Source organism: Salmo trutta, chromosome 17 (genome assembly GCF_901001165.1).
Source record: "Salmo trutta chromosome 17, fSalTru1.1, whole genome shotgun sequence".
NCBI classification, from domain to species: domain Eukaryota; kingdom Metazoa; phylum Chordata; class Actinopteri; order Salmoniformes; family Salmonidae; genus Salmo; species Salmo trutta.
In genome coordinates, this window is record NC_042973.1 from 23,462,291 (window position 1) to 23,534,379 (window position 72,089).

The 72,089-nt window shown below is 42.8% G+C and overlaps 3 protein-coding genes across 7 annotated transcripts; 2 read left to right on the plus strand and 1 right to left on the minus strand.

Annotated features, from left to right (window-relative positions):
• Positions 1–2,784: 2,784 nt before the first annotated feature.
• Positions 2,785–8,393, minus strand: LOC115151909 (thyrotropin-releasing hormone receptor-like). The gene is made up of 3 exons (XM_029696246.1): positions 7,802–8,393; positions 7,232–7,655; positions 2,785–4,628 (listed from the first exon to the last, which is right to left on the minus strand). Exons 1-3 carry the CDS (start codon positions 8,278–8,280, stop codon positions 3,708–3,710), a joined length of 1,824 nt encoding a protein of 607 aa, XP_029552106.1. The 5' UTR covers positions 8,281–8,393; the 3' UTR covers positions 2,785–3,707.
• Positions 8,394–11,438: 3,045 nt separating this feature from the next.
• zc3h18 (zinc finger CCCH-type containing 18) lies at positions 11,439–39,858 on the plus strand. 5 transcript variants are annotated; one of them, XM_029696249.1, is made up of 20 exons: positions 11,439–11,639; positions 12,530–13,464; positions 15,314–15,398; positions 15,864–16,015; positions 16,144–16,239; positions 16,498–16,655; positions 16,771–16,800; positions 17,055–17,172; positions 17,371–17,660; positions 31,495–31,683; positions 31,821–31,952; positions 32,136–32,231; positions 32,544–32,876; positions 35,852–35,962; positions 36,333–36,341; positions 36,650–36,852; positions 36,989–37,293; positions 37,963–38,059; positions 38,327–38,426; positions 38,761–39,858. In XM_029696249.1, exons 2-20 carry the CDS (start codon positions 12,544–12,546, stop codon positions 38,966–38,968), a joined length of 3,633 nt encoding a protein of 1,210 aa, XP_029552109.1. In that variant the 5' UTR covers positions 11,439–11,639; positions 12,530–12,543; the 3' UTR covers positions 38,969–39,858. The 5 variants fall into 5 exon arrangements, with proteins under 5 accessions (XP_029552109.1, XP_029552107.1, XP_029552108.1 ...); XM_029696247.1 differs by having other exon boundaries at positions 11,465–11,501; XM_029696248.1 differs by having other exon boundaries at positions 11,465–11,501; positions 37,966–38,059.
• A 1,756-nt stretch (positions 39,859–41,614) lies between these two features.
• Positions 41,615–43,356, plus strand: LOC115151911 (interleukin-17C-like). Its single transcript, XM_029696252.1, has 3 exons — positions 41,615–41,732; positions 41,892–42,145; positions 42,464–43,356. Exons 1-3 carry the CDS (start codon positions 41,706–41,708, stop codon positions 42,711–42,713), a joined length of 531 nt encoding a protein of 176 aa, XP_029552112.1. The 5' UTR covers positions 41,615–41,705; the 3' UTR covers positions 42,714–43,356.
• Positions 43,357–72,089: the final 28,733 nt, after the last annotated feature.

The following is a 72,089-nucleotide window of genomic DNA, read 5'->3' on the forward strand; positions in this document are numbered from 1 at the left end:
CTGAGGACTGGAGGAGGACTGACAGACAACAACACAGTCTCCATGGCAGGTGCTGAGTTTCTGATGAACCTGTTGTCACTACATCTGGCCTGAATGAGGCTCTGTACCTGAGTGCTGTCAGGTGCCTCACAACACACACACCCAGACACTTAATGCCATTCAGGTCTGTGGACAGAAACAATGACCTCTCCTGATCTGGTCAGGTTTGGATCCTGTGAACAGTTGCTTGCCCCCTCTGTGACACTAAAGTAATCGCATAATAAAAGTACTACATTTGAGGAAAGGGGGACAAAAAGTACATAATTAATTGAGATGCTTTTTATAAATGAATTATTAAAAGGTGGACCATTTTAAACCAGGATCAAGGACTGTGTGTGAATACAGTTGTATCACCCGCTCCCCTTCTTCAATCACAAACTTTTTGATTGGAGTGGTTAGGAACGTTTACAATTTAGATTTTGCAGTTTAATTGACAGTGAAAATTTCCAGAGGAAAAAAAAGTTATCCTTTGGGGGCTCAACAGTATCTCTCATATTTAGATTCTATACCTCACTTTTTTTCTGTCAAAGTTCTACCCCTCTAGAAAAGTTCAGGACATTCATTCCATTTAATCAGAGACATCGAAACAGTAGAGACAAAGGTATGAACCAAGAGAAGTCTGGAATATGACGGATCTGAGGATGAAGTGTTGTTGCCACCTACTCAGAGGAACTAAATACTTCTTAAACATCTGTTCTAGGTCAAAGGTCTACAGTACACTCTGATATTTGCATATTGTCATTTTCAAAGGCCTTTCAGAATCCTCTGGGTGATGACACTTTATTTTTTTACAAAAAATACTGATAAACAACAGCCATGGCACTGCGACCTGCACCCGATGAGAGACCCATTCCCCACAGCATCTTATCAGGTGGTCCTCCAGCCCTCTATTCTGAGCACAGAAACAGTATGTAACCTTAGCAACCATCTGCCTACCTGAGTTAGATTCCACAGTTAGATTTGTTTATTGTTGCAATACCAGAAAAGAAAATATACTTTTGATCCATATAGGCGTCCTTGAAATTATTCTAAGAAAAGAGTGGGTGTAATTTGAACATGTTATGTGATACTTGCAACATATCTGGAGTATCTTTAATTTTACAAATAGAATGCTGCAACTCAACCAAATCCTCTTCTGCAACTGAACTTCTTATTTAAAAGAACCTTAAAGCAATATTTTAATGTTTTAAAAAATATATATATATATAAAGTATATAAAATGTTAACAAAGCACTGAATTAACCAATTAACTTAATCACCTAGGCGAAAATAAATGATTTTCCGACTCATTGCTGTAAAGTACATTTTAGAACCATTGCAGTGCAAAAACATCTATTCCATTAGAAACATCTCGATTGTGCTTTCCATACTGATTTTCCTGCAACATGCTCATGAAGAAACAAAGGCAAAGAATAATGAAATAGCTGACAAATATGTTTTGGATGAATTTATTATGTTTTGGCAAAATTGTAAACACAACACTGTACTTACTGCTCGTGCATATACTGTACACCACACACCAGTACATAGCTTATTTATCATTACAATCACCAGTTTAGCATATCAAATACAATTCTAAGATTGAGATTACAACGCACTGATGACACAATATCAAAGTGGCAAGCTTTCTAGCTCCCAATAATGACAACAAAATCAAATCAGTCCAAAAAATATACACGCTTTCCAGCATCCAAATAACACTACAAAATCCTATCAGCAAATCCATACACTGTGTAAACAACTAGATAAAGAGTGTTTTGTTATGCCACATTTGTAGCTTTGGCAGTTATGTTTGAGAATGTTGTAATTATCCTTAACAAACAGAATGATGTTCTGCTTTTCAAATACAAAGCAAAACATGAATTATGTTTCAACAGTTTTTTGGCAAAATGACAGAAGTTTTCTCAACCCATCTCAATGATGTAGGAAGAAATGTTCAGTGCTTTTCTTTGAGGCTCAGGATTTAGATGGCATGAATAAAAGACAAGGTAAACTGGGAAGACAGAGAGGGAGAACCAAGACTTTGAAAAAAGCATTGAAAAGAGACCAAGTGACAGCGACTGAACAAAACATACTTTTGGAAAGACATTCAGGAATGAAATTGTTGGATAGTGTTAAAAGGCATTTCTATTCGTATCAAAGGATCCACCAGAGTCTCAATATGATGCACTTATTTCTCAACAAAAAAAACATATTATTAGAGATTTGAAATGTGTTGATATTTGTGTAATAAAACGTAATAGTCTGCCGACCACTGGGATTGGAGATCACATACTGTAGAATAGCTGTGGGACCTATACGTGTATGACATTAACTGGATGATGACTAAATCTGTGGCACTGAAACTATCTGTATTAAAATGCTGCAGACCTTACTCATCTATAAATGTCTTGATGGCTACTCACTAGAAATGACTGAAACTAGAGTGGTATTCTCATTACAGGATAAAGAATTTGCACACATTCCACTTTAATTCAGGATGTGTGATTTGAAAGAGACTCTAGGTTGGGCTGGAACCATGACTCATAATGAGGTGTGGATGTGTAGATAGCGGATGAGCCACTCTTTCAATAATGCAACAACTTGAACTCATTTTCGCAGAGCTGGGTCAGCTGAACCACTTTGAAGGCCAGCATCCTAATATTCCCACTTCCCCAAACATTGTTAAGGGATCATTTACGACTGCTTTTTATCCGGATATTAACCCAAACATTAAACATCTATGGGCATTTAACCTGTGTACTCTGTTTGCATTCGTTGAATACCATTCAGCCACAAATGAATGGGTCTCCAAACCACGGTTACCCCAGTCCTTCCAACTTTCTTACATGTGGCCCAAAACATTAACATGTACCTCTTGGCAAAGTGGAGATACAACTATTGTAACATGTCCTGTGCTCTGAGCCGGGGCTTTTATGCAGAACAAATGGCAGTGCTTTACAGTGTTGTCCCTGGACTGCAGGGAGGACAGATCATTGCTATTTCACATCTGATTTTTAGGGTTTTGAAACCGAATGATGAGAAGAGCACTGCAAGCAGCATCATACCTAAAAGCACTTCTAAAAATGTATTTGAGGCATCCCTTAAAGGCAGTCAGTGCTCTCTCGCTCTCTATGAACAGCATGTTATTCCTCTTTCCCTCTGAGCTTAACAACAGAAGTGTACCTGTAGCTCAGTTGGTAGAGCATGGTGTTTGCAACAATAGGGTTGTGGGTTCGATTCCCACGGGGGACCAGCACAGGAAAAAAAAAAAAAAAAAATGTATGAAATTGTATGAAATGTATGCATTCACTACTGTAAGTCCCTCTGGATAAGAGCGTCTGCTAAATGACGTAAATGTAATGTAAATGAAATGCACTAACAAGAGCAGAGGAGACCTGCAGTGATCCCTGGAAGCAGTCCATACCACTCCGTCATGTGTTGATGATGCTTTTTGTGACTATGCAACAGCCAAAAATCCAGAATCCTAAATGTATATAGTATTATTGGCCAGAATCGTTTCATTCTACAATAGGCGATAGTGATTATTCAAGGGTAATGAGATGGATGACTTTTCCATTCCAATGCATCCTGCAATACCCGTCAAGGGCTTGATATGTTACCAACATTTGTTTGAATTGGCGAATGACTAATACTCACTTCCTCATGTGAAAACAGGCTTGTTTTATCTATAGCACTGTGTGATTCATTCCTGCCTCAGTCATCTCAGTTGGCCCAGGTGTGGACTTGATCTCATTTTGCCCAGGTGTGGACTTGATCTCATTTTGCCCAGGTGTGGACTTGATCTCATTTTGCCCAGGTGTGGACTTGATCTCATTTTGCCCAGGTGTGGATTTGATCTCATTTTGCCCAGGTGTGGACTTGATCTCATTTTGCCCAGGTGTGGACTTGATCTCATTTTGCACAGATGTGGACTTGATCTCATTTTGCACAGATGTGGACTTGATCTCATTTTTCCCAGGTGTGGACTTGATCTCGTTCTGCCCAGGTGTGGATTTTATCTCATTTTGCCCAGGTGTGGATTTGATCACATTCAGCCCAAGTGTGGATTTGATCTCATTTTTCCTAGGCGTGGACATGATCTCAGTTTGCCCAGATGTGGAGTTGATCTCAGTTTGCTGAGGTGTTGATTTGATCTCACCACAGCTTGTGTCTATCCTATCTTCCTTCAGCTGATCCAGATCCTTCTTCTCTTTGGCTGGGGAGGTGTCCTTGCTCTGCCACTCTGTCACTGTGTCAGTGCAGGTCACTCTCCTGGCCCCCTGTTTGGTCCCGTTGCTGGTCTGCTGTGGGGTGCGTGGGTCCCTGGCCATGCTGTAGCCGCTCTGGATCATGGAGAGGGTGCGGTGGTGGGCCTCCTGCCTCTGGCATCTGTAGAGCCCACGGAACGCTGAGCGGAACTTCTGAGACATCAGGTTGTACACTACGGGGTTGATGGCGCTGTTGGCATACATACAGATCCGACAGAACAGAACAAACCATGCGTCCAGGTAGGGTGTGGCAATGAAGGAGTTAATAAGGACCAAGGTCCGGTAGGGCATCCACAGTAAAGCGAACAGGATCACCACCACTGAGAGCATCTTAGTGACCTGTGAGAGAGACAGGAGAGATTAGATCAGGGGAGATCTAATGCATACTGTATGTTCACTCATGTCACAATAAACTTGGGCTAAGCCATTAACCTTTTAAATCCAATGAATGAACAATGCATACATAACCGTTTAAACATGTGTCAAACTGTCATATTCAGTGGTATCAGAAGCACAGTTAAATACTATGGGACATATTACAGTATCATTAATCTGATTCCCTTATCGCACTCAACATTACATTAGAGATTACCTTTAGCACTCCACAATTCAGTGTTTATCTGTGTGAGAGCCTTGTATCAAGCAAACAGACACACTGTGGCCACTCTTAACCAGAGAATGTTTGGCCTTGGCCAGCAGGCATAGTGGATTATGTCAACGAGGCCACAGGGGGCCCCAGTGTCTTAGGGAGAACAGACCCCCATTTGAGAGAGAGAGAGAGAGAGAGAGAGAGAGAGAGAGAGACCCTTAGCCCCTGGTTTTGTGACCATGGCGACAACACACAGGCAGACATTCTAGAACCCCGGTGAGACAGATGAAGAACCACCGTAAGACTCCACTGATTAGCCTTATCACTCCCAAACAATGGCACAGGCTGTCTTTTATCCCCTGCTCACCTTTTTGTCTGTACGAATTTTAAACACTTTACTCTCACCAATTCAAAACCTTTTATTTGTCGTCCTACGTTTGATCATGGCAACACAAAAGAGAGGAGGTTGATACTCGTATCGTACATGGCCTCTTTAAGCTAAATGCTTTTTGAGATAAGGTTCCCTTGATAAACGGCAGTCGATGACAGCAACCTTGAGTGAAATAAAAAAATTGAAGCGTTTAATTGAAGCGGAGAGAGCCATGGAGGTGGAGGCTTTAATTATACAACAGCGAGATAATGACACTAAGGATCACTGTGACATTTTGAATATGCATCTTATTATTTTCATAACGCATCACCGGCACAGGGAGTTTTAAAGCAGACTGCTGTAGATCACAAACAAAGCTGCTGCAGATCATAACAGGTTTCAATTACGTTGAATACAGGAAATATAAAACTTGTAGTGTATTTGAGGTTTAAAAAGGCTTCTGAAATTTGTAATTTCCGCTACGAAATTTCAGACTTGATTGTCCCTTACGAAAAATGTATTAACCTCTACAAAAATGTCCATGAATCATAATCCACATAAGAATTCACATTTCCTGTTGCTGCAGGATTATTTTCCTGCTGTAGCAAACTGGCTCAAATTAAGATCCTACATCTGTAGGCTCCAGGAGTTTCATCAGAACTTCATCAGATTTTTTATCAGCAAATCAAATAGAGGTCCAATAAATAAAAGAGCAAAGACTAACTGTTGGAGAACTGAGACTATAATCATCTGCTGCATTAAGCACACTTCAATGGAAATTACAAATCTTATTATGCAAATATTTTGCTCAAATGGAGCTCCTTGAACACTTGCGATTAAGATCTACCCACAATCGAAAACCGATGCACGCACACACACACGCAAGGTCATTTAGAGCATCCTGACATGACATATGTTATTTTCTTCACTTTTCTGCCACAGAACTGACAGCTGTTGCTGTACCCAGTCTTCTGGTTTTTATGTTTTCATTTCAGCCTTGAAACATCATTATAGCTGGGGACCTGTGGATAATAAGGATACTGTGGATACTGTATCCCACAGCAGGTGCACTGCACTGGAAAGCCTGGGGAAGTCATTATTTCAGAGGCGAGACTTTTGTGTGTGTGTCTATGTGTATGATTTTACAATCCTTTGTTTTATTTCCCCATTGCAATACATGTAGCCTACAATGCTGCCATACCGAGCAAGCACTAACTGGCTGTGTGATATTCCTCAGCCAAATGTGTCTCATGCAAAGGATTTTGCTAATGCTGACTGATAAACGGGAGTTAATTTCTTCATTCTACAGTATGGTTGAATTTCTAGAGCCTGAAGGTCTAAGCCACTGTTTACTTACTGTTTTATAACATTGTGATTAGATAGGTATTCATATTTTGAATGCTTCTGTTATGTAGGCAATGTGAAAATAAATAATTACATGAATTTGCTAAGGAAGTGGGTATTACCATACACATGTGTTTGGAAACAATTGATACAATAGGATGGGTGAAATCAAAACATACATACATAGCCTATACAAATATGGCCTTGCTTACCCTCATATTAAATGGACAAGGGGAATCTGGGTTTTCAGGCATAAGACCTGAGTACACAATGTACAATACTGTAAAGTTTTGAGAGAACACATATAATAAAGCTACGGCTAAGGCACTTGGCACTGTGCAACACCACAGACTCAGATCCCCTGAGAAAGCCTTTTACTCCAACAGCTCCAGAAACCATTACAGCTATTTCACCCTTAGGTCAGTCATAACCAAGGTGGGCAGTGCAGTTGACTCTGCAAACAGCAGGCCACTTATCCCAAGTGATAGGAAGAACATGATGCTTTGACGATATCATGCGCTAATCCGTAGAGATCAGAGAGCAGGGTAAAGATTATGCTGAGGTCAATTGTGACCAAAGCCATTGGATGCCAATTACAGGAGGACATAAAGGGGGCTTCTTGCTCTGTGATGCACGCACCTGTTTCCTGGAGGAGAGCGTGCTCTTCGGGCGGCCCTGACGACCCCCTTTCCCTCCATCTGCTGGTTCCTTGCAGCTCCTGCGGAGCGTGGTGGCACCAGAGGAGACCGTGCCCGCATCAGGCCGGTTGGGGAGTGGATTGAGGTACAGGATGCGGGCGATGAGGCCGTACAAGACGATGGCCAGGAGCAGAGGGATCACATAGAAGATGGCAAAGTCAATGAGGTATATGGGGAGGTAGAGGTCACGGGACACCTTGTAGCCACACTGGATGCTGCCGCTCTTCATTACCTGGATATCCACCAGGAAGAACCACAGCATGCAGTAGACACAGGTAAACACCCACACCCCTGCTATGATCCGCTTGGCCCGGGACACCGTGCACACTGTCTGGGCCCTCATTGGGTGGCAGATAGCAATGTACCTGGAAATGGAGAAGCACAAACAACAGACACTTTGGCTTGTTGTTTTCCAAAGACATTTATACAGCAAATTATTCCAAATAGTTTTTGTTTATGGCTTTGATTGATGAGGTATAAAGGGGGTTACGGTAGTTGAGGCATCACTCACCTCTCCACAGTAAAGGCTGTGATAGAGCAGGAGGACACATTGATGCCAAGGTACTGGAGGTAGGTGATGCCAAGGCAGCCAGCATGCCCAAACACCCAGGTACCCGTCAGGCTGTCTGACACATTGGGAAGACCAGCGGCCACCAGCACAGTCAGGTCCGCTATGGCCAGGCTGACCAGGTAGCAGTTAGTGGGCGTACGCATGTGTCTCGTGGTGAGGACCACCAGAACCACCATGATATTACCCACAATGCCAAGTCCACAGACTAACAGAACCAGAAAAACTGCCACAGTCTTGTACTCCAAAGACTGGGATATGGGGTCCCCTGGTCCCACCAAGGAAATGTTGGTTGGGGTGTCCATCCTTGAGCTTACATTTTCTGTCATGTTTGCAGGTGATGAGTTTGTTTCTATGTGAGTAAGATGGAGAGAGTGAAGGACATAGGAACTGGCATGTGTGAGTGTGTGATATGTCAGCATGGGAATGTAGGAATAAATGTCCCTACACGTGTTCTGTATTTGTTGCTAATGATACCCCTTTAATGGTGTACTATGTTCCGTCTGTCTTCAGCCTATTTCATTATTTTGCAGGGTTATAATTTGATTTAATTAATCAAATCAACACGTTGAAGCTAATTTTCCTCTGCCTTTAGCCCTTTTAAACAAATGAGAATGCCATTGATCCGCCTGAAAATAGAACAATTATTGTAGTTAATTGAAAGAATACTACTATCAAAGTATCTACCTTTGGAAAGACATGCATTGGCAATCGCTAAATACACACTTAGCTGGACATGATAGATAAATGCTGTTTGTTTGAATGTCAACATTAGGAGTAAAACAATTGGCTCAACACATGGTGGTAAAACAAAACATCTTTACAGATGGTTTGGTTCTCTGCAATAAAAATGACCAACAGGTGGCAGTGTTTCCCCTATATTCTTTCCCCAATGTTCTAAAAGCGTGTCTTGGCAGAAATATATATACTATACTGTATAAAAAAAAAAAGACATATTTTTGCAGCGGTGGCAACAATTTAGCAACGCTAAATGAATATAGGGGAAACCGTAGGGAGACATTATAAGCTCCCACAGAACATTATTCAAATGAGGCATTTTAGTTCTGCACAGTATTAGTTAAGCATAACAAATACCCCAAAAGCATGCCAGCGCTTATCAGACACTTGACATTTCCAAAATGATTCATTTAGGTTGGTAAATATACAAATTCCAATGTGTGCTTTCATGCATGTGCAACATACAGTATGTTTACTTGAAGCCCAGATAATGCAGATTAATATTCAGTAGAATATAAATGACAAAAACTGGTTGAAAAGCTAAATGACTGGGTGAAGTACTATAGCAGCTAATAGTTTCATATATTCAACACAATATCAATACAATTCAACACAAACATCAATACACTATACAAATATCACACCAAGAACCTCATCTCTTATTTCAAAGACTGTTTCAAATTTGCTTTAGGCTTAGTCAGAGTGCAACACATTTAGTGAGTGAAAGCCATCTAGACATCTGTTGCTCTTTTCAGTCTCCTTGCCTTGTAAATGAGATTGGGCCTCCTCCCCAGAGGATACCTCTAATAAATTGAGGTGGACATGAAATGAAAAGTAATTTAACTGAAGCCCACCATAATTCAGACACCACCTTCCCCCCACATCTCACAGTAAACTTAGTTTTACCCATTTCTACATTTTCATTATGTTGGGCTGTTGGTCTGAAGCAATTTTAACATCGCTATGCAGAGATGATTGGAAGAATAATAATTCTGTATTATGGTCAGTATAGGTCATCATCTACCAGCTACAGGCTGTACATTTAATAAACTGTTAAATACACTATAGATGTGTTTGTTTACTAGGTTTGTCTTTAAAAATAGAAGTAAGCCTATTGGCTAGCCACAGATACTTTGCTGTAACTATTACATTTAATGTCTTTCATTTCATTGTTTAATTTTTGCCTACTGATCTAACAACACATATCTTTACTGTGTTCTCTGTAGTTTGAACTCTCTGCTGTCATTGGTTGCTCTGATCATCACTGCAGTACACACAATCCAGAATGTCATTATTACACTGGGCTCTGGATTTCTATTGTCTTGTGTCGTGATGGATGCCAAACTTTCATTCTGATTCTGTTGGAAATTATATGGTGGTAACTGAAGTCATGTGATGTTAATTAAGCTGTTGGAGATTGTGCATGTCTCCCTATAGCAGCATGGTCATAAATGGAAGAAACATTTTGGAGCTTGTTTGTCAATCTGTCAATCTGTCAGTGTTTTTGTGCCTGCATGTGACAGCAGCATGTGAAGCCATCAAGTCCAGTAAGAGTTGTTCAAAATATGTGGCCCATAGAGGCTCATCACAATCTTTCAGCATCATGGACTATTGACACTTAAAATGTACAAGTAAATGAACAAAAATGATCTTGTCATATGGATCAGCATAATTATTGAAAACAATGACATTAATTAATCATCAAACTCATTAATCAATATTCAAACTCATAAATTAATATTCAAATTAATTAATCACTGAGGACCTGATAACCCTATATGAGATATATATCATAAAAAAATAATCGACAGCTACAATTTCCCCACTACAGGTCATTTTCAAATTCATAGCCTACCTATCATGTTGTCTCCAAAAACCCACAATAATACTTCACAGAACCCTGCTGTAGAGGCAACTTCCAGAAATGATTAAGAATTAATGGTGAATTTTGCAGGAAAATTTCAGTGAAGTATTAGGCAAACAATGTGACAATTAATTATGCCTTTAATAACTTTGATCGCTTGCACCTCTCCTGCACTAGTCAATCTCAACATTTGCGCACCTACCTTATATTCATTCTTGCTAGTTGATGCGCATAGACACACTTCCCAATTTATCGTTTCTTCAAATTATTTTCAGCTCTGTTATTCACCTTGAACACTGTGCAGTTAAGACTCGTTTCTGTTGTCTAAAAGAATTTACAGTCTTGCAGACCAGCAATGCGCTGACATAGACTATGATGCGCCTTCACAGCCTCTCCAACGCAGTCCATGCGCCTTCGTCATAGCTCATGTCTCCCACCTTGCGTTGAACCACTGCCACAGCGATGTTTTGTTTATCATTAACCCATGGAATCCTAAACTATGCCGTTCTGCATGCAAGAATACAGAATTATATAGATAATTCAGCCAGTCATCAAGGCTACATTCATTTATGTCTGGAGCCTTTCTTACATGGAAGGTTCTCTTTTTCTGATAGTAATCACTAGTCTACAATTTACATTATGCCCTGAATTACAACAGTAGGTCTAGGCCTATATCAAAATGACCATAAAAACATTTTACTAGTCCAGGACTAAGTAGGTAATTGTATTGTGTTACCCCCCACCCTCAGAAATCCCCACCTGCACTTCACCTTCACAAGTCCATCACCACCATGTGCCTCCCGACAGCACCATCCCACACCTGACACCAATGTAGGCTAACCCTAATTAGGCTAATATTAAAATAGGATATAGAAAATAGGTAAAACATTTATATACAATGACACCATAAACAGTGACAGAGTTGTATTTTGTTAAGTTATTGAAGTCATGCTTCCTATTGAGCGCACGGTGGCGCCAAATCGCTAAACTGACTGTCGTATTTTGATGACGTCACGGTAATGGCCGCTCTCAATGTATCGTGTAGGTTTTTTTTCTTTTCTCATGCATAGCAGATAAATAACCATACACTTATTTATTGTAGAGCGTCAGACATAAAGAAAGAGACTGGGTTGTTCTTAACGCCGCAAACCTGTCTTCAAAGAGGTTCAGGTTGGAAAGGTGACTGAAAATATTTGAAGTGTAGCTACTGGTGTTTTTAGAGGGAGGGCTGCATTGTTAATTGAACAGACAAGACACGCATGCTTCGATAGCAGACCAGAAAGCGGTATTTCGCTTGTGTAAAGTTGCTTTTCAGTTGTATTGGTTGATTGCACCTTTGGTTAAGCGCATTGTGGCTTCTTTTAAAGACAAATCAGACGTTGACGTTGGTCTCTTGTCTGCTAGAGCCCTGGCAGTTTTCGGGCCTGCTTCACCCGGTAGTTAGCTAGTATTGTAGCTAAGCGCTAACTACCAAGCTAACGATACGTCTCGTCCTACAGCGCCCAAGTTGCCTCTTGATTTGCTTATCTACTAGATGGCTAGCTACCTATGACATTGCTCTACTGTAAACACAGAGTACCCGAGTTTTAATCTGATGTATTATTAAAGGAAGCGATGATCACCTACTGGCTGAAACAGATAGCTACTATCATTCGCTAGCCAGCTAGCTAATGTGTAATAATCTCTGACCGACTGTTATTGACCTGAGTGAAGTTGACTCTTTTTGAGATGAGGCGGATGCCTTCTCGCTACATGCATGTATCTGATTACGAAATGTATGTAGTAGCTGTAATGTTGATCAGATGGCTAGCGCTCTTTGACATATTGTATCGAGAAATAGATAGCTGGCAGTAGTCAAATGACTCCCATAATGATATTTAGTTACTAGCTGGTTAGTAAATCCTCCTACCAAATTCTTGTAACTAGTTACTCCAAAAAGTAGATGGTGTGTTTATGGTATGTACCAAAATGTGTATTTTGCGCATAGACGTTGTTTTTTTGTATTAAAGAAATGTATTCTAATTTTAATAAGACACTTTTATATAATCAAAGATGTTACTCTGTTTTAGTGGATCATTCTCCAATGGACACCCCTGAGAGCCCCACCCAGTCCCCTGAAAGCCCCAACCAGTCGCCCCAGTCCCCAGAGGAAGAGGAGAAGGGCATTTCTGACAGCGAGTTCCTGGCATCCCCCGAGGAGGAGGACAGGCTGCTCTCCGACAGCGAGCTGCTGAATGATGAAGACAATGACGAGTTAGATGAAGAGGGTGGTGGAGGTGGGGACTCTGAGCTGGATAATGATGAAGATGAGGGGGTAGTTCAGGAGCGTATCTCTGACCCAGAGGATGATGAAGTGGATGGAGACGGTAGAAGGGATAGCCATACTGGTTTAGAACAGGAGCAGGAGGAGTCAGTGGGGATGGTGATGATGGGACAGGTGAGCCAATCAGCTGATGAGGATGAAGAGGAGGACCAGGTCAGCCAAACTCCTAAGTCCCCTGATTCTGAGCCAGAGCAGGAGAGGTCATCCCCCTTGGCTGAGCAGGAGATGTCCAGATATGAGAAGGAAGAAGAGCGGGGTGAAGGAGGGGAACCATCAGCCAAGCTTGCAGCAGAGACAGCAGAGGTAGATGATGAAGATGAGGAGGAAGAGAGGCGGAGGCGGAGGAGGAGAGTGGTGGTGGTGAATGAGATGGAGTCATCTGTGTCTAGAGAGCTTGATGAACATGAGCTGGACTATGATGAGGAGGTTCCTGAGGAGCCCAATGTTCTAGCGCCTGACGAGGATGAGGAGGTGGAGAAAGGACCTGGAGATGGGGAGGAAGAGAAAAAGGACAAGACTATCAAAAAGAAAGAGAAAATACCAATCCTTCCTCCATCCCCGAAAGACGGTCCACCTAAGAAGCCTGAAGAGTCCAGGGCTCAGGAGAGAGGAAGGAGAGATTCCTTTCGTGACAAAAAGAAGGATGAGGATGATGGCGAGATTGACGAAGGAGAGATAGATGTAAGTAATGTAAATGGGGTTTACAGTGCCTTCAGAAAGTATTCTTACCCCTTGACAAATTCCGCATTGTGTTGCAGCCTGAATTCAAAATGGATTCGATTCATAATTTTTCTCACCCATCTACACACAATACCCCAGGATGACAAAATGAAAACATGTTTTTAGACATTTTTGCAAATTTATAGAAAATTAAATGCAGAAATATCTAATTTACATAAGAATTGACACCCCTGAGTCAATACTTTGTAGAAGCACCTTTGACAGTGATTACAGCTGTGAGTCTTTCTGGGTAAGTCTCTATGAGCTTTGCACACCTGGATTGTACAATATTTGCACATTATTATTTTAGAAAATTCTTCAAGCTCTGTCAAATTGGTTGGTGATCATTGCTAGACAACTATTTCCAAGTCTTGCCATAGATTTTCAAGCAGATTTAAGTCAAAACTGTAACTAGGCCACTTAGGAACATTCAATGTCGTCTTGGTAAGCAACTCCAGTGTATAATTGGCCTTGTGTTTTAGGTTATTGTCCAGCTGCAAGGTGAATTAATCTCCCAGTGTCTGGTGGAAAGCAGACTGAACCAGGTTTTCCGCTAAGATTTTGCCTGTGCTTAGCTCTATACCGTTTATTTTTATCCTGAAAAACGTACTGGTCCTTGCCAATGACAAGCATACCCATACCATGATGCAGCCACCACCATGCTGGAAAATATGTGGTACGTAGTGATGTGTTGGGTAGGATTTGCCCCAAACATAGTGCTTTGTGTTCAGGACATAAAATACCTTTGCCACATTTTTTTCTGTTTTTCTTAGTGCCTTGTTGCAAACAGGATGCATGTTTTGAAATATTTGTATTCTGTACAGGCTTCCTTCTTTTCACTCTGTGCTTTTAGGTTAGTATTGTGGAGTAACTACAATGTTGTTGGTCCATCTGCAGTTTTCTCCTATCACAGCCATTAAACTCTGTGACTGTTTTAAAGTCAACTTTGGCCTCATGGTGAAATCCCTGAGCGGTTTCCTTCCTCTGCGGCAACTGAGTTAGGAAGGACGCCTGTATCTCTGGGTGTATTGATACACCATCCAAAGTATAATTAATAACTTCACCATCCTCAAAGGGATATTCAATGTCGTCTTTTTTATTTATACCATTGTACCAATAGGTGCCCTTCTTTGCGAGGTATTGGAAAACCTCCCATGTCTTTGTGGTTGCTCAATTGAGGGACCTTACCGATAAGTGTGTGTGTGTGTGAGGTACAGAGATGGGGTAGTCATTCAAAAATAATTTTAAACAATATTATTGCACACAGACTAAGTCCATGCAACTTGTGACTTGTTAAGCATATTTTTACTCCTGAACTTATTTAGGCTTGCCATACTTATTGACTCAAGACGTTTCTGCTTTTAATTTGTAATTCATTTTTAAATATTTCTAAAAACATAATTCTACTTTGACGTTATGGTGTATTGTGTGTAGGCCAGTGACACAAAATCTCAACTTAATAAATGTTAAATTCTCTAACACAACAAAATGTGGAAAAAGTAAAGGGGTGTGAATACTTTCTGAAGGCACTGTATATGCTGTCTCGGTCTTCAATCTGTATTGTTGTCATTTTCATTGAGAGAGTGATTTGTTTGAGTATACAGGGCTTCTCACACTCTAACATGAGGGAGGGAATCAAAACAGTAGATCAGATCAACAGGACTGCAAAGTCACAACCAATGTAACAATACAAAAAACTTGCCATGCAATACAATTTATACCCTGTTCCAGTGTCATAATAAGGTTACAGCAGTTATACACATGTGTAAGTAGATTGATATTTAGCCTGGGTTCTGTTTCCTTTGTGCAGGATGATGACCTAGAGGAGGGAGAGGTGAAGGACCCCATGGACAGGAAGATCAGACCCAGGCCCATCTGCCGCTTCTTTTTGAAAGGTACCTCGACATGCTCTCCTGTGCACCACACGCGTGTACAGCACCCGTCTTAATTATGACGAAACTACACTGTGCAAACATTGCGTGTGCAACTAGAGCATTCGATTCTACACCAAAGACGTATCATGATGAAGATAGTGTAAGCCACTTTATCATTAACACAAACCTTGCATTTTGTTGCTTCTCTGATGTGCTGCTTCTCTGATGTGCTGCTTCTCTAGCCTGTGAAGCATGTCTCTTGTTGTTGAAACGTGTTCAGTGAGGCAGTGATATTGAATACACTGGTTTCAGACAGCAGGGGGAAGCATTGTACTTCATATCTTACACATACACCGATGATTGATGTCAATTTACATCCAACCACAATTTTCTTCAAAGTATTTGTATTCAATGAACATGCTTTTTCCAATTCCCATTTATCCGTTATCACAAAATGATACCAACTGTTCTGTTTTTCTTTCCCAGGTAACTGCACCTGGGGTATGAATTGTAGGTTCATCCATCCAGGGGTCAATGACAAGGGCAACTACTCTCTCATCTCCAAGCCAGACCCCTTCTCTCCCAACGGGGCACCACCTGGAGCACCTCACCCTCTCATGCCAGGCAATAACCCCTGGGTATGCACCACCTCTGACCTCTCACTGCCGCTGCATGGCTGTATGATTTGAAGAGTGTGTGTGTGTGTAGGCTACGTGTGTAAATGTGTTGTATTTATGTCTGTTACTGTCTTTTACCGCTGTCTCAGGGTGGACCTGTTGTTGAGGAACTCCCTCCACCCCCTCCTCCAGTGGAGCCTCCTGTGGAGAGTGCCTGGGAGAGGGGTCTGAGACACGCCAAAGAGGTACAACACCCTCTCAGCTCTCACAAGCTAAATCTACTCCTCTTCTGTATAGGTTATGTTTCAGCACCAACTGATTTCGTGTTTGATACTTTTTTTAATGAACATGTTTTCTGAGAGGTTCCCATGCTACATTTGGCTTGTGAAGCCTCTTTATACTAATCAATGAGTGTGTGTGTGTAACCACTTTATGGTGGTTTCAGTCAGTAGACTATGATTCATTAGTGACCTTTCCATGTACATGTTGCCCTATTTCTCTAGGTGTTGAAGAAAGCCACCATACGCAAAGAGCAGGAGCCGGACTTTGAGGAGAAACGCTTTAACGTGACCATTGGAGAGGATGAGAGAGACTTTGACAAAGAGAACGACTTCTTCAGGGAACGCAGCTACCGCATAACCAGAGAAATCAGAGACCCAGGGTAAGCTCAACAGCTCTGGTCAAAAGAGAGACCTAAAGTCAGTGCAAAATATCTTGCCTGTGGATGTTTTTAGACTACGTCTCATATTTAATACATTTATTGCCTTTCCCCTTAGTGACGTGGAGTTCAGAGACCCAGTCTATCCGTAAGTACAATGGAGGGGAAGTAGCAGCATCCTCTTTTCACGCAGCTCTTATCTTTACTTTCTCTTTCCAAACAACTCCTGCCATCAGCCGCACATGGCCCTGAATGAATTGTCTTTGATACAAATATATGATACACAGACTCATAAAGATACTCATAGAGCATGTAGCTGCACAACCATATGAAACAAAGATCTTATTTCCTATTCACCTATATATTTTGATTTCTCCTCACATGTTTGGGATCTCTTTTCAGTAACGACCCTTATGCTGACCCCTACTATGACTACGAGATGGAGGCCTTTTGGAGAGGGGGGCAGTATGAGAACTTCAGAGTGCAGTACACAGAGACCCCTCTGCCCTTCCACTACAGTGTGAGTACATTCAGAGATGTCCACCCCTTAAGGACTACACGCCTTACAAACACTAATACGCAGAGATATTCACTTTATTAATACAAAGAGATATGAACTTTATTACGGGTAGGCTTATTGATTAAAGATGATCTTGAAGGAACCAAGATCTGTAGGACCATGACCGAGTGTTCACAAATCCACCTGTGTGAATGTCAGGAGCGTGAACGAGAGCGGGATCCGCGTGAGCGCCATCGCGACCGCGAGCGAGAGCGGGACCACCGCGAGCGAGAACGCCGGCAGAGAGAACGCGAGAGGGAAAGAGAGAGGGAGCGAGAGAAGGAGAGGATGCGCCGAAAGGAGGAGTGGGAGAGGGATCGCATGAAGCGTGATGAGAAGGAGAGGCCTGTCAGGGAGCGGCCACCACGGGAACCTCAGGAGAAGGAGGGGGAGGACAAGCACCCTAAAGGTTCCCCCAGGTCCCCCATTGACACCAACATGCTACCCAAGTGAGTAGCATATGCTCTACTATTATGTCCTCTGGACAAAGCAGTTAACACACCTCAGTGAGAGACCCTCACTTGATTAGGGTTAGATATAGTACACACCTCTTATGGAAGTTTGGGGTTTTCTCTCAGACTGTGTCATGGCTGTAAACACGACACCTGTTGTGGCTGGCCATAAACACCTGCCCTGCCGCAGCAAAGCTCAGTGAACATTTACAGTTCAGTTGACCAGGGTCTGGTCATAGAGTACTCATCTTTTGACATCCAATGTAGATTGTTTTGTATCTGACTGGGATATTAACATTGCATATCACTGACTCCTGGTCAGTTTGAAGGCACATTGAAACTCAATCACCCACAAAGACCCCATTTTATATTCCTTTTCAAATCATAGGCTCTTAGCCAGTGGCCTAGCTAAAATGCACTGTGGTGTATGAGCATAGCTCTTTATAGAATAGAGGAAAAAAGAGGCTTCCAGTAAGACACCAGCAGCAGCTTAGGGGAAGAGTTTTAGATGACATTCCTCAGATACGAGCCTGCAATGTGTGAATGACACATACAAGTGAATTAAAATCATAACTGTGACCCACTCCAGGAAACTGCTTGTTATACCGGCTTTTTTAACATCGAAAGGACCCTCTCTGGCCTTACAATGTAGTCCAGACTGAAGTCTCTTAACCCTTGCAGAGAAATGTTTGACTATGTGTACTGAAGTCTAACCATGTTTCTTCTGGAAGAAACATGGTTATGAAACCACAGGTTTTTGGTGGTGGACTGAATTTATTGCACATGAACGTTTTGCCCTTTATTGATTGGGCTTTGGGGGGGCGACATAAAGCTGTTGCAAAATATTTTGACATGATTTAGACCAGGGCTGCCCAACCCTCTACCCGGAGATCTACTGTCCTGTAGGTTTTCAGTCCAACCCTAATTTAGCGTTTCTGATTCAGCTAGTTAAGTTCTTGTTGAGCAGCTAATTAGTAGAACCAGGTGTGTTAAATTGGGGTTGGACTGAACCCACAGGACAGTAGATCTCCAGGAAGAGGGTTGGACTGAACCCACAGGACAGTAGATCTCCAGGAAGAGGGTTGGACTGAACCCACAGGACAGTAGATCTCCAGGAAGAGGGTTGGACTGAACCCACAGGACAGTAGATCTCCAGGAAGAGGGTTGGGCAGCCCTGATTTAGACATTGGCTGATGTTGACTTTTTACTTTTGACTCCCCCTTCGATAGAGCTGGGGGATATGGGGGGAAAATTAATATTGTGATAAATTGCCTGAATTGATGCAATAATGATAAATAGAACGTTAAGTTTATAACAATGTGCACCAATTTGTTTTTGTGCAAATTATCCTTTAAGCTACTGCTACTAGTTAGATGGTTTTATTCATTAATTGTCTCATTAAGTCACCCATAGTAGCAAACGTATTACATTTTTCTAGTATAGGACGATATCATCAAAATGCTTGAGATAAGTGATCGGTATGGTTGGTGTCGATAATTTTCGGTTTATCATCCCAGCTCTACCCTCCACTCCCTAAGTTGTGTATAATAGTGACGCTGTTACATGATCAGTTTTCACTGAGTAGTGACGATTATCAGATTGCATAGATTGCACATGTACTAGTGTTTCCCCTATATTAATTTAGTAGCCGCCACTCCCAAACTCCCCAAAATTATGATACAAAAATGTCATGGCATGGGGCCCCCATTCATTTAGTTATGTTTGAGTCAATCAGATAGCATAAGACATGGCAAAATGTGTAGAATTGCAGGAAATAAGCTTTAAAATAGAAAAAAAAATTCTCTGCAGTTAAGAGGTCCTCTAAAATGTTTGGTCAGAAGCGGCACCATTGGCCACACTCAGTATCACCCCCCCTAACGTTGCCACCACGGCAAAAAAATATATACACTACCGTTCAAAGGTTTGGGGTCACTTAGAAATGTCTTTGTTTTTGAAAAAAAAGCTAAAAATAATTGTCCATTTAAAATAACATCAAATTGATCAGAAATACAGTTGACGTTGTAAATGACTATTGTAGCTGGAAACAGCTCATTCTTAATGGAATATCTACGTAGGCGTACAGAGGCCCATTATCAGTAACCATCACTCCTGTGTTCCAATGGCACGTTGAGTAACCTAATCCAAATTAATTTTAAAAGGCTAATTGATCATTGGAAAAGCCTTTTGCAATTATGTTAGCACAGCTGAAAACTGTTGTACTGATTAAAGAAGCAATAAAACTGGCCTTCTTTAGACTAGTTGAGTATCTGGTGCATCAGCATTTGTGGGTTTCGATTACAGGCTCAAAATGGCCAGAAACGAAGCTCTTTCTTCCGAAACTCATCAGTCTATTCTTGTTCTGAGAAATGAAGGCTATTCCATGCAATAAATTGCCAAGAAACGGAAGATCTCGTACAACGCTGTGTACTACTCCCTTCACAGAACAGTGCAAACTGTCTCTAACCAGAATAGAAAGAGGAGTGGGAGGCCCCGGTGCACAACTGAGCAAGAGGACAAGTACATTAGTGTCTAGTTTGAGCAACAGACGCCTCACAAGTCACCTGGCAGCTTCATGAAATAGTACCCGCAAAACACCAGTTTCAACGTCAACTGTGAAGAGGCAACTCCGGGATGCTGTCCTTCTAGGCAGTTGCAAAGAGAATGCCATATCTCAGACTGGCCAATAGAAAAGAAAAGATTAAGATGGGCAAAAGAACACAGACAGTTGATAGAGGAAGATTGGAAAAAAGTGTTATGGACGATGAATCTAAGTTTGAGGTGTTCAGATCACAAAAAATCTGTTTTACTTTCTACCTTCACATGTGCAACCAGAGAGAATGTTTATTTATTTATATATAACATTCTCTCTGGTTGCACATGTGAAGGTAGAAAGTAAAACAGATTTTTGCCTGCATTAACTTCTCCGGCCCCTAGGAGCGCCGCTTCTGCATGAGCATTTTCTTGTTTGCTTATGGCTTTATTGTCATGAGAAATTTCTATCCCAATGATAATAACTAACAATCAATAAGCTTTGATCAATCCCCAAGGTTTGTAAGACACTGGGTTAATAATAATTAGTCAAAGACTCAGCTTCTGCAAAAGGTTCGTACAGTTTATTCAGAGAACGTTCTGAAGTCCATAATACAAAAACATCCATTTTATAGTTCACTCCTTACTTACGCACATACATACACACAAACAGTAGATATCCTACGCACATACATGCACACGAACAGTAGGTGAGTTGTATCCCTCCCCAGAGTTCTCACCACTGTTTATCACTACCCAGCGCTGTCCGTTCCATTCCCCCGAGATTAGAGGAACCTTGAGAAGTTCTCCCTGTCCTATCATAAGTTTCTCAGAGTTCTAGCCAGGTCGGGTCAAACACAGTTTTAATTGTTCTCGGTATTTTCTTAGACACACACACACATTTATCTCCCTCCCAGTCCAACCTAGTTGGACTTATGTTTAATACTTTAATTATTCCTTATACATGCTACATGAACTATAATCCCTAATGGTTACGTTTCAGGGTAGAATTATTTAATCATTATCTTTAAACACATAAATTATTTTATCACTTATAGAGTTGGTTTAGTACGGTCTTAGTGCCAGCATCGTTCTGTGGTGGTAAATAGATGGCTACGAATAAATATAGCTGAGAACTCTCTTGGTAGATAGTGTGGTCCACAGCTTCAAGCGAGCAATACCTCCAGGCTTCTTTAATATTAGACATACAGTAGCCTATACAGTGTCAGTAAGACACCAGTCCCTTCACTGATTGAGCTGAGGTTAAAGGCTGCGATGTCTCAACGTACCTCCGTAGAGGTATTGGTTTGGGGATTTTTTTTCTCCGATCTTAACTTGTCTTGGACAGCTAAATTAGGGCCAGGTCGTGTAGTGTACGCCCGGCTTAAGTTTTGTACACTGAGCAGTGACTAATATCAGGTTGCATGCACTGAGATGCCCACATATTATACTCATGTTTGTGTAATAGTCTCAAGTGCAATACTTCCTCCTCAAGTATATCCTTCCTTCAGTTGGCTCAGCTTGGAAGTTTAGCTGAGCTATGCACCCCCACCCACCTTCACCTATGGCCACTGATGTTTGGGAAAGTTTCCCATGATGTAACCTTGCTGTCCCGTCTGTTGGGGAGCTAAGTTAACAGATCTGTCAGCACCTAAAGATAACAGGGAGCTGGAAGGCAGCTATTGGTCATACTCTACACTACTTCCATATCATTGGTGAGGCACATGCCTAGAAAATATATTCATGTATGACTGCAAGACGCTGGAATGTATTAGGTTTCTGTTTCTACCTGATAGGAATCCTCCAAATTATCTCACAGGTAGGGCTGACCCCATTTAGTCTACTGTTGATTGTTTGGTCGATTGGCTGTCGGTCGACTGAGATTTTATTTAGTTGGAGTGGCATATATAAATAAATATGGCACATGAGACACCTGTCTGATTCACCCCTGTCTGAGTGGAATAATCCATTGCAGAGGCCGTGGGGGTGGCACACCAGTATCACCAGTAGTACATTTACCATTTTTAATCTACAATGTTTGTTTGGTTACGGTAATTTCTGTTAATGCATTGAATATATTATTATTATTACAATTATTATTATTACAGTCTTACCTTTGTCATTGTAGGAGTGGACATGTTGTTTGCTGAGCACACAACCTAGGCACACTTGTGAGGAAAACGTTTTGGTTTATTTAATTCCATTTACGACTTGTCAATTTATTGTCTTTTGTTTGGAGCGCTCCTGTCAATCCTGAGTAAGGACGCGCACCTGATTACGCATAAACTAGGCCTAGGCTACCTGGCTGGCATGCAAATGTAGGCTTATTAATGTGCACATTTGGGTATCTGATACGATTTATGATTGTCTTAACTCACCATCACTGTGGAGTTTCTCAAATATTTATTTTCTTCGCCTCAAAATGCAAGTAAACAAAGTCTGTTTTTACATCCATTGAGAATGACAATAGTTCCTCAATGAAGCCTATTTGAAAAAAAGGCCAACCTGATTACTACTTATCTATTGCGCAAATGGCTTACAGCTGTGTCTGTCTGTCTGGAGCTCACTGGCTCCGGAAACTCTGAGGGCCCACAATATTTTAGACAATGTTGCAAGTTTTCAAGTGCCTTCAGGCCTGATCCAAGTTAGTAATTGATAGTGTTTCAAGTTACTTGCAGACCGGCCATGCATTGCCAATGTGATTTATAGGATATTTGTTTTTATCAGGATATTTTCTACCTGCAGGCTGCAATGTTTTTATTTGTTGGCTTTATGTAGGCTATTTTTACATATTGGCAATATGTAAAATTAGTCTAATTTTCATTTCCAGTTTTTATTAACCACGACATTGATTTTGAGATATGAAGACTTTATTATAAATGAAATTAAACTGTTCCATAAAAATGTGCGTATGAAAATCATAACTGGCACGCATAGAAATGGTACGATAACTTGGCACTCCAAATGGAAAAGGTTGCTGACCGCTGGTGTAGCCGATTACTGGCAAATCTAGGAGCATATTGGCAGAATCTTTAAATGCCAGCAGCAGCGGGAGGAGGAGGTTCTGGTTGGGAACAGGTTTTGTTTTCTTCTGGTTAGGCTATATTGATCTCTGGCTCCTTCTTTAGTCATTTTTGTGTCTTGATTTTTAATTGCTGTGCTTAAAGCATCAGACAAGCTCAGAAGCTGACATATAGTTGACATAGGGTGTGTCTATATATGGGAAAATACATGTTTTAAAATGTTGACCAATCAATTGGTCGAAAGAACCGACGACTCTGTCAACCAAGATGTTTTTGTCAGGGACAGCCCTAGTCACAAGCAAGATGGTTCCCTGATCGTCATTCCAAACTGCGTTGTTTAAATCTTTCCACCCACTATCTAGAACTCTGACTAACTATTCCTTTCTGCGATTCATTTCATCTATTGTTTATAATTTGCTCACGTTTGTGACCACCAATTGATATCATAGTTGTCTTAAGCTGGCTCAACTCGCGTTTGTGTTTTGCTGTCATATTCGTGATGTAAATTCTTAGGCAGGGCAACCTGTTGGTTAAAAGGGGTTTTGCATTTGTTTTCCTGTTTACAAGTTTTGCGACTTTGGCCTGTTAAGTCATAAAGATTGGAAGATTGAAAAGCAGCTGCGGTCATCCCCCTCTTCAAAGGGGGGGACTCTCTTGACCCAAACTGCTACAGACCTATATCTATCCTACCCTGCCTTTCTAAAGTCTTCGAAAGCCAAGTCAACAGATTACCAACCATTTCGAATCCCACCGCACCTTCTCCGCTATGCAATCTGGTTTCAGAGCTGGTCATGGGTGCACCTCAGCCACGCTCAAGGTCCTAAACAATATCTTAACTGCCATCGATAAGAAACAATACTGTGCTGCCGTATTCATTGACCTGGCCAAAGCTTTCGACTCTGTCAATAACCACATCCTCATCGGCAGACTCAATAGCCTTGGTTTCTCAAATGATTGCCTCGCCTGGTTCACCAACTACTTCTCAGATAGAGTTCAGTGAGTCAAATCGGAGGCCCTGTTGTCTGGGCCTCTGGCAGCCTCTATGGGGGTGCCACAGGGTTAGATTCTTGGGCCGACTCTTTTCACTGTATATATCAATGATGTCGCTCTTGCTGCTGGTGAGTCTCTGATCCACATCTACGCAGACGACACCATTCTGTATACTTCTGGCCCTTCTTTGGACACTATGTTAACTACCCTCCAGACGAGCTTCAATGCCATACAACTCTCCTTCCGTGGCCTCCAACTGCTCTTAAATACAAGTAAAACTAAATGCATGCTCTTCAACCAATTGCTGTCTGCACCTGCCCGCCCGTCCAGCAACACTACTCTGGACGGTTCTGGCTAAGAATATGTGGACAACTACAATACCTAGGTGTCTGGTTAGACTGTAAACTCTCCTTCCAGACTCACATCAAACATCTCCAATCCAAAGTTAAATCTAGAATTGGCTTCCTATTTCGCAAAACAAAGCATCTTTCACTCATGCTGCCAAACATACCCTCGTAAAACTGACCATCCTACCGATCCTCGACTTCGGCGATGTCATTTACAAAATAGCCTCCAATACCCTACTCAATAAATTGGATGGAGTCTATCACAGTGCCATCCGTTTTGTCACCAAAGCCCCATATACTATCCACCACTGCGACCTGTACGCTCTTGTTGGCTGGCCCTCGCTTCATACTCGTCGCCAAACTAACTGGCTCCAGGTCATCTACAAGGCCCTGCTAGGTAAAGTTCCCCCTTATCTCAGCTCGCTGGTCACCATAGTAGCACCCACCTGTAGCACGCGCTCCAGCAGGTATATCTCTCTGGTCACCCCCAAAGCCAATTCCTCCTTCGGCCACCTCTCCTTCCAGTTCTCTGCTGCCAATGACTGTAACGAACTACAAAAATCTCTCAAACTGGAAACACTTATCTCCCTCACTAGCTTTAAGCACCAGCTGTCAGAGCAGCTCACAGATTACTGCACCTGTACATAGCCCATCTATAATTTAGCCCAAACAACTACCACTTCCCCTACTGAATTTTATTTATTCTGCTCCTTTACACCCCATTAATTCTACCATTCCAGTGTTTTACTTGCTATATTGTATTTACTTCGCCACCATGGCCTTTTTTTGCCTTTACCTCCCTTATCTCACCTCATTTGCTCACTTTGTATATAGACTTATTTTTCTACTATATTATTGACTGTATGTTTGTTTTACTCCATGTGTGACTCTGTGTTGTTGTATGTGTCGAACTGCTTTGCTTTATCTTGGCCAGGTCGCAATTGTAAATGAGAACTTGTTCTCAACTTGCCTACCTGGTTAAATAAAGAAATAACACTGGTTGAGTTTCATTGTGGTCTCCTTTGCCAGTTTGTAGCATAGCCTGTGGAGAGAGCATTGATTGACTCATTCACTCAGGAAGTAATGTATTTTGTTTCACTGTTTTCTTTCTCGATGACAGGAGTGCCTAGTTTCTGGGTTTGTTTGGAAAGGGTGGTGAGGGAGGAGTTTTGCATACGAAACATGATGCAACTTGCCCATCCCGTCCATGTCAGACATGCAGTATCTGTTATTATTATTAGTATTATAATGAGTGTCTCGTTGAATGGCCATGTTCCGTGCAGTGTATCATTGAGAGTGGCCATGTTTCCTTGCAGTGTTTCATTGAGGGTCTCATTGTCTGGGACATCTAAATCAGGGCCAAATCGTGTAGTGTACACCCGGCTTAAGTTGTTTACAGTAGTGTCGCTGTCACACACTGTTTTCACTGAGCAGTGACTAATATCAGCTTGCATGCACTGAGACGCCCACAGAGTATTGACGTGCTTGTTTTCCCTCAGTGTTTGTGTCATTGACTCAAGTGTAATACTTCCTCCTTAAGTCCTTTCTTCCAACAGTTGGCTCAGCTTGGAAGTTTAGCTGAGCTGTGCACCCCCCCACCTCACTTATTGCCACTGATGTTTGGGAAAGATTCTCATGATGTAACCTTGCTGTGACGTCTCACTTGAGGCACTAAGTTAACAGAGCTGGTTTATTATATCATCCACAGCATAATGATTCACTTAAAGATATATTCCATTTCCGGTTTGTTATTGCCAAATCTTACTTCTGAACTAATTTAGGCTTGCCTAAACAAAGGGGTGAATACTTAAGCAACAACTATTTTAGTTATTGAATTTGTGTTGATTTGTAAAAATGTGTAGAATTCTTTTCACTTTGACTTTTATGGAGTTTTTTTTGTGTGTACAGTACCAGTCAAATGCTTGGACACACCTACTCATTCAAGGGTTTTTCCTTATTTGTGCTATTTTATACATTGTAGAATAATAGTGAAGGTATCAAAACTATGAAGTAACATATGGAATCATGTAGTAACCAAAAAAAGTGTTAAAAAATCTAAATATATTTTAGATTCTTCAAAGTAACCACCCTTTGCCTTGATGACAGCTTTGCACACTCTTGGCATTCTCTCAACCAGCTTAACCTGGAATGCTTTTCCAACAGTCGTGAAGGAGTTCCAACATATACTGAGCACACTTTGACTGCTTTTCCTTCCCTCTGCGATCCAACTCATCCCAAACCATCTCATTTGGGTTAAGGTCGGGTGATTGTGGAGGCCAGGTCATCTGATGCAGCACTCCATCATTCTCCTTCTTGGTCAAATAGCCCTTACACAGCCTGGAGGTGTGTTGGGTCATTGTCCTATTGAAAAACAAATGAGAGTCCCACTAACCGCAAACCAGATGGGATGGCGTATCGCTGCAGAATGCTGTAATAGCCATCCTGGTTAAGTGTGCCTTGAATTCTAAATGACAGCAAAGCACCATCGCACCTCCTCCATGCTTCACGGTGGGAACCAAAATTTAAAAAGGCACTCGCACATCTGAGCTATCTTTTTTGCAGGTGCATGGTAACAGTTCAATAAAATGAGAAAAAAGAAGAAACCCGTACACTGCTCTTGATAGTATCACTGCTCTTTAATAAGCTTTACGTATCGAGCTCTGACGAAGGCCGTAAGGCTGATACGTAAAGCTTATTAAAGAGCAGTGATGCTATCAAGAGCAGTGTGCTGGTTCCTTTTTTCTCATGGTGGGAACTAGGGCTGGGCGCTATGGCCAAAATCTCATCCCGATATAGGTCATTTCATATCCTGATAATGATACATATCTCATATTTAGCACATTTTCTGTAAATTCAATGAATAAATTGTTCATATAAAATGACCACATGTAAAGGCCTATTTCTTGTTACATTTTGAATTATACTCAACAAATAAAAAGGTACTTACGCATATTTTATTATTTATTTATATTATATTTATATAATATTTATATAATATTTATATTTACCTGTGCAAATTTTCAATTTAAGTGTTTAACAAAATATTAAATATGACTGTATAAAATCTAAAAAGGTAAATAGAAAACACTTAAACTATTGTTGCAAACAAAATAAATACAGGCCTGAAATATATATTTGGGGGGGGGGGGGGCTTGCCTGTTTTGCATGTTATTTTGGCCTTAATACGTGTCAAACATCAATTTACATTTGGTACCTTGGGTCGAGTGTTAGCACCAACTCACGAAACCTCAGTTTCTCGACCGTGTAAATTGGGGCCATGTCTTTACAGATGTATGTTGTAACGGCAGCTGTTATCTCCTTCCATCTTTGTGATTCTTTGCCATATGGTGTGCCACGGGCAAAAGCCTCTTGCAACGTCTGAGTCGGGCTTGTTTTGAGCACTCGACTGTACTTTTTTGGGTCTCATCCGTAGACTCTCCCCGTACTGTTTCACATGATTCTTACGTAGGTGGTAAGAGGTTAGTGGTGTTTGAGCCTGTTGTCGGGACTGGCCTGCGGCATATTTTGCCAGACTTTTCATTCCCAAATCAGATCCATGCGACCGACCTTGCCCCTCTATTAAGTACGAGCTCCGTGTTTCCTTGCCACGTTCACTCTTCCATATTTGTTTGTGTTGCAAATTTCCTTCTGCACGGCACGCATTAAGAAGGAAAGAAATTACACAAATTAACTTTTAACAAGGCACACCTATTAATTCAAATGCATTCCAGGTGACTACCTCATGAAGCTGGTTGAGAGAATGCCAAGAGTGTGCAAAGCTGTAATCAAGGCAAAGGGTGGCTACTTTGAAGAATCTCAAATATAAAATATATTTTGAATTATTTAACAATTTTGTTTGCTACATGATTCTGTGTTATTTCATAGTTTTGTTGTCTTCACTATTATTCTACAATGTAGAAAATAGTACAAAATAAAGAAAACCCTTGAGTGAGTAGGTGTGTCCAAACTTTTGACTGGTACTGTATATCCATTTTTACATTTACATTTAAGTCATTTAGCAGACGCTCTTATCCAGAGTGACTTACAAATTGGTGCATTCACCTTATGATATCCAGTTGAACAACCACTTTACAATAGTGCATCTAAATCTTTTAAGGGGGGGGGGGGGGGGTTAGAAGGATTACTTTATCCTATCCCAGGAAGGAAGCGAAGGTAACCTGTCTAAATGATTACCGCCCGTGGCACTCACGTCGTTAGCCATGAAGTGTTTTGAAAAACTGGTCATGGCTCACATCAACAGCATCCTCCAGGACACCCTAGACCCACTCCAATTCACATACCGCCCCAACAGATCCACAGATGATGCAATCTCAATCGCACTCCACACTGTCCTTTCCCACCTGGACAAAGGAACACCAATGTGAAATTGTTGTTCATTGACTACAGTTCAGTGTTCAACACCATAGTGCCTACGAAGTTCGTCACCAAGCTAAGGCCTCTGCAACTGGATCCTGGACTTTCTGACGGGCCGCCCCAGGTGGTAAGAGTAGGCAACAACACGTCTGCCACGCTGATCCTTAACACTGGGGCCCCTCAGGGGTGTGTACTTAATTCCCTCCTGTACTCCCTGTTCACCCACGACTGCGTGGCCAAACACGACTCCAACACCATCATTAAGTTTGCTGACAACACAACACCTGATCACCGAGAACAATGAGACTGCCTATAGGGAGGAGGTCAGAGAACTGGCAGTGTGGTGCCAGGACAACAACCTCTCCCTCAACGTAAGCAAGACAAAGCAGCTGATCGTGGACTACAGGAGAAGGCGGGCTGAACACGCCCCCATTAACATCGACGGGGCTGTAGTGGAGCGGGTCCAGTTTCAAGTTCCTTGGTGTCCACATCACCAATGAACTATCATGGTCCAAACATACCAAAACAGTCGTGAAGAGGGCACGACAAAACCTCCTCAAAAGGTTCTATAGCTGCACCATCGAGAGCATCCTGACCGGTTGCATCACCACCTGGTATGGAAACTGCTCGGCATCTGACCGTAAGGCGCTACAGAGGGTAGTGCGTACGGCCCAGTACATCACTGGGGCCAAGCTTCCTGCCATCCAGGACCTATATAATAGGCGGTGTCAGAGGAAAGCCCATAAAATTGTCAGAGACGCCAGTCACCCAAGCCATAGACTGTTTTCTCTGCTACCGCACGGCAAGCGGTACCGGAGCGCCAAGTCTAGGACCAAAAGGCTCCTCAACAGCTTCTACCGCCAAGCCATAAGACTACTGAACAAATAAGAAAATCGCCACCGGACTATTTACATTGACCACCCTCCCTTTTGTTTACTGCTGCTATTCGCTGTTTATTAGCTATGTATAGTCACTTCACCCCTACCTACATGTACAAATTACCCCAATGAACCTGTACCCTACACACTGACTCGGTACCGGTACCCCCTGTATAGAGCCTCGTTATTCGTATTGTTACATTTTATTATTATTTTTTACTTTATTCTATTTTGTAAATATTTTCTTAACTCTTCTTGAACTGTGCTGTTGTTTAAGGGCTTGTAAGTAAGCATTTCACAGTAAGGTCTACACTTGTTGTATTCGGCACATGTGACAAATAAAGTTTGATTTGATTTACGGTAGCGTGGGCAGACGGAAGCCAATCTTCAGTAAAAGGCACATGACCGCCTGCTTGGAGTTTGCCGAAAAGCACACTCAGACCATGAGTAACAAGATTCTATGGTCTGATGAATCCAAGTTTGAACTCTTTGTCCTGAATGCCAAGCGTCAGGTCCAGAGGAATCCTGGCACCATCCTTACGGTGAAGCATGGTGGTGGCAGCCTCATGCTGTGGGTTTGTTTTTCAGCGGCAGGTACTGGGAGACTAGTCAGGATCGAGGCAAAGATGGACGAAGCAATGTACAGAGAGATCCTTGATGAAAACCTGCTCCAGAGCACTCAGGACCTCAGACTAGGGGCGAAGGTTCACCTTCCAACAGGACAACGACCCTAAGCTCGCAGGAGGGGCTTCGGGGGAAGTCTCTGAATGTCCTTGAGTGGCCCAGCAGGAGCCCGAACTTGAACCCGATCGAACATCTCTGGAGAGACCTGAAAATAGCTGTGCAGCTACGCTCCCCATCCAACCTGACTGGGCTTGAGAGGATCTGCGGAAAAGAATGGGAGTAACTCTTCAAATACAAGCGTGCCAAGCTTGTAGCCTCATACCCAAGAAGACTCAAGGCTGTAATTGCTGTCAAAGGTGCTTCAACAAAGTACTGAGTAAAGGGTCTGAATACTTATGTAAATTGATATTTATGTATTTTTATTTTTAATAAATTTGCGAACATTTCTAACAATCTGTTTCTTTCTCGTTATGTGGTATTGTGTGTAGATTGATGAGGGGAAAAAAAGAATTCTCTCTGAATACTTTTCCATTTTTTTCACATTTTTCTTTATACTGGTAAATCAATTAAGAACATTCTTATTTAGAATGACAACCTGTCAGGAAGTTGGCACAGGACGTATAATACACATAGGTGTGGCAAGGAACAGTCTTTTGAACGTTTTTGAATGTGTTTTTTAGATCATGATCAGCTCCTGTTGCGACGCATCATGTTGTAAATCAGTGTCTCGGTTTCTCTTACCTGGGAATAACTGGAAGGCTGTCGCTCAAGTATGTTGTGTCAATATGTTGTGTCAATATGTCGTGCCATACTCTATCAGGAACATGAACTGGTTCCAGGTACGCACAATGCTGTCATCCTCATACCACAGCTCTTCAAAAAAGAAGAGAAGACCTGTCACTGAAAAGCGTGTTAAGAAAGGAATGAAAACAGTGAATGGAATCAAAATGTCCTCATTCATCATTGGCCTTCTGTCCATGATTTCAGTCTCATTCATTTGTGATGCTTTATTGCAAAATCTGTGATTTTAATTTGTTTGCCCCTATTTCCTTTCTCTCCCCCTCAGTCGACCGATGATGGAACCGCCTTCCAAAAAGGAGCTCATGCCCATTTCCAAGCGGCCAGATGAGTGGAAGGACCCCTGGCGCCGGTCCAAATCCCCCAGGAGACTTCCGGGCATATCTGGGTCACCACCGCGGGGCCGCCGGCGACACCGGCCTTCTGGATCCTCTGTATCGCTGTCCAACTCATCTAGGTAGCTTTCAATTCAGCCTTACATCTACTTTGGTACTCTGCCTTACATCAGCACCTATTTTCTGCAGTGTTCCAATCTACTTGAGTACTCCGTGTTTGTGTGTTAAAGAGTGAGGTTAAGTGTGTTCTGTTCTGCAGATCTTCGTCCCGCTCGTCCTCCTACACAGGCTCCGGTTCATCCCGCTCTCGGTCTCGCTCAGGCTCCTCGTCCTTCAGCTCGTACTCCAGTCACTCATCCCAGCGCAGCTCCTTCAGTGGCAGCCACTCCAGGTCCGACACACACTCTGCCTGCCTGTCTGTCAACGCACAGCACCACCTAACACACCCCCACAACACTGTCTATTGAATAGGACACTCATTCACTGAGTCCATGTTAACCTTTAACCTATGGTCTCGCATAAGATAGCTGGTCTCCCATAAGATAAACTTGGGCTTCTGTTTATCTCACTGCAGGTCCAGATCGTTCTCATCGTCTCCATCTCCGACCCCTTCAGCACAGAGGAGCGCCAAGAATAAAGTTGAGGCCCCGCCAGCTCTAGGGCCCAAAGGGTACAGCCATACCCATTCATCCATAGACATGCTGTATATTCATCAGTTGTGCTGTGCACCTTCATACACAACTCACACAGATCGTTTGTACTTTTCCTTTCATGGCTCAAGAGTCTATAGGTACTAAGTCTTACATAATAATAGAGTAGTTTGCATTTAATTGACATGCTATATAACCTTAGATGTGTAGCTAGCATGCTTCTGGTGTTAGTCTATAGTCAATCAGTCTTTTGAAGAAAGTATGGGGTTTGCCCCGTGTGACGTGTGAATGCTGCATGCCAAACAACAAAGCAATATACTTTTATCCTCAAGCGTCCCACTGAAGCCTGGTACACCTCCCCCTCCTCGTAGGGAGAAGGCTCCCCCCAGAAAAGCTCCCAGCCCACCATTGCCAGGCCAGCCTGGAAAACTCCCCAAACCCACCCTGGAGGGGGGCAAGCCCGTCAACCACCGCGAGCCCCACGAGGGGGGCCGACCCATGCCGCCTCGGGAGGGGGGCCGACCCATGCCGCCTCGGGAGGGGGGCCGACCCATGCCGCCTCGGGAGGGGGGCCGACCCATGCCGCCTCGGGAGGGGGGCCGACCCATGCCGCCTCGGGAGGGGGGCCGACGGAAGGAGAGGCAGCAGCACAACCCACCCAGGAGGTAGGACAGAAGTACACACTTCTACTGGCCATCCGTCTATCACAAGTTCCTCTGTCACATATTAACACAGCCAACCTGAGAGCTCAAGGATATCCAGTGATATACCAAGTAGGGATGGATATTCAAAATTATTTTACTATTCAAATTATATCATGACATTTGTTTGTATATGCGGGTAGTCCAAATGCAACACACAAATAAAATGCTCTTGACCAATCAAAATGACACAAATGCACATGGAAGTGGTAAACAGAGGACAGACTTCTTTTCTCCGCTAGTTTTGGCTAACAGCAAAAGTGAAAGAGAATTCTGATTTTCACCGATGTTCTGTAACAACGTTTTCTGGTGTGTGTTTTGCATCGATCTGTTTCAGGTTTTGTGGAAACTCTGTTACATTTACATTTTAGTCATTTAGCAGACGCTCTTACCCAGAGCGACTTACAGTAGTGAATGTATACATTTCATACATTTTTTTTTTTTTTCTGTGCTGGCCCCCCGTGGGAATCGAACCCACAACCCTGGTGTTGCAAACACCATGCTCTACCAACTGAGCTACAGGGAAGGTCTGTTAGTTGCGAGCATGTAATTGCTGTTTGAAGTGTACCGATGTCAGGGAGGACTGGAGGACTGGAGGGCTAAACGTGCAGCAGTAGCTCAACGCATCGTTATAAAAGCTACATTGTGTTTTATTAAATTAAGAATTAAGTGTCATCGTATATATCCTTGTAGCTAACAATGTCACAAGTATAATTTTCATTTAATTTAGACAGTTTTTTCATTGTTAAAATAGGACTACAATTATTATATTTTTTTAAATGAACACTCACTCAAGTAATCCAATACTAACGTCCATTTGATTATTCAATTAACTGTGCCCGTCCCTAATACCACGGTGCAATGATTCTACAAAATATTGCCACAAATCAAGGAGAGACATATTTTTTCCCATCTGGGTGTTAGTCTTTTTTTATTACTAGCTTATTGCAGTGAACTCTATTGCGGCTCCACTAACTAGAGACTTAATAATTTTAATATTTTGCAAATCAGATTGTTAACCTTATTTTCAGGCAGTATGTCACAGGTAGGCCTAATACCAGGCATATTTGTGAGTGTGTGTGTGTGTGGGGTTTTTATTGAACTTGCACGACGAGTATCCCTCAGCTCACAAAGCCACTTTGTATGGCAAGTAGATTTGCATCAGCAGGGGCCTATTTTGGTGAAAACGATCCTCTATCTCTTGGTCAGCTGATGGCCATGTCTGGGCCTGCATGGGGAAGAACCCATGGCTGGTGCTGTGGTCAGGGAAAGGACAGTAAAAGGGTAGGAAAGGACAGCGAGGGGGCGAGCCACTGGCTGTGGTTTCTCTGCCTGCATGGTTAGAATGCACTAGGCTCACGCTGTGTGGGTGGCATGGTTCTCCCTGTGGAAAATCTCATGTAAAACCTGTTGGCTGGGGGTCCTGCAGCTCTAAAGACGCATTGTGCTCCCCTATAAAATGTTAATTTATTGGCTTGACTGCATATTTATGTAAGTCATTTTGTTCAGCAATGATTCATAGTTAATGGTTCTAACACTTTTCCTTCACACTTTTCCTTAACACCTTTTATTTAGTGGAACATGAACCATAACGTAATTTCATACCATGGATACATTTTGAATAATGTATGAATGCTTTTCTTTCTATCTCTTTTCAGAGTGTGCATGTGATTGAAACATGGAGGGCTGATGTGGAAAGTAGTAAAGTACAAATATTTGCACATTCTATTAACTTCTGATGTTTCTGCCCATCGTTGTATGTAATGGTGATTTGAATATTGTGATGACTTTGGCACTGCTCACCAGGTGTCCATGTCACAGGAGCAGGCAAAAGGGTAGGAAGTAAGACAGGTACACGATTAATGTGTGGGCATCTTAAGGGCTGTCAAGGAATTATTTCAATGGGTGTTAGATGCTTTTAGTGTTACCACATAGCTCAGACACAACCTGGCACTACTAATTCATTTCCACAAAAGATGCTGTCACTCAGAGATGAATGTTCACAGCTGACTGGCACGATGACGCCCGAGGTGCGCTGGGAGTTTTCCTTGGCAAGAGAAGTAGGACTTGAAGACAGTTGTAGGCTGTTCCGTAGGTTTTCCTCTCAGGGGAACTTGTATCGTCAGTCACGCCGTGACTTGATGTTAGTGGCGTCAAATGAACACAGCTTTTATTCTTGCTCTGAGAGAAATCTCCCTTGATCTGTGATGCAGCACTCTACTCCACTGCAGGGACAACAGTTTGTTTTAAGTTATATGAATGTGACCTAAAATGCCTTGCCGAGTATGCAATCAAATCAAAGTTTATTTGTCACATGCGCAGAATACAACAGGTGTAGACCTTACAGTTAAATGCTTACTTACAGGCTCTAACCAATAGTGCAAAAAAGGTGTTAGGTGAACAATAGGTAAGTAAAGAAATAAAACAACAGTAAAAAGACAGTCTATAGACTATAAACAACAGTAGCGAAGCTATAAAAGTAGCGAGGCTACATACAGACACCGGTTAGTCAGGCTGATTTGAGGTAGTATGTACATGTAGATATGGTTAAAGTGACTATGCATATATGATGAACAGAGAGTAGCAGTAGCGTAAAAGAGGGGTTGGCGGGTGGTGGGTGGGACACAATGCAGATAGCCCGGTTAACCAATGTGGGGGAGCATTGGTTGGTCGGCCCAATTGAGGTAGTATGTACATGAATGTATAGTTAAAGTGACTATACATATATGATAAACAGAGAGTGGCCATGCAGTCGTGGGTGAACAAGGAGTACAGGAGGGGACTGAGAACGCAACCCCGTGGAGCTCCAGTGTTGACGATCAATTGGACTGACACATTGTTACTGTGATGTACAATCTACTATTAAAAGTATGATGATCTCTTCGCTCACTGAAATATGTTCATCTTTCTCTCTCCTCTCACTCTATTCCCCTGTTCAGGCGGACAGTCAGTGGCAGTGTGAGTGGCAGTAGTTACTCTGGCTCCAGCTCTCGCTCCAGATCCCGCTCCTCCTCTGCCTCCATCTCACGCTCTGGATCCAAGAAGTCCAGGTAGGAAGAACCGATCCCACTTCCACTAACTTCCACTACACTGCTTTAAAAGCTGACAAATAAGAGTATTTTGCCTCAGAAAAGAGTTATTGACTTGGTGCTGGTATAGCCTCGTTATTATTTTATTAACTTTTTTTTAATTCATTTTTTTACTTTTGTTTATTTAGTAAATATTTTCTTAACTCTATTTCTTGAACTGCATTGTTGAGTAAGGGCTTGTAACTAAGCATTTCACGTTAAGGTTTGTTTGTATTCGGTGCATGTAACATATAAAATTTGATTTGATGCAGGTACCACTTTGAAACCGATATGTATTAAATACCTTCTCTCTTGTTTTTCTTTGCTGTTTATCCACTGGTCAACTACCTAGAAAATCCAGGTACTATGCGATTTTATATCTGCCATCTATATTACCCTGGCTTGTACACCTGCCCCTCTCTTCATTTATCTTAAGTGATTCATCCGTTTGATTGATTTGTCCCCCATTTTGCCCCACCACCCACTCAGTCACCACCTTCTGTTCTTGTGCATTTTAATCATAATTTGTCATACTTAAATAAAAATCCCCCCACTAGAAATGTCAATATTCTGTCAATATATCCTTCAGCCTGAGTTAGTGTGTGTGCAGGTTTTTGTGACACAGCACTGAGTCTCTCTCTCCCTGTGGCCTGTGTGGTCCCTGTTTAGGTCTCTGAGTGTGAGCAGTGTGTCTAGTGTGTCCTCGGCCTCCTCCAGCAGCAGCTCAGTGAGGAGCGCTGACTCAGATGACATGTACGCTGACCTGGCCAGCCCTGTGTCGTCAGCCAGTTCCCGATCCCCCACCCCCGGACAACCCCATGCCCGCAAGGAGAGGGGCCCACCACGGGACAGGGGTCCAAACAAGGACAAAGGTAGTCGTTAGGCTTTTGTCATAGACTCTGCAATTCACTCTGGATTGTATTGTGGTTGATGTGTCATCACAGAATGGCAGCATCTGGTGGTTCTATGGGTTGTACGTTAGTGATGTATACTGTCTGCTCTCCACAGGGAAGCCCACTAAGAAAGATGAGCCCCATCCCCCCAGAGAGGACCGGAGGAAGATTGATACCTCAGGCCTCCCTCATAGAAACACCCACGGCCCTATGCCCAGATCTGGGCCTGGCAGCAGGGGGCACGGTCCAGGGGGGCACGGTCCAGGGGGGCACGGTCCAGGGGGACACGGTCCAGGGGGACACGGTCCAGGGGGACACGGTCCTGGCGGCCACCCCATGCACCCGCCCCACGGAGCCCCCATGGGACCCCCTGGAGGCTATGGCCAGCACAAAGACATCAAACTCACACTTCTCAACAAGGTGACCGCTGATGGATTTACTGTTGAAAGTCAACTGCTCTCACCTCAACTCAAATAGACTGAGTCTCTGAATTACTCTGGAAAAATATGTGGATTAGTGTTGTCCCGAGACTAGAATCGACAGAAATGATGTTAATGTTGGAAAGAAACTGCCTTATGTTGCCACCCAGAGTCACATTTATTTATTTTGCAAGCTATAGCACACACTATTTTACAAATGTATGTTTTAAATGACCACAGAGTTCACTCTGCTTCGTGTTTTCTTTTTGCCAAGGAATATCTGGCATTGAAGGATTGCTATACTGGTATTGTGACAACACTAATTTAGATACAAGTGACACTGATATCACACCCTGTGGTACTAATAGCATTAGAGTTTAGAGGTCTGAGTGTCTTTGTGCGAAGGAGGGTTTGGACAGTCAATGTGTCTGACTTCCTCATACTCTTATCAGTCAGACTGAATAACTAGATGTACTAATATCAAGCTTCTGTATACCATACTTTTGGTATCGCTGATATTTTGTCAGAGTAGGCTGTGTATATACACACATTATTTAAATGCCACCATTGAACATTGAGCAAATGTGATTTTATCTCATATACTGTATTTTGCATTTGTTGCTTGTGAACTGTCTGACTAACAATTTATCTCTCTCTCACTCTGTCGCAGCAGGCGGAGCGGGGTAACAGGAAGCGATACATGCCTTCAGACAAGGACAGGCCTACCTCTCCACTCAGCAAGAGGATAGCATTGTCTCCTGAGAGAGGTGAGGGCCTCAAACTGTCCAGAAAACGCCTTAGTCTGACATTAATAATGTGTTCTTCCCAAGGAACTCACACACACACACACACACACACACACACACACACGTGGTTTGGTTATACCAAATGTGGAAATCCAACTACCAGAGAAACCTTGCCGTAGGCTGCATTATCTGTTCTTTCTATATGCTATGTCTGTGTTGAACCAAGTCATTCATCTGAGGCCACACTTTCCTGCTGTATGTAATCAACTTCCCGTCAATGTCCTACAGGTCGTGGTGACAGGAGGATGCCTGGACGGCCCCCACTCTCTCCTAGAATGGACCGGCCCAGAGGCCAGGGCCCTCGCCCCATGCCACCACCGGGAGAAAGGTAGGTGCCCTCTGCTGCTTCTCATCCAAAACTACACACACAACCCCAACCTGCCACCTCTTTGTTGGTGCTGCCCTTCACCACTGCAGTAGTGATGTCATTTTAGGATGTTAGAGCAACCACAAGCCTTTGTTTTGAATGTGGAACAAGTCACAAAAGTGGAAGCCCCAGAAGTATATGATATACACCAATACACAGGGCATGTGACCATGTCGTCACTATTTATACATCTACACGCACCCTCTCTATACAGGTAGATTAATACCCATGATAACCCTTGTAAATTGTCATAGGCATGTGGCACTAAACCCAATCATGTAATTTCTCTCTTTAGAAAACGTCCTCTGTCCCCACCACCCAAGTCGTCTGGGAAAGGTCCAGGGGGGTTGTCCTCGGGCTCAGGCAAGCAGCCCCCGGGCGGCCCGGGCTCAGGTTCCGGCAAGCCTAGCAGCACACTGTCCCGCCGTGAGGAGCTGCTGAAACAGCTCAAAGCTGTTGAGGATGCCATCGCCCGCAAGAGGGCCAAGATCCCAGGGAAATAACCCTCAACCTGCCTGCCTGCCTACCCAAGTCGCCCAGGCAACATCAAGCATCAAGGGACATAAGTCACCAATACCTGTCAAGAAGCCTAGCTTTCTCTGGAAATGTAAAAAAGGTGTCTGTCCCAAAATGTAAAGGCCATTGTGTAATTGTTACTGAACAAAATGGCCACCAAAACATTTCTGCTTGTTTGCCCTCAGAGAGAGGTTGTCTAAATGGTTTTACAGTGCTGAACAAAAGTAGTAGCAGGGTGTCACTGTTGCTCACTGTTGTCTATTTAGTGAGAAGGAACAATCTTCCCATTGTGTCTCATTGATAAGGTGAATTTATATACTTTTGATCCACACTCTGTGTCTCTGTCTGCCCCTTTTACTGTCTCTTATCTCATGTCTTTTTTTTTCTGTTGGTTCGAGTGCTGGTCTTGCCCCATTTGTTCCGTTCTGAAGATCCTGGAAACTGCCTCTAGTCTCCCAACTGGTTCTCTGTACAAACATTTCGTCTGCATTGATTCAGAATGAGAAACATGCTCACAGGACCTCTTGTTCATGGTGGTTGTGTCTTAACCAATGACTTCTCCTGTTCTAGGCCTGTGCGTTGTGTTCTCTTGCAGTGTTCATTTTACATACCGTGTACAATAATAGTGAGCATTTGACAAGCACCCATTTTTTTCAAGTGTATGATTGTAGAGAACAAATTGATAGTGATGTGAAGTATTGCTTTTTTAATCTACCCAAAAAAAATCTCTAGCTCTTCTCAAGTAATTTACTGTGTTTTATTTTTCTCACATTTTTAGTTGACAGAGTATGAGAGATGGTTGGGGACACCAGAGGATAAGGAGCGTCTTGCTTTTGTGACAAAAGGCTTCTAAATAAACTATTTTGATAAAGAGAAACCATCTGTTGTGTGTCTGTTCCTTCTCCACAATTTCACTCTCCCCAATCCTATATTAATTGGAAACACGTCTCCATCAATCACTTGTTTTCTCTTGTTCTTCACAAGAGATGAAGCCCAATGTATTGCATGTTGATGTACATTTTCACTACCAAATATAATTTGAAAAACAAGGCTTTCACATGATTACTGCAGATCTTCTGAATAATAATGGACAGGAGACATGATGCTTTCTAGGGTGGGGCAAGGACATCACAGATGCATTCTGATTAACCAATGACATTTGGTGCTTTTCCCACTGGCAGTCAATGGCTGGGCTGAGGCTCCAGGCAATTACTCTGGAAAAGAGACTGGAGGCAAATGTGATAGAAGACGTGATGATATTGATTTAACGTTAGTAAGGTGGAAATATGAGCCCAGCTAAACTGGTCAATGGTACAAGTCCTACTGATTTAGCGTGTTTGTTCTTCGGGGCAGGGATTTGATCGTTGGAAAGTTCATGGTACTTGCCCTTATTGGAATCCTCATCTCAGTTTTCACTGAGCCGTCTTCAGTGGCAGATGTTAATTTATATCTCTCAGACATGTTAATCAGTAAGCAGACTAATAGTCTAGGGTCTGTTTCTTCATGACCAGAATATATTAAAACACATGCTCTAGTAGTTTATCTGCATACAGTGTGATTATTCTGCATACTAAAAGTCCCATACCCTGACAGCTCATTAGCTTACAGATAGAGGGAACTTCTTCATCACAAAGAAAAATACCTATTTATAATGAAGCATGTTGTCTTCTGACAGTTTACTGAAGCCATATGGCGCTCTTTCCAGATTTCTCTTTGCCTGTGTATTGGCTTGATGGTGAGGATACCTGTCATTTTGACAATCTCCCCTGATAATGTTTGTCGTTATAATGCACACCTACTGGTATGCCCAGCTGTCACACCTTATCTACTTTCTTTGTAACTGACTTGTATTTCTGGAACCAACTATGTTGGAAATGTTTCAATCAGGAAAAACTTGAAAAATACTCCTTGCTCAGTAAGGGTAGGACTCAGACAATTTAGGAGGGGCAGGGAGAGATGAGGCTATTGTGATGACACCATTGTTTGCATCAGAGTGAGAAGATCAAGGCTGCAGGAGAAAGTGTTCACCTTGTAGGAAGGCTGATGAGGTTGTCTACTGAATGAGCTAAATATACTATAATAGGAATTCATCAATCAACATCCTCCGTTTATCATGCTGAATTTAACACGAGCAAATATATTTACAGTTTTTTTCCCCTTGAAAGTTTTAGCATACAGTATGTGGTTACATTTATTATTGGTAGAAAACTGTGAAAAGGTGTAGTAGGATAGGCCAAAATTAGGCTACATTTATTTCTGGATTCTGATTTGATCCATTTTATCAGTGTGTGTATAAATGAACAGTTTTGTTACATTTCATCATAATTCCTAGCTTCTGTCTTGACTATGGAAACATATCAGTAAGATTACTGTCTGTCAAGGGATGCAAGCTGTCTGATAGTATGCCTATGGTCAATATATTGATTATAGCAGCTACTAAAATCAATATGAATAAGTATGTATAGGTGTACACAAACTCATATAGATTATTGTAATAACAGGTGATGTAATGTTGATGTAAACACAAGCCAAGTCCTGACAGTGGGGACACTCACTGTAGGAAAGAGGAAGCTGGGAACTGAATATAGTGATTTCCATTTCCTCCTACATACGGATTTCCCCAACCAGGTAAGTATAAATTGTAGGATCACTGGCATTATGGCACAAAACAGAGCATAAGCACTTGGGCTTCTCTACTAACAAATATATATTTGATATTTGAAAATGCCAGGTCTATTCCAGATTATGCAGGTAAGTGAGAGATTGACTGCCCTGATGGGTTGAAATTTAACTACACCTGAATTAATGTTGGATTACGTTTTGATCCATCATTTTGGATTGGTTTTATTCAAATGGTAATTTATTAATGGTGTTTGTTCGTTTTTATTAATTTATTTCCCTTCTTTGCAGACTCTACTTTTACTTGGACTTTTTATTGCTAAATTGACTTTGGCATCAGAGGCACACAAGCATAAGGGATGCTTCAGTGCAGAAGAACTGGAGGATGGAGCTCTTAAGATCTTGCGTCGAAACCGATACCCGAATGACGGTCATATTGATGAAACGCAGTATCACAAGCTGGGTACGAAGAAGACCTGCCCTGCTGTGCTTCATTCACAGTCAGTAGACTACAACAACCGTTCTGTCTCCCCCTGGCGTTACAGGTAAGGCATCTCTTTCTACTCGATGTAAATACTTTCTGGATAGGTCTAACATTGTATAGCCTCGTACGAACCATCATGATCATGACCAACTCATATTCTGTTTCGCGTCACAGAACGTGATCAAAGAATGTGAGCTCCGAGATCAGGATGGTTCGTACGAGGCTACAATTTTACTCATGCAGCCATAATATTCTCAGTCGGACAATAATATAATTTGAGTCAATGTGCATGACATATGGCCAGGAAAGACATTTTCGTATGGCATTATTAATTGATTAATAGGCTATTTGTATCATTGGAATGTCACTTTTCCCACAGCATCGATAGCAAAGAGGGACGATTCCCTGAGAAGATTGTTGTTGCTGAATGTCTATGCACGGGATGTATCATCGTAGGGCATCACCGGGCCGAATACGAAGATTATGGATATAACTCTGTGCCTGTAATGCAATCCCAGATGGTTTTGATGAAGACCGACTGCACGGACAACCCAGGAAAATATTCATTCACCTCACACTTTATCAAAGTGCCTATTGCCTGCACCTGCGTTAAGGCCAGGACATATTAAGTGCCTCTCATAGAGGACATTTTTTAGACAAACTGTAGTGACATGTTTCACATTTTGTTGTGTTTGTTTTAAAATGCACTTAAGTTATTGAAAGTATAACACTATGCTTATGGATACGAAGCTATCGAGAATACATGGATTTTTACATGACACTCTTAGGTTCATTAATGTAGTACTTGTGTTGCAAGGTTGTATTTATTTGATTATCTATTAACTATTTATTAGTCTCGTCAGACGGGTTTCCTCCCACAATGTACCAATGTTCCGGCTGTTGCTCATAGGTCTGGGTTTCAGAGACTAACTATTTATTGAACTATGTTCTCAAGCTATTTATTTATCGATGTTTTTTGGTGACTTTTGTTATTAGGCCTATTCCTTTCAACATCAATGTGTTCTTCTGTTCCTGTTTTTCCATCAACATAATCAAACATTTTAGATAGCTGCCTCTGTTGAAATTGGAATTGGTAAATATTCGAATTTTCAGACATCTGCGCATTTAACACAGCATACTATAATAATCGTTTGATTGGGCTATTTATTGGTATTGATTTTGACAAATTGTACGTGGGTGATGAATTTATAGAAATGTAGCATAATTTATGAAACGTTATTGTTGTTTCCTTAATAAAGATTACTAATGATATATCTGCCGATCGTGCTCTATTTAGGCCAACCTAAATTATTAAAGGTGGATAAATCTTAGGGGTTATAATATATACTAAGGTTATTTAAAAAGTAACACGCAAGACAGCCTGCGTTATTACCTTAGCCAACCATTTATTATTGAGATTTTTATAATAACGATTTTAGAATGAGCGCAGATGAATTGCTTGTAGGCGTCCGCCTATTCTTTACGGGTATCTTATGTTTTCAGAGCTATTAAATTATAACCAATCGGATCCACTCCTGAGCTACCCACATGGAAACGTATTGTAATGACCTGACTAGATCATAAAGGAACAATTGTGCGAACACTGGTAAGTACGACACAACTCACTAATAGCCTAACATATAACCCACTGCTGTCTGTGCGGGTCGCAACAGTATAATTTCGGCGACGTGTTTTTAGCAGCATGGCTACAAAAGATAATCAGGTCTTGAAATAAAAACGGTACAGGACCTCTGCTAAAGAAAGATTAAACATAAATATGCCATACTGCCTGCACTTAGTGTTCTCACTAAACCTCTCGGAGATAAGTTAATATTCAGTATGATTTAGCGAAAGACGTTCATCATTATCATGTACAGTACCAGTCAAATGTTCGGACACACTTACTCATTCAAAGGTTTTTCTTTATTTTGTACTATTTTCTACATTGTAGAATAATAGTAAATACATAAAAACTATGAAATAACACATATGGAATCATGTAATAACCAAAAAAGTGTTAAACAAATCAAAATATATTTTAGATTCTTCAAAGTAGCCACCCTTTGCCTTGATGACAGCTTTGCACACTCAGCATTCTCTCAACTAGCTTCATGAGGTAGTCACCTGCAATGCATTTCAATTAACAGGTGTGCCTTGTTAAAAGTTTATTTGTGGAATTTCTTTCCTTCTTAATGCGTTTGAGCCAATCAGTTGTGTTGTGACAAGGTAGGGGTGGTATACAGAAGATAGCCCTATTGGTAAAATACCAAGTCCATATTATGGCAAGGACAGCTCAAATATGCAAAGAGACACGACAGTCCATCATTACTTTAAGACATGAAGGTCAGTCAATGCAGAACATTTCAAGAACTTTGAAAGTTTATTTAAGTGCAGTCGCAAAAACCATCAAGCGCTATGATGAAACTGGCTCTCATGAGGACTGCCACAGGAAAGAAAGAGCCAGAGTTACCTCTGCCGCAGAGGATTAGTTCATTAGAGTTACCAGTCTCAGAAATTGCAGCCCAAATAAATACTTCACATAGTTTAAGTAACAGATGCATCTTAACATCAACTGTTCAGAGGAGACAGCGTGAATCAGGCCTTCATGGTCGAATTGCTGCAAAGAAACCACTACTAAAGGACACCAATAAGAAGAAGAGACTTGTTTGGGACAAGAAACACGAGCAATGGACATTAGACTAGTGGAAATCTGTCCTTTGGTCTGATGAGTCCAAATTTGAGATGTTTTGTTCCAGCCGCTGTGTCTTTGTGAGATGCAGAGTCGGTGAACGGATGATTTCTGCTATGTGTGGTTCCCACCGTGAAGCATGGAGAAGGAGGTGTGATGGTGTGGGGGTGCTTTTCTGGTGACACTGTCAGTGATTCATTTAGAATTCAAGGCACACTTATCCAGCATAGCTACCACAGCATTCTGCAGCGATACGCCATCCCATCTGGTTTGCGGTTAGTGGGACTCTCATTTGTTTTTCAATAGGACAATGACCCAACACACCTCCAGGCTGTGTAAGGGCTGTTTGACCAAGAAGGAGAGTGATGGAGTGCTGCATCAGATGACCTGGCCTCCACAATCACCCGACCTCAACCCAATTGAGATGCTTTGGAATGAGTTGGACTGCAGAGGGAAGGAAAAGCAGCCAACAAGTGCTCAGCATATGTGGGAAATGCTTCAAGACTATTGGAAAAGCATTCCTCATGAAGCTGGTTGAGAGAATGCAAAGAGTTTGCAAAGCTGTCATCAAGGCAAAGGGTGGCTACTTTGAAGAATCTAAAATATATTTTGATTTGTTTAACACTTTTTTGGTTACTTTATGATTCCATATGTGTTATTTCATAGTTTTGATGTCTTCACTATTATTGTATTATTCTAGAAAATAGTAAAAAGGAATGCGTAGGTGTCCAAACCTTTGACTGGTACTGTTTGTGTACAGTGTTAGCTAGCTAGCTAAACCACATATGAATAAGGGAAAGCTGTCTACCCCAACACTACATATACATTTATCCATGTCAGAAGAAAAAGAGCTGTGACTAGTTAGCTTTGTAAAAACGTTGAGGGAGAGGTTGTTGTCCTGGCACCACACGGCCAGGTCTCTGACCTCCTCCATATATGCTGTCTCGTCGTTGTTGGTGATCAGGCCTACCACTGTTGTGTTGGAGTCGTGCCTGGCAGTGCAGTTATGAGTGAACAGGGAGTACAGGAGGGGACTGAGCACGCACCCCTGAGGGGCCCTCATGTTCAGGATCAGTGTGGCGGATGTGTTGTTACCTACCCTCACCCCCTGGGCAGCCCGTCAGGATGTCCAGGATCCAGTTGCAGAGGGAGGTGTTTAGTGCCAGGGTCCTTAGCTTAGTGATGAGCTTTGAGGGCAATATGGTGTTGAACGCTGAGCTGTAGTCAATGAATAGAATTCTCACATAGGTGTTCCTTTTGTCCAGGTGTGAATGAGCAGTGTGGAGTGTAATAGAGAAAGCATCATCTGTGGATCTGTTGGGGCGGTCTGTAAATTGGAGTGGGTCTAGGGTTTCTGGGATAATGGTATTGATATGAGCCATGACCAGCCTTTCAAAGCACTTCATGGCTACAGACGTGAGTGCTACGGGTCGGTAGTCATATAGGCAGGTTACCTTAGTGTTCTTGGGCACAGGGGCTATGGTGGTCTGCTTGAAACATATTTGTATTACAGACTCAGACAGGGAGAGGTTGATTAATGTCAATGAAGACACATACCAATTGGTCAGCGCATGCTCGGAGTACACGTCCCGGTAATCCGTCTGGCCATGCGGCCTTGTAAATGTTGACCTGTTTAAAGGTCTTACTTACATTGGGTGCGGAGAGTGTGATCACACAGTCGTCCGGAACAGCTGATGCTCTCATGCATGTTTCAGTGTTACTTGCCTCGAAGCGAGTATAGAAGTAATTTTGCTTGTCTGATAGGCTCGTGTCATTGGGCAGCTCTTGGCTGTGCTTCCCTTTGTAGTCTGTAATAGAGGTCGACCGATTAATCAGAATGGCCGATTAATTAGGGCCGATTTCAAGTTTTCATAACAATCGGGAATCGGTATTTTTGGCCACCGATTTGCCGATTTTAAAAGAAACATTTTTCTTCCCCACCTTTATTTAACTAGGCAAGTCAGATTAAGAACACATTCTTATTTTCAATGACGGCCTAGGAACGGGGTTAACTGCCTTGTTCAGGGGGATTCAGGGATTAGTTTTTGCAACCTTCCGGTTACTAATCCAATCCAACGCACGAGGAGCCTGCATGGTAGGCTGACTACCTGTTAAGCGAGGGCAGCAAGAAGCCAAGGTAAGTTGCTAGCTAGCATTAAACTTACCTTATAAAAAACTATCAATCTTAACATAATCACTAGTTAACTACACATGGTTGATGATATTGCTAGTTTATCTAACGTGTCCTGCGTTGCATATAATCGATGCGGTGCCTGTTAATTTATCATTGAATCATAGCCTATTTCGCCAAACGGGTGTTGATTTAACAAGCGCATTTGACAAAAAAGCACTGTCGTTGCACCAATGTACCTAACCATAAACATCAATGCCTTTATTTAAAATCAACAAACAAGTATATATTTTTAAACCTACATATTTAGTTAATATTGCCTGCTAACATGAAATTGTGTCACATCTCTAGCGTTCATTGCACGCAGAGTCAGGGTATATGCAACAGTTTGGGCCGCCTGTCTCGTTGCGAACTAATTTGCCAGAATTTTATGTAATTATGACATAACATTGACATAACATAACTCATAAGCATTCATTCAGACAGCACTTTCGTGCGTTTTGCCAGAAGCTCTTCGCTGTGTTTCAAGCTGTTTATGACTTCAAACCGGGTGGGTATAATTTGTGGAACATTCCAACAGGAATCTATTCCAAAAACTTCATAAAAAGCAAGGTTGCCAAAAAACAACGCATTCAAAGTTGTATAGCGGCAGAATAAGATACCGGGTAGTGAGTGGTCTATTTCATTGCGTTTTTCACTCATCACGTTTATTCCGAAAAATGTCTGTCCTCACTCTGGTTCCCTATAGACAAACATTAAGAATAAGCTACGTGGTGAGTTGATGCCTATTCGGCAGCTAGTTAGCTAGGTTTGTATGCGTTGCTACTTTGTATGCGTTGTTGGTTGGCAACCTTTTCCTTTACGTTTTTTGGAACAGATTCCTGTTGGAACGTTCCACAAATTATACCCACCCCTTCAAGCCTGTCAACTCCCAAGATTAGGCTGGTGTAACCGATGTGAAATGGCTAGCTAGTTAGCGGGGTGCGCGCTAATAGCGTTTCAAACGTCACTCACTCTGAGACTTGGAGTAGTTGTTCCCCTCCTCTGCATGGGTAACGCTGCTTCGAGGGTGGCTGTTGTCGATGTGTTCCTGGTTCAAGCCCAGGTAGGAGCGAGGAGAGGGACGGAAGCTATACTGTTACACTGGCAATACTAAAGTGCCTATAACAACATCCAATAGTCAAAGGTATATGAAATACAAATCATATAGAGAGAAATAGTCCTATAATTCCTATAATAACTACAACCTAAAATTTACCTGGGAATATTGAAGACTCATGTTAAAAGGAACCACCAGCTTTCATATGTTCTCATGTTCTGAGCAAGGAATTTAAACCTTAGCTTTTTTACATGGCACATATTGCACTTTTACATTCTTCTCCAACACTTTGTTTTGCATTATTTAAACCAAATTGAACATGTTTCATTATTTATTTGAGGCTAAATTGATTTTATTGATGTATTATATTAAGTTAAAATAAGTGTTCATTCAGTATTGTTGTGATTACCATTATTATAAATAAATAAATCAATCGGGCGATTAATTGGCCTTTTTTGACCCTCCAATAATTGGTATCGGTATCGGCATTGAAAAATCCTAATCGGTCGACCTCTAGTCTGTAATGGTTTGCAAGCCCTGCCACATCCAACGAGCATCGGAGCCGGTGTAGTACGATTCGATCTTTGTCCTGTATTGATGTTTTGCCTGTTTGGTGGTTCGTCGGAGGGCATAGGGGGATTTCTTATAAGCTTCCGGGTTAGAGTCCCGCTTCTTGAAAGCGGCAGATCCTATTTAGCTCAGTGCAGATGTTGCATGTAATCCATGGCTTCTGATTAGGGTATGTACGTACAGTCACTGTGGGGACGAGGTCATCGATGCACTTATTGATGAAGCCAGTGACTGATGTGGTGTACTCCTCAATGCCATTGGAATAATCCAGCAACATATTCCACTCTGTGCTAGCAAAACAGTCCTGTAGTTTAGCATTTGCATCATCTGACCACATTTTTTGTTGACCGAGTCACTGGTGCTTCCTGCTTTAATTTTTGCTTGTAAGCAAGAATCAGAAGGATAGAATTATGGTCAGATTTGCCAAATGGAGGGCGAGGGAGAGCTTTGTACACATCTCTGTGTGTGGAGTAAAGGTGGTCTAGAGTTTTTTTCCCTCTAGTTGCACATTTAACATGCTGGTAGAAATGTGGTAAGACGGAAATAAGTTTCCCTGCATTAAATTACCCAGCCACTAGGAGCACCGCCTCTTGATGAGCGTTTTCCTCTTTGCTTATGGCGGGATATAGCTCATTGAGTGCGGTCTTAGTGGCAGCATCGGTCTGTGGTGGTATGTAGACATCTACGAAAAATACAGATGAAAACTCTAGGTAGATTGTGTGGTCTACAGCTTATCATGAGATACTCTACCTCAGGCGAGCAAAACCTAGAGACTTCCTTAGATATCGGATATACAAATATACATAAACCGCCACCCCTTGTCTTACCAGAGGCTGCTGTTCTATCCTGCCGATACAGTGTATAACCTGCCAGCTTTATGTTATTCATGTCGTTCAGTCACGACTCAGTGAAACATAAGATATTACCGTTTTTAATGTCCTGTTGGTAGGGTATACGTGCTTTTAGTTCGTCCAATTTATTATCCAGCAGATTAGCCACTCGCCGGCGGATCCTCACAAGTCACCCCGATCTCTTTCCGCGATACCTCTTCCGTCTTTTTCTCCTGCGAATTACATTTATAAGGGCCTGTTTGGGTGTCTGGAGTAAGTCCCTCTCGTCCGAGTCATTAAAGATAAATTCTTCGTCCAGTTCAAGGTGAGTAATCGCTGTTCTGATTTCCAGAAGCTCTTTTCGGTCATACGAGACGGTAGCAGCAACATTATGTACAAAATAAGTTACAAAAAATGCGAAAAAATGAACTAAATAGCGCTGTTGGTTAAGAGCCCATGAAACGGCAGCCATCCTTGCTGCGATGGTGGAGGTGTTTTTTAAAATGTATTTTTATTTCACCTTTATTTAACCAGGTAGGCTAGTTGAGAACACGTTCTCATTTACAACTGCGACCTTGCCAAGATAAAGCAAAGCAGTTTGACACATACAACAACACAGAGTTACATTTACATTACATTTAAGTCATTTAGCAGACGCTCTTATCCAGAGCGACTTACAAATTGGTGCATTCACCTTATGATATCCAGTGGAACAACCACTTTACAATAGTGCATCTAAATCTTTTAAGGGGGGGGGGGGTAGATGGATTACTTTATCCTATCCCAGGTATTCCTTAAAGAGGTGGGGTTTCAGGTGTCTCCGGAAGGTGGTGATTGACTCCGCTGTCCTGGCGTCGTGAGGGAGCTTGTTCCACCATTGGGGTGCCAGAGCAGCGAACAGTTTGGACTGGGCTGAGCGGGAACCGTGCTTCCTCAGAGGTAGGGGGGCCAGCAGGCCAGAGGTGGATGAACGCAGTGCCCTTGTTTGGGTGTAGGGCCTGATCAGAGCCTGAAGGTATGGAGGTGCCGTTCCCCTCACAGCTCCGTAGGCAAGCACCATGGTCTTGTAGCGGATGCGAGCTTCAACTGGAAGCCAGTGGAGAGAGCGGAGGAGCGGGGTGACGTGAGAGAACTTGGGAAGGTTGACCACCAGACGGGCTGCGGCGTTCTGGATGAGTTGTAGGGGTTTAATGGCACAGGCAGGGAGCCCAACCAACAGCGAGTTGCAGTAATCCAGACGGGAGATGACAAGTGCCTGGATTAGGACCTGCGTCGCTTCCTGTGTGAGGCAGGGTCGTACTCTGTGAATGTTATAGAAGAGTTATAGTAGAGTTACACATGGAATAAACAAAACATACAGTCAATAATACGGTAAAAAAAAGTCTATATACAGTACGTGCAAATGAGGTAAGATAAGGGAGGTAAGGCAATAAAATAGGCCATAGTGGCGCGGTAATTACAATATAGCAATTAAACACTGGAATGGTAGATGTGCAGAAGATGAATGTGCAAGTAGAGATACTGGGGTGCAAAGGAGCAAAATAAATAAATACAGTATGGGGATGAGGTAGTTGGATGGACTGTTTACAGATGGGTTACGTACAGTGTTGCTGCGTCAGGATGTGGCCATTGTCCCCGAGCGCCTACTCCTGACCACCACCACCACTGTTCTGCTGGAGCTGTCTGTGCTGTCATCCCTGGCCACCATGGTCTTCACTCGCAACCTGGAAGACATCATGGCAGCACTATACCAGCTGGGAAATCGCCCACTCTGCCTTGACAAATTCACCACTAAGGATGAGAACGTAACTCACTGGTCAGGCCTTTTCATGTTGAATATGGATGTTATTATACATAGTCCTACATATCATGAAGATTGAAAATACTCTGGTTTTAGCAAAATTAGAACAAAAAATGCACATTTTGCCTATTTGCCATATGAAGTCAAAAGTTTTTATTGGCAAGCAGGCTGATGATGAGCTGTCTTCTTGTCATCACTGACTGAATTCATATGATCTCTTGTAAAACATAGGAGCTCAGTAGTAAGGAACACAAGAACTGCAGGGAGAATCTCCAAAGCCTTCTGGGAAAGGTTTTTCAGCCAATCGTCATCAAATAGTTTCTTATACTCCAAGGAGGTCCTAATCACGTAGAGCACAGTGCAGTGAAGTGTCTGTACACCATTATGTATCAGTATGTTTGGTTTTCATATGTGTATATGGTGCTGTGTCTATGTTCTGTTATTGTCTTATACATCATGTCTCTCTCTTCCTGCAAGCCTCTCCAGGCCCTAGTGCTAGTGGTGACAGTAGAAGCCCTCTGAGCCAGGCTTCCCCATGGCTGAGGCGTCTGTGTGGGCAGCTGCTGTCTGAGAGACTGATGCAGCCCAATGGAGTCCAGTTTGTGGTGTGCGCCCTCCAAGAGTGGTGTGCAGGTGAGCTGGAGACGTGGAGGGAACATTTAGAAGATCTGAAATATCAAGTGCTTAAGACAGAGCAGGGAGAGAAACATCTCCACCAAACTCTTAGGCATTATCATTGGTGTTGAATTATCAATAAGTGTCATCCTTACCTGTTTTATAATAGTGCAGGTTCACTGTTTGTTCCATCCCTCTCTAATAGAAGGAGAGTTGGACCGGACAAAATGTGATAGTATAGCCAGGATCCTAGCAGCCTGCCCTCAGCAGTCTCTATCTCCACAGAGCTACTACAGTCAGGTTTGCCCCCATGTAAACCTGTCATATTGTAAAAGATTTGTGGAAATTGAACTTGCCATAGATACCGGCATAAAAGTCATGATAGTGTCTAGGTTCAGTCTGGTAATAATATTATCTCATAATGGTCAGATTCTGGAGCTTCTGCACTTCAGAAACAAGCTGACATCTTAGAAGTTCCAGCGTGTGGCCACCAGGGCAGCTCTCATCATGGTGCAGGACCGCCAAGAGTTTACCCAGCAATACCAGCTCATCCCCTCTTCAGCTCCCTCCACTGCTGTGGCCAGATGATAGGTTTGTCAAATCAAATTTTATTTGTCACATGCGGTGGACTAGCAGTGAAATGCTTACTTACGGGCCCTTCCCAACAATGCAGAGAGAAAGAAAATAGAGAAATAATAGAAAAGTTATGTGATGTACTGGGCCGTACGTACTACCCTCTGTAACGCCTTGCGGTTGGATGCCAAACAATTGCCGTATGAAGCGGTGATGCAGCCAGTCAAGATGCTCTCAATGGTGCAGCTGTATAACTTTATGAGGATCTGCTGGCCCATGCCAAACCTTTTCAGCCTCCTGAGGGAGAAGAGGCATTATCGTGCCCTCTTCATGGCTGTGTTGATGTGTTTGGGCCGCGTCTTTCTTTTTCCCAACGCAGTTAAGCAAAACCACGCCTCGTTCTACTACACTTCCATTGGCTAGCGTTTGGTGACTCGCGACAGCTTTTGCCTCACAGCCTGTTGAGCGACATGGATGAACACGCAACACAACATTTGCCAATGTATTTATTTTCGGAGTTTCAATGAGTTGTAAAAATGTCTCAGAGAATTCTGATGAATTCCCTCAATTGAAGGTCAGCTAACTTAACCTAGGCTACTTAACGTTACTAGCTCTGTATTTGAAGTTGTTATATTATCAATAGTAGTCTATTATCAGGTGAACGCATATGCTTATTATTCGTAATTTGTCAAATATTTATTAGCTAATCATTTCTATCTTTCAAGTTACTCAATCTTGAAATACAAGGGCAAATGTTATTTATCAGTGACTGAAATTTCGCGCTACGTGATATTCACTTCCGGACTTGGAGAGAGCTCAAAGTGTTGTAGAACGGGGCGTGGTTTTGGCTTAACCGCTTTGGGAAAAAGAAAAACGTTTTTGGACCATGATCCTTAGTGATGTGGACACCGAGGAACCTGAAGCTCTCGACCCGCTCCACTACAGCCCCGTTGATGTGAATGGGGGCGTGCTCGGCGCTTTGTTTCCTGTAGTCCATGATCAGCTCCTTTGTCTGGCTGACATTGAGGGAGAGGTTGTTGTCTCTGACCTCCTCCTATAGGCTGTCTCATCATTGTTGGTGATCAATGCCCCCGTGCATAAAGCGAAGTCCATACAGAAATGGTTTGTCTAGATCGGTGTGGAAGAACTTGACTGGCCTGCACAGAGCCCTGGCCTAATCGTCCAACATCAGTGCCCAACCTTACTAAAGCTCTTGTGGCTGAATGGAAGCAAGTCCCTGCAGCAATGTTCCAACATGTAGTGGAAAGCCTTCCCAGAAGAGTAGAGGCTGTTACAGCATCAAAGGGGGGACCAACTCCATATTAATGCCCATGATTTTGGAATGAGATGTTTGCCGAGCAGGTGTCCACATACATTTGGTCATGTAGTGTATTACAGATAGTGTCAGGAAGTTTTAGTGAAGACACTTTCCAGCTGGTCAGTGCATGCTCTGAGTGCGTGTCCTGGTAATCCATCTGGCCCTGAGGAATGTTAACCTGTTTAAAGGTCTTACTCACATCGGCTATGGAGAGCATGATCACACAGTCATTTGGAACTACTGGTGCTCTCACGCATGGTTCAATGTTATGTCAAAGCGAGCATAAAAGGCATTTAGCTTGACTGGTAGGCTCACGTCACTGGGCAGCTTGCGGCTGGGTTTCCCTTTGTAATCCGTGATAGTTTGCAAGCCCTGCCACGTCCAACGAGTGTCAGAGCTGGTGTACTATGATTCGATCTTAGACCTGTATTGATGCTTTTCTTGTTTGATGGTCCGTTGGAGGGCATAGCATGATTTCTTACAAGCGTTCGGGTTAGTGTCCCACTCCTTGAAAGTGGCAGCTCTAACCATTAGTGTGGATGTTGCCTGCAATCCATTGCTTCTAGTTGGGATATATATGCATTGCATGCTGTGCTGGAGTTTCTCTGAGAGAAAAAAATAATACACTGAACAACAATATAAACGCAACATGTAAATTGTTGGTCCCATGTTTCATGAGCAGAAATAAAAGATCCCAGAAATTTTCCAAAACACAAAAAATGTATTTCTTTCAAATGTTGTTCACAAATTTGTTTACATCCCTGTTAATGAGCATTTCTCCTTTACCAAGATAATCCATCCACTTGACAGGTGTGGCATATCAAAAAGCTGATTAAAAGCATGATCATCATTACCTTGTGCTGGGGACAACAAAAGGCCACTCTAAAATCAGAAGTTTTGTCACACAACACAGTGCCACAGATGTCTCAAGTTTTGAGGGAGCGTGCAATTGGCATGCTGACTGCACAAATGTCCACCAGAACTGTTGCCATTCATCCGCCACCATCACCTCATGTTTCAGAATGATAATGCACAGCCCCATGTCGCAAGGATCTGTAAACAATTCCTGGAAGCTGAAAATGTCCCAGTTCTTCCATGGCCTGCATACTCACCAGACATGTCACCCATTGAGCATGTTTGGGATGCTCTCGATCGACGTGTACGTCAGCGTGTTCCAGTTCCCGCCAATATCCAGAAACTTTGCACAGCCATTGAAGAGGAGTGGGACAACATTCCACAGGCCGCAATCAACAGCCTGATCAACTCTATGCGAAGGAGATGCACTGCATGATGCAAATCGTGGTCACAACAGATGCTGACAGGTTTTCTGATTCACATCCTACTTAAAAAAAGTATCTGTGAACAACACATGACTGTGTTCCCAGTCATGTGAACTCCATAGGGTGTATTAGGTGTATTTAAATTGACAGATTTTCTTATGAACTGTAACTTAGTAAAATCTTTGAAATTGTTGCATGTTGCGTTTATATTTTTGTTCAGTGTAATTAGTCACCTATGTTGGTTTGTTAAAAATGAAAATAAATATAGGCTATATAACTGAAAAATGACCACCACTGTTGATAGTGTGCAGAGCTGATTTCAGCTGCTTACCATTTCCTTTTTCTATAAAAATGATTTGCTCTGTGTATCAGGGAAATTGACACTGCTACAGAAAAATACAATTTTAATTAGTCTGCCGATCAATGCCCTTACTGCTCTGAAAATGACTTTAGGTATTTACTTGGTGTGTGTGCTTGTGCAAGCTGCCAGTTGTGAACTTCTCAACAAGCCCTATTTGTGTTGGTCACTTCAGCAGTGTAACAATGGTTTCACATGTATTGTCATGGATTGGTCTCTGCTTTTTAGATAGTTTCCAACTTTTCCCTGTATGATGTGTCAGGAGATCCTGTCAGGAGATCCTGCTTACGTACTTGGGCCACTCTGAGCCTCCTGTGTCCCTGTCAACCCTAAAGCAGCTGTGTGCCCTGGACAGAGTGATGGGTTTGGGTTAAATGCGGAAGACACATTTCAGTTGAAGGCATTCAGTTGTACAACTGACTAGGTATCCCCCTTTCCCCTCTTTCCTATTCAACATCACACAATAACTGGTCCCCAATGCTTCTCTTCCTTTGGGGGGAGGGGTAATCACTGATCTGATATGACTGGGATTGATGAAACTAATGTTGGGGAAACCACATATTCACCTATCCAATCATGTCATGTTATGGATTATTCCAAGGAGGGGTGGAAAGACAAAACTAAACTATTCAAACATGTTCAAAGTGTCTCCCTTCATGTATCTCTCCCCTCCTCTCCTCTACCCTGCATGTCTCAGTAATGAGGATGATTCTCTGTATGAGAGGGTGTCTGGGGAGCAGTGGAGGGTGGAGTGTCTGGTCCAGCTGCTGGCTGAGATGGACAGTGACCTGCCTGGAGACTTCTTCCTGGAGCTTCTGCAGGTAGCTACTGTACCACACACAGAGAGGCAGCCTATGGCTTTGGCCATTAGTCTTGTGTTGCCCAGGTGGTGTTGGTCTGTAACTATGGATGCTCTTTTCCCTGCCAGGCACTGACTTGCTGGGCTGAGGAGGAAGATGAGCAGGAAGTGGACACATCAGCCATGACACTACTGCAGCTGGACAAGTATCTGTTTGGGAAAGTCACAGGGCAGGGTCAGTAGCTGGCTCTACTGCAGGTCCTGACTGTCATGTGTGAAGGTCTCCCTCATACTCTACTGCTGCGCAAGCTATAGTTAACCAATCTAGTCTTTGCCTTTCACTACATAACTATGCATCTGTAACGTCCGTTGTTGGAATCAGACCAAGGCGTAGCGTGGGTTGGGTTGGGTTCATCATACTTTAATATAAACGGTGAACCAGCAAAAACCAAAACACGACGCAACACAATGAACGAACAGTTTCGCAGGCTATTCACAGCAATGCAAAACCAACTTCCCACACCAGACAGGTGGAAACAGGGCTACCTAAGTATGGCTCCCAATCAGCGACAACGATGTACAGCTGTCCCTGATTGAGAGGCATACCAGGCCAAAACAACAAAATACAAAACATAGATAGGGAACATAGAATGAACATAGAAATAGAAAATATAGAACACACATCAAAACCCCAAAACACACAAAACAAACACCCCCTGCCACGCCCTGACCAAACTACTATAACAAATAACCCCTTTTACTGGTCAGGACGTGACCTCATCATAGATTGGTACTACTGCCTGTTACTGTCCATGCCTCCAGGGCCTGCGTGAGGCCCAGGAGAGGAGCCTCTTCAAGGCTACGGTGTTAGAGGCCCCTCTCATGGGAGATGGAGATCCTGGGGGCAATTGGGATGATAGATAGATGACAGATAGATAGATAGATAGATAGATAGATAGATAGATAGATAGATGATAGATAGATAGATAGATAGATAGATAGATAGATAGATAGATACTGAATCAGAGGGAACCCATTAAACCCATTTCTGTACGGGGTCCCCTGGTTTATTCACAGTCAGACCACAGTCATATTTAATAAGCTATACGCTACCTCTCTACTCACCGTGAGGATTTTCTCCAGGCCTTCCCTGTGGCTCAGTTGGTAGAGCATGGTGTTTGCAATGCCAGCATGGTGTGTGCAATGCCAGGGTTGTGGGTTTGATTCCCACGGGGGGGCAGTACAAAAAAATAAAAATAAATGAAATGTATGCATTCACTACTGTAAGTCGCTCTGGATAAGAGCGTCTGCTAAATGACTAAAAATGTAAAAAATGTAAATGGTTCTGTAGTGCCTCTGTCTCTGTTCTGTATGGCCCGGGTTAGGGTTCTCAGGGCTACTGTTCTGGTGGGGATGTCATGGTCACAAGCCTCCAGCAGGCAGTCTGAGAAGGCCCTACTGGGGACGCCATTGGAGGGCTCACTGCTGCTGCCATCCTACCCTCCTGCTGTTCCTGTTCCTATCCCTGTATGACCCTGGCCAGCCCCAGATGACCCTATCTGGGATGGATGAGTGTTCTGGGCCAGACTATCCCCATCACCAGAGCTGTGTTCTGAGGTTGGGGATGCAGGTCTGAATAGGGGCTGGTGTGTTAGGTGTTTGAGAAGTGTGTGTGCTGTGGTTGGAATAAGAGGTGGGTGAGGGGAGTCTAGTTTGAGTGACTTGTTTGGGGACGCTGGATCTTTAGGTTCTTCTCAGAAGGGATGTTATTGTCCGTTTTGGTATGTAGCTGCTCACGTCACGTTGTCAGGGTGGTATGCCCCGTGTGGTGATGGTGGTGGTGTGAGGCCAGATCCTGGATCACCACCTCAGGGTGCCTCTGGGAAATCTCCTCCAAGGGTGGGAGGAGCCGTGGCATTGCTGAGTAGTCCTCAGCACTCAACTGTGACAAGGAGAAAGAGAGAGGAGACAGAAAGAGACAGAGGGAGAGCGAGGAAGAGAGACATCAAAACAAAATACCACATATTACACAGAATTACCACATCAACATAGTAGCATACTAGTAGCAATATTAGTAATATCAATGATAAAGCCTGCTGCCTGAACGTATGTGCGTGTACCAATGAGGGTCCTGAGAGCAGGGTGGCCATCAGGCCCATTCCCATGCTGAGGGTCTTGGTCTCCACTGGCCCCTCAACACCCCAGACCTGGTCCATACCCACACAGGCCCTATGCGGGTTGGCCACGATGAACTCCACCACCTGGGAGAGGACAGACACACAACTTCTTGTACAAACCACACATTTCCTACCACTAGGTGTCTACTAAATAGTTCCATCACATCCTCAAACCAACACAGACATAAAACGTATTTTTTTTAAAAGTTTTCAGCAAAGAAAACCTGGCTAATGGCAGTAGAGATAAGACGTCTAAAATGACTGCTTATCAACCAAACTAAGACCAGTTTATCAGAGACGTGTCCTAATCTGAGCATGAATGGTTTATCTCAGGCAAAATGGCACAGTGTTAGCCCTGGGTCTTTTACCTCATCAGAGACAGACACTGCTATTCTTAGAGCTCTTAAAGTATTAGTCAACATACCCTCATTCCTTAATAAAGAGGCCCAGATGACCAGTGTTCTGTAAAGCCCTGATGCTGAGGGAGAGGACAGAGACGCTTAAAGATGCACTATGCAGAAATCACTCCGCCATCCCTGGTTGCTAAAATTCTAATAGTTTGCCTAATTTCAGTTTATGTGACAAAGCAAGCAAGGCTGGTGTAGATAATCATTGTACCATCTAAACCACTGTGAAATATATTTTCCATAACCAAAAATATTATATTTTCAACTGTTTGAATCTGGTGTACAAAACCAAAAGTAAAAGATTCAACAACTAACTTAAGAACGGGAAGCATATAAATAACACACATAGAACAGATATACCGCTTTTTAGACTTGCTTTCGATGAGAATTACAGAACTATAACTGATTTTGGTCAGGTTGCCCAAAATATACATATTGCAGCTTTAAAGTAAAAGTTTGACAAAAAACTTATCAGAAAACTAGAAGTAATGAGGTGGTGAACTCAGACCCCACTGTCACGCTCAGGGTCTCTGATCAACTCCACTCATCTATTAAACATCCTCTCCACCCAAACAGACAGCAGCACCCACACAGATTGGTACTGCTGCCTTGAAGAGTCTCCTCTCCTGGGCCTCACCGCAGGCCCTGGAGGCATGGACAGTAGCAGGCAGCAGTACCAATCTGTGTGGGTGCTGCTGTCTGTTTGGGTGGAGAGGATGTTTAATAGATGAGGGGAGTTGATCAGAGACCCTAGGCGTGACAGTGGGGTCTACGGGGACTTGTTAATGTGACTGAGGTGGAGGAGACTGGATTATCACCCCTGGGCCCGGGTCTCATTTAGTATTCAGGGTAATGAGCCCCCTTTTGTGTGCACCCCCCCCCCCCATCTGTCTCAGCCTAGGGGGTACCATACCTAGTGGGGGGTGGGGTTCCTCTTTAATGTTCATCTTATTGAAGATGTCTTTGTGTTAGGGTTGTTTTGGGACAAATAGTAAGCACTATGGAGATACACATTTCAGACAGGGAAAGTTGAGCAGATTTGGTGTAATGTGTCTTATCTTATAGTTTTGTCTTAAAGCTCTTTCTGGAGAACTTCTGGAGCACGAAGACTCTTTTGTGTATCTGTCAGCCATTCAAGGTAGGAAGTCAAGTGGCTCCAGGTGGTGCTTCACCTTACATGTGTACACCTTTGGTCTTTACTCTAGTTTTGTGGGGTGTTGTTAACCTTTGGCTGGCTTTCCTTTTAGAAAGTTGTAACAAGTATATCTATGATACGACTGTTGTATCTCATATGCCCTAGAAATGGATCTTCTGGAATGACATTGACATTAACCTGCAGTGGAATAATCTAATGGTGGTATATAGGTTGTAATGGGCTTGGGGTTTCTCAGTGTCCCATTCTCTGTCTACCTCTTCTCTCTGCAGGCCTGGCTGCGCCTGCAGGAAGAGTACCAGAGTGGTCCATCCTCTCAGAAGGAGAGGACCCTGGAGACACGTCTGACCTAGTAAAAAAAAAAAACGAATCACCACAAAAACCACACATGATGGGAGAGGCTCCAGCAATAGACTCATTATCTTTTGGCGTGTAGATTTGACCACACAAAGAAGGAAGTGCCTGCAGTTAGCCTCAATGACACAGTCACCCAAGCATCTGACAGATTCATAATGAGCTGTTTTGTGAGGGATATGTGTATGAATGAATGTGAATGCGCTTACTCATGTTAATGTGTCCTTGCTTACTCATGTTATTGTGTCATAACAGTGGATCAGGCCTAATTTTAGTCAGAAAGACATAAAACAGTCTTAAATCAGACAGTACATGCTTGTTCCATACTCAGGTTTGTTTGGAGGGGACTGTATTAAAACCTATCTATCTCTGATAGAATTCCCTGTTTGGGTTTTTCCCCTCCCTGGTTTTGTCTGCCAGATCTCGATAGTACCATTTCCCAGGACAAGTGAGGGTTTATTCGACATACCACCCTCCCACTGCCTTGTCTTGGATGTGAAAGGCACCCAGACAGACCAGCGATGGTCTCTCCCTGGCCCTGCTCCACCAGTCTAACAGAACATCATCTCAGCTGGTTCAACAGCTGGTTTGTTGCCACATTAGATACCCACAGGGATATTTTGTCACTCCTCTGTATCACTATCCCTTTCTTATGCATCTGGGAAACTTCCTCTGCCCACCAACCCACGTATTCGGAACAATTGTGATCAAACCATAGTGCCCCACGTTCTGTATCTGTCCAAATCCCCAGTGCACAATGGGCCACTTTCCTTTTGCTTTTTCATCGTATGGCATGCAAACATATACTCACCTCCATATGTATTTGGACAGCGAAGCTAAAGTTTTAAATGTGGCTATGTACTCCAGTATTCTGGAGTTGGGGTCAAATGTTTCATTGCACACAGAGTGAGTCCATGCAACTTATTGTGACTTGTTAAGCACATTTTTACATTTGTGTGTAGACCAGTGACAAAAAGCTAAATTTAATCTGTAACAACAAAATGTGAAAATATTCAAGAGGTGTGAATACTTTCTGAAGGCACTGTATGTTTCACCATTTAGAAATAAATGTATCTAATCCCCACATTTGAAGAAGTCAAGTATTTGGGCAAATTCACTTAGTCAAAAGTGTAATATTTGGCCTCATGTTCCTAACACACAATGACATCAAGCTTGTGACTCTACAAACTTGTTGGATGCATTTGCATTTTGTTTGGTTGTGTTTCGGATTATATTTTGCCCAATATGAACTGAATGGTGAATAATGAATTTTGGAGTCACTTTTATCGTAATAAACAATATATGTTTCTGAACATTTCTACATTAATTTGGATGCTACCATGATTATGGATAATCATGAATGAATTGTGAATAATGATGAGTGAGAAAGTTATAGAGGCACAAGGCCCCATTGAAATGCTAATGTCGTGGAAATGTTTACACAGGGACACTCGAAGTCAACCTTAAATGAATCATTGTTTATTGTCAGCTCACTGGAGAGGTTCCAAACAACTCAATGCTCCAAGTACACATGTCAATCAGGAGCTCTCCCTGGGCAGACCCAGGTGTTGTCTTTTATACGGCTATACACAGACAAGTTATATTTGCATGATTTAGCATAATTAATTAATCATTATCGTTTTGTTGAATACATGTGATAGACCAATACTGGTTTATAACATGTGACAGACCAATACCTCACAAGGCTTCTTTCTTGCTAAGCTGACACCTTGAAACTGAGATCTTTTGTTCGTTCTCAAAACAAGATCTGGGGGGGTACTGCCAAATTGCAGCTACTGTTAGTGAGGATTTGTAAAGCCAGCCACTTGCATGAACACAGAACTTGATTATTTAGAACAACACATGAATAGAACACAGAAATGAGTGATAAGAATATCACAAACATTAAAATTACACTAACCTCCCCTTTTATTGGTAAAGGTTAGCATGTTTTGTTGTAGCCTCTGTAACCTTTTCACTCATCATGATTCATTCATGATTTTTTATTTTTTTTATCATGGCATTATCAGCATTAATTTAGAAGTGTTCAGAAACATCTTATCTACTCACTTAAAATGAAACTGACTCCAGTCATCATTCACCATTCAGTTCTTATTGGGAAAAACTTAACCCAAAACAACCCTAACAAACTGCAAATGCATCCAACGAGTTTGTAGGGTTAACAAGCTTGATGTAGTCATTGCGTGCTAGGAATAAGGGAACCAAATACAAAACTTTTGACTACTTTAAAACACTAAGTGAATTTGTCAAAATACTTATTACTTCATAAAATGCTTTTCATTTCTAAACAGTAAAACAGATATGTATGAAAATACCCTCAAATATAGGTGACGTTCTGTACTGCGCCTCACATGAAACATTTTTATCTCAAAACCAAAATCCTGGAGTATAGAACAAATGTACTAACTTTTGCTTCACTGTCCAAATTCATATGAAGGCGAGTGTATATCCTTGAGATTCTTGGTCTGAGACTGATGGAAATGTACAGTCAGTTGTTTGACTTACTGGACGAAGGAGCTAGAATGATGAAGTGAGTCAGGAATGGACAGGAGAAACTGGATGATTTACATGCCTTCTAATCCAGATACACACACAATCACTCACACACCTGTTTTCTCTTTCATTAAGGCAACTATAACCGTGACCCTCCTTTGAAACGTGTTTCTGACTGAGGAGTGGCCAGCTGAACTGTTGTGTGGGGTGTATCTGGAGGGTACAGGGTGGAGGCCTGGGCAGGCTGAATGATACCTCTCATAGCATAGAATTAGGAATTACAATACAAATATAGAATACTAATTGAATAGGATCTGTATGTGTCATGGTGGGTCTATCTGACTGGTCCAGCAGACTCAGCTGCAGGGACCCAGGCCAAGTCCACCCGTCTGGGTCTTACTGGGACACCTTGTCACCTGGCCAACTCCATTGCCCCACTCCCACTGCTTGAGCTGTAGAATAGAGCAGGTTTAGCCCTGTCAGTGGGGGGCTGTATCCGTAAGGCAGATATACACACTCTAACACTCTCTTTCACACACACCCTGAAAGGAATAAAGTGTATTCTCTATTTAAGCTTCTCAGATTTAGCAAACACTTTTGCAAAAAAAAAAAACAATGACTCAGCACTTTGTATAGATTAAAACAACTTCACCAGCTGGACAACCGGGCAGGTAGTGATGTCATGTTCTCCTGAGGTGCGTTTGAGGACAGACGTGAGGAAGTTTCCTCAGCAGTATTGTTGTTGGAGTGTCCTCTCCTATAGAGCCCCTCCTTCTGCGCTGAGATCAGGCTTTTCACTGGTGGGGGGAGGATGAGGGAGTGAGGCTGGAATCACTTCACTCAAACGCATGTCCACTCCAGTCAGAATGTGTGTGTGTGTGTCAGGGCAGCCTGTGGAAGGCCGGCCTGCCTGCCTGCTGCAGTGGTCAGGGCCCTAAATAAAGCTGCTGTGAGGGTTGGGGGTCTGTCAGCAAGGGCTGTGCACTGCAGACTCTGCTTCATGAATAAGCATCTCTGTCAGGCTGAGTAACAGGGATCCTTATTCAAGAGAGCCATGGCGCTCTGCTCTCTGCTACAGCCTAATCCCTCTCAGTCCATCGCAGCCTGCCGGAATGTGTGGGTGTGTCCATCCTTCCAATATGTAAATCGACCCGGTCCACTAGCAGTAACCACAGCACTGCGAACCTTGGCAAGTTCACTGCTCCTGTATTTCTGCCATTTCAGCCCCCATGAGTGTGTTTTTATCTGTGTGTGTTCTTCCTCAGTTGAGCACCTGTCTGACGGCACTAATAAAGACTGAAGGAGGCAGAGGTGTGGCAAGCTGTTGTCCACGTCATTGCAGTTTTACATTTTAGTCATTTAGCAGACGCTCTTGTCCAGAGCAACTTACAGTAGTGAAGGCATACATTTCATTATTTTTTTTTTCTTCCCGTACTGGTCCCCTGTGGGAATCGAACCCACAACCCTGGCGTTGCAAACACCATGCTCTACCAACTGAGCCACACGGGATGGTGCCATACTGCGACAAAGCCACTCAGGTACATCACTACAGCAGATATCTATACCTACACAGGTACTAGAACAAAATGGAAACACACATTTGTTGAGCATTCACACACACACACACACACACACACACAAATTTGTTGAACAGTCATAAGAAGTAAAAAATTGCCATTGGTATGTCCTCTTACATAATGTAATCTAATCTAGTTGACATGTGAGTGGAGATGTGTGTCTTGGTGAACAGCACCGTGTTTACATGTGGAATACTAGAGCCAGCTGGAATGAAGAGACAAAGAAAAGAGTGGATCTGTAATGTCCTTCTCCCTTACTTTGAACACCAGTCTGAGAACCCCAGCATCGTTGATCCCAGAATACCTATCTCCGTGTTTCTCTCACTCACACAGCCTTTAATCCACACACCACACTTTACAGCATGTACTAGTGTACTACAGTACACCTCCCTGAATTCAACTGTTATTATGTCATGTTCAGTTATAAATATGGAGTTACTGCCCAGACAGGATACTTTTTGTTGTATTGAAATAATGATTGACCTCGAATGTATTTCCGTGTGTGTACTGCACTCTGTGACCCTGGACTGGAGCAGGTACTGTACATCTGGTGCAGTAGTTTGCTGCAACACTAACCGATTTCAGTGCAATTTGGCCTTCCTGGTTCTACACTCCGTAGGTGCGTCTGTTGGATGTGGTAGGTAGGTAGGTAGGTAGGTATGTCACATTGGTGCCAGTGCCACTGTGACTCACATTGGTGATTTCCTCTGCCCGGCCCCAAACACTTGGTTGTTTAAAAGAGTCCGCAGCCTGCCTTTGGAGAGGCCATGCTAATACAAAACTGATGATTAATAGCCAGGGATTTTCCACATTGTGTGATGGGACTGGCCACTGTTAATAAGTTGCCTGGGAAAGTCTTCAGCTGGGGGCTTAAATTCAACGATAATTATGTCACCTCTCGATGTACCTTTCTACCCTCTGAGATTGGCTCATGTCCAATGCTGTATTGTAGTATTGATCTAGTAATGAATGCCAATTGCATAGTTGATTGTATTATTAGTTAAACCAGACCTTTGACCCACTCTGAGTCTTTGCACAGAGGTGAAAAGACTAATGGGAAGTGACAGGCAATCCTGCCTGTCCTTTGATCCCTCATTAGTTGTTTCTCTGCAAGCCGTGTGTGGATGTTTGTCCAATTATGTGAAGAGTCGCCTCTTCACTGTTGACGTTGAGACTGGTGTTTTGAGGGTACTATTTAATGAAGCTTCCTGTTGAGGACTTATGAGGTGTCTGTTTCTCAAACTAGACACTCTAATGTACTTGTCCTCTTGCTCAGTTGTGCACCAGGGCCTACCACTCCTCTTTCTATTCCGGTTAGAGCCAGTTTGCACTGTTCTCTGAAGGGAGTAGTACACAGCATTGTACGAGATCTTCAGTTTCTTGGACATTTCTCGCATGGAATAGCCTTCATTTCTCAGAACAAGAATAGACTGATGAGTTTCAGAAGAAAATTATTTGTTTCTGGCCATTTTGAGCCTGTAATTGAACCCACAAATTCTGATGCTGCAGTTACTCAACTAGTCTAAAGAAGGCCAGTTTTATTGCTTCTTTAATCAGAACAACCGTTTTCAGCTGTGCTAACATAATTGCAAAAGGGTTTTCTAATGATCAATTAGCCTTTTAAAATGATAAACTTGGATTAGCTAACACATTGTGCCATTGGAACACAGGAGTGATGGTTGCTGATAATGGGCCTCTGTACGCCTATGTAGATATTCCATAACAAAATCTGCTGTTTCCAGCTACAATAGTCATTTACAACATTAACAATGTCTATACTGTATTTCTGATCAATTTGATGTTATTTTAATGGACAGAAAATGTGCTTTTCTTTCAAATACAAGGACATTTCTGAGTGACCCCAAACTTTTGAACGGTAGTGTACATTAATTAATTGTTTGATCGGGAGAGTAAGCATGCATGCATAAAACTATGAAGGCATAGCCTTGCCTAAAGTCATATTCATGTGGAATGGAGAGACAAGGGAATATAGCCTACATTTTTTAAAACCCCTAGAAACAATATAGTTAAGGAGTGTCCGTTATGAAACATTTTAAGATTTAGGCTATAAGGCCCATGCATCCGAGAGAGAGAGAGAGAGAGAGAGAGAGAGAAATCATTTCTGACTGAACATTTCGCGCTGCTTTGGTGGAATTCTCTGCTCTGTCTAGCCTACATTCCTCTCTTGCGTACTCTAGGCCTATATAACACAGGCTATATAACACAGGCTATATAACACAGGCTTTGCCCCACCTGTTTTGACACCCACATTTTTAGGAAGAAAATAAAATAAAACATTTGTGGGGGGTATGTTATGTATGTTATTTTGTCATTAATGCGTGTCACATATCAGTTTGCCAACAATGTAAAAATATATATTTATCATTGAGTTAATTAAGACGCATACAAACATAGTCTCTTTTTTGTTTTCTTGAGTAAGGCAGCTCCAAAATGCAGATGTTTCAGCCTAGCTCGGTGCTTTCTATGGTGGTGGGGCAAGCCAGCAGAAAATAGGAGCATTGCACTGTGATTGGCTCAGTGTTCTGTCACTCATGGGGACACTACGTCACAGGCCAAGTCTAAGTCCTTAGTAAGAGTAGACATCGAACATTTAAGCCCCTTGGGTCCTGCCATAGAGTTACATTAGAAGAGCCCTTCCAAGAAAGCTCAAGGTCATTGGCCACAGATAAAATTACGTCAAATCACGTTATATGTACAGTAGCTTTGATTGGACTGATCATGTCATCATCTTACTTTCAAAATCTTAGCTAGCAGTCATCGTCATGAATCAAGTCGACAATCTACTGGCAAATCCTTTTTAATCCTTGTCATATGAAGAGAAATAATGAAGTGAAATTCTAGATAAAATGTATCGGTGCTCATCTTCCATTGGACATAAACATTACACAACAAGTTGGAAATCACAAATTCAGCAATGAATGGTTTGGATTGCAAACTATGCAAAGCAATCACTAGCCTGCTATTCAGTGGAGTGGCTGTGTGTTTTTTTTCTCCGAGTTCCCACCATAAATCCAGAGAATGCCAGACTTTGATGACAAAGTTTGATAACAGAATTTGCCCACAAAGGACCGCCGCGCCACCTTCCTGTTTAAGGTGAGTCCAAAAATGTCTTGTAACGTTATGCTGCTGCATAAATGGTGTAATATGCAAGGGAGATATGTTTACTGTAGCTAAGAAAGTAATACTAAGTGTATGTTGTGTAGTAAGCTGTTAGTTGCCCATGTGCCTCACCCTAATAATTTGGTCTATTTTCACCAATGCGGTATTGTAAACACATCGTTTATGTGTGCTTGTTTGCAGAATTTTTTTTGTACGGCTTTGACAGTGCTACTGATAGAAGTGGTGGCGCTTGGCTTGCACGTGCAAATTCAGCACACACAACATTCTTTTTTTTTTCTTCTACTGCATCATTGATTGCATGTTGTTATACTCCATGTGTAACTCTGTGTTTTTGTATGTTGTCAAACTGCTTTGCTTTATCTTGGCCAGGTCGCAATTGTAAATGAGAACTTGTTCTCAACTTGCCTACCTGGTTAAATAAAGGTGAAATAAAATAAAATAAATAAAATAAATTCTATAATAGAATTGTGTTATTTGACGTGTCAAATTAAAAGCATATTTAACGCAACAAATAGTGTTAATTGACGTGTATCTTTTTTGACACACAAAGACCCAAATGAGCTTCAATGTGCCTCACCCTAATAATTTGGTCTATTTTCACCTCTTAATTTCGCCTACTTTTCTAACTTGGTGGTGCACATGTAGCCTATAACCTGTTTTAGAGAAATGTTGTCATTGAATATGTAAGAGCTTTCATTGTCTGTTTATATGCCCCCTTTATTTATCCTACGGTTCTGACTTGGTGTACAGGGAGTACACTGTAAGAACGGGCCCATGTTCTGAATTCTGTCACTGCACATTTCAAAGTGCTGAACAAATAGTTATATTGACTACGTCCGTTGTCACGCGCTCATTAATGTCTTAATCGAAATTACGGAAGACCTCTTATCCGCTTGTCGTCCCCTTATGCCATAGTTTGTACATCTCAATTCTCAGTAGAATCCACATTTGTTTAAGCAAGTCAGCCATATCAGCTATGTTTTTTAAAAAGGCAGTAAATGAGGCTGAATGAACTGTTTTGCTGCAAGACAAGGCTCTGCTGATAGCCAGGTGTAGCAGTAGTAAAGTATTTTTATTTATTTAATTTTATTTAACCTTTATTTAACTAGGCAAGTCAGTTAAGAACACATTCTTATTTACAATGACGACTGCTGTTGGGACTCTTTATGTAGGCCGCTTTATGTAGGCCGCGTTTGTCACCGTTATAGTGCAATTAATGTATTGTTTAGTATTATGTAGTGTAGTGTAGTGGGTTTTCTGGCATGCATTCAGTATATACATATGAGATAAGTAATGTAGGTTATGAAAACATTATATAAAGTGGCATTGTTTAAAGTGGCTAGTGATACATCTAATTACATCAAGATGGCAAGATGCAGTAGATGGTATGGATGGTATGGCGTACAGTATATACATATGAGATGAATAATGTAGGTTATGTAAACATTATCTAATATAAATAATATAAAGTGGCAAGTGATAAATTGATTACATCAATTTCCCATTATTAAAGTGGCTTGAGTTGAGTCAGTATGTTGGCAGCAGCCACTCAATGTTAGTGATGGCCGTTTAACAGTCTGATGGCCTTGAGATAGAAGCTGTTTTTCAGTGTCTTGGTTCCAGCTTTGATGCACCTGTACTGACCTCGCCTTCTGGATGTTAGCGGGGTGAACAGGCAGTGGCTCGGGTGGTTGCTATCCTTGATGATCTTTTTGGCCTTCCTGTGACATCGGGTGGTGTAGGTGTCCTGGAGGGCAGGTAGTTTGCACCCGGTGATGCGTTGTGCAGACCTCACTACCCTCTGGAGAGCCTTCCGGTTATGGGCGGAGCAGCTGCCGTACCAGGCGGTGATACAGCCCGACAGGATGCTCTCGATTGTGCATCTGTAAAAGTATGTGAGTGATTTTGGTGACAAGCCGAATTTCTTCAGCCTCCTGAGGTTGAAGAGGCGCTGCTGGCCTTCTTCACCACGCTGTCTGTGTGGGTGGACCATTTCAGTTTGTCCGTGATGTGTACGCCGAGGAACTTAAAACTCTCCACCTTCTCCACTACTGTCCCGTCAATATAGATAGGGGGCTGCTCCCTCTGCTGTTTCCTGAAGTCCACGATCATCTCTTTTGTTTTATTGACATTGAGTGTGAGGTTATTTTCCTGACACCACACTCCGAGGGCCCTCACCTCCTCCCTGTAGGCCGTCTCGTCGTTCTTGGTAATCAAGCCTACTACTGTAGTGTCGTCTGCAAACTTGATGATTGAGTTGGATGCGTGCATGGCCACGCAGTCGTGGGTGAACAGGGAGTACAGAAGAGGGCTGAGAACACACCCTTGTGGGGACCCAGTGTTAAGGATCAGCGGGGTGGAGATGTTGTTACCTACCCTCACCACCTGGGGGAGGCCCGTCAAGAAGTCCAGGACCCAGTTGCACAGGGCGGGGTCGAGACCCAGGGTCTAGAGCTTAATGACGAGTTTGGAGGGTACTATGGTGTTAGATGCTGAGCTGTAATCGATGAACAGCATTCTTACATAGGTATTCCTCTTGTCCAGATGGGTTAGGGCAGTATGCAGTGTGATGGCGATTGCGTCGTCTGTGGACCTATTGGGTCGGTAAGCAAATTGGAGTGGGTCTAGGGTGTCAGGTAGGGTGGAGGTGATATGATCCTTGACTAGTCTCTCAAAGCACTTCCTGATGACGGAAGTGAGTGCTACAGGGCGGTAGACATTTAGCTCAGTTACCTTAGCTTTCTTGGGAACAGGAACAATGGTGGCCCTCTTGAACAATGGTGGCCCTCTTGAAGCATCCTTATACCAGCAGACTGGTATAAGGATTGATTGAATATGTCTGTAAACACACCAGCCTGCTGGTCTGCGCATGCTCTGAGGACGCGGCCGGGGATGCCGTCTGGGCCTGCAGCCTTGCGAGGGTTAACACGTTTAAATGTTTTACTCACATTGGCTGCAGTGAAGGAGAGCCCGCAGGTTTTGGTAGCGGGCCGTGTTAGTGGCACTGTATTGTCCTCAAAGAGAGCAAAAAACTTGTTTAGTCTGTCTGGGAGCAAGGCATCGTGATCCGCGACGGGGCTGATTTTTCTTTTGTAGTCCGTGATTGACTGTAGACCCTGCCACAGACCTCTCGTGTCTGAGCCGTTGAATTGCGACTCCACTTTGTCTCTGTACTGACGCTCAGCTTGTTTGATTGCCTTGCGGAGGGAATAGCTACACTGTTTATATTCGGTCATGTTTCCGGTCACTTTGCCCTGATTAAAAGCAGTAGTTCGCGCGTTCAGTTTTGCGCGAATGCTGCCATCAATCCACGGTTTCTGGTTGGGGAATGTTTTAATAGACGCTGTTGGTACGACATCACTGATGCACTTGTTAATGAACTCGCACACCGAGTCAGCGTATTCGTCAATGTTGTTGTTCGCAGCAATGCGGAACATATCCCAGTCCACGTGATCGAAGCAATCTTGAAGCGTGGAATCCGATTGGTCGGACCAGCGTTGAACAGACCTGAGGGCGGGAGCTTCCTGTTTTAGTTTCTGTCTATAGGCTGGGAGCAACAAAATGGAGTTGTGGTCAGCTTTTCCAAAGGGAGGGCGGGGGAGGGCCTTATATGCGTTGCGGAAGTTAGAATAACAGTGGTCTAGGGTTTTGCCCGCCCTGGTAGCACAACCGATAGGCTGATAGAATTTGGGGAGCCTTGTTTTCAGATTAGCCTTGTTAAAATCCCCGGCTACAATAAATGCAGCCAGGATATATGGTTTCCAGTTTACATAGAGTCCAATGAAGTTCTTTCAGGGCCGTCGATGTGTCTGCTTGGGGGGGGGGGGGGGGGGGGGGGGTATACACGGCTGTGATTATAATCGAAGAGAATTCTCTTGGTAGATAATGCGGTCGGCATTTGATAGTGAGGAATTCTAAGTCAGGTGAACAAAATGACTTGAGTTCCTGTATGTTGTTATGATCACACCACGTCTCATTAATCATAAGGCATACACCCCCACCCTTCTTCTTACCAGAGAGATGCTTGTTTCTGTCGGCGCGATGCGTGAAGAAACCAGGTGGCTGTACCGACTCAGATAGCGTGTCTCGAGTGAGCCATGTTTCCGTGAAACAAAGAACGTTACAGTCTCGGATGTCTCTCTGGAATGCTACCCTTGCTCGGATTTCGTCTACCTTGTTGTTAAGAGACTGGACATTGGCGAGTAGTATGCTCGGGAGCGGTGCGCGATGTGCCCGTCTACGGAGCCTGACCAGAAGACCGCTCCGTCTGCCCCTTCTTCTGCGGCGCCGTTGTTTTGGCTCACCGGCTGGGATCCAATCCATTGTCCTGGGTGGTGGGCCAAACAGAGGATCCGCTTCAGGAAAGTCGTATTTCTGGTCGTAATGTTGGTGAGTTGACGTTGCTCTTATATCCAATAGTTCCTCCCGACTGTATGTAGTAAAACCTAAGATTTCCTGGGGTAACAATGTAAGAAATAACACATAAAAAAGCAAAATACTGCATAGTTTCCTAGGAATGCGAAGCGAGGCGGCCATCTTTGTCAGCGCCGGAAGTTTGAAATAGGAATAGGGAGGTTACTTGAAGTGTCACTCATGTGCTGCCCTGCTGTGTGCTGCCA

Bases quoted from the DNA above. Each gene is read 5' to 3' on its own strand.
- zc3h18 (XM_029696247.1), top strand. From the start codon at position 11,480: ATGGCCGCTCTCAATGTATCGT. The intron at 13,465-15,313 runs GTAAGTAATGTA...TCCTTTGTGCAG, and splicing joins TTGACGAAGGAGAGATAGAT to GATGATGACCTAGAGGAGGG. The intron at 31,684-31,820 runs GTAGCTTTCAAT...TCTGTTCTGCAG, and splicing joins TCGCTGTCCAACTCATCTAG to ATCTTCGTCCCGCTCGTCCT.
- LOC115151909 (XM_029696246.1), bottom strand. From the start codon at position 8,280: ATGCTGACATATCACACACTCACACATGCCAGTTCCTATGTCCTTCAC. The intron at 7,656-7,801 runs GTGAGTGATGCC...CTCCATTTCCAG, and splicing joins ACAGCCTTTACTGTGGAGAG to GTACATTGCTATCTGCCACC. The intron at 4,629-7,231 runs GTGCGTGCATCA...TCTCTCTCACAG, and splicing joins CGCTCTCCTCCAGGAAACAG to GTCACTAAGATGCTCTCAGT.
- LOC115151911 (XM_029696252.1), top strand. From the start codon at position 41,706: ATGCCAGGTCTATTCCAGATTATGCAG. The intron at 41,733-41,891 runs GTAAGTGAGAGA...CCTTCTTTGCAG, and splicing joins GTCTATTCCAGATTATGCAG to ACTCTACTTTTACTTGGACT. The intron at 42,146-42,463 runs GTAAGGCATCTC...CTTTTCCCACAG, and splicing joins GTCTCCCCCTGGCGTTACAG to CATCGATAGCAAAGAGGGAC.